This window comes from Tenrec ecaudatus, chromosome 6 (genome assembly GCF_050624435.1).
Source record: "Tenrec ecaudatus isolate mTenEca1 chromosome 6, mTenEca1.hap1, whole genome shotgun sequence".
Classification (NCBI taxonomy): domain Eukaryota; kingdom Metazoa; phylum Chordata; class Mammalia; order Afrosoricida; family Tenrecidae; genus Tenrec; species Tenrec ecaudatus.
The window spans coordinates 86730218-86791165 of NC_134535.1; the positions used below are offsets into that span (position 1 = coordinate 86730218).

Genomic DNA, 60948 nt, shown 5'->3' on the forward strand with positions numbered 1-60948 from the left:
ATTTGCAGCACATACAAATACGTAGCTGGTAAAAATATCCTCTGCCAAACCTATCTATACTAGTGGGTGCGCTCATATCAACTTCACACATCTGTGCAGCTTGCAAGTCTCCCTGTGCATCTTCTCTTGGATATTGTTGCTTCTATGACTGCAGAATGTGCATTTAATAGTATTGACCTTGGTTGTTTTCACTCTTGGGCACCTCCCAGTGTCTTCCTTTGCCCTTTGTCATATTGCACTGACCTCATTATTGCATATTGCCTCTCCCTTCATCCAAATTTATATGCCTCTACTCCAGTGGTTCTCAACCTTCCTAATGCCACGACCCTTTAATACAGTTCCTCATGTTGTGGTGACACCCCCCGACTCCAAACCATAAAATTATTTTCGTTGCTACTTCATAACTGTAATTATGCTACTGTTATAAATCAGGCGACCCATGTGAAAGGGTCGTTTGACCCCCAAAGGGGTTGCGACCTGCAGGTTGAGAACCACTGCTCTATTCTCTGGTTAATAACTTACCCTCTCTTCTTCTCCCATCCCTGGTAACCACCAAAGACTATTTTTCTATATGTGAACATTGTCTTTCCTTTTCATAATAGATGTCTGATATAATATCAGTCCATTTGTGATAGGCTTATTTCACTCAGTATAAACTCCATGTTCTAAGGAGTTTCATGAATTCTTTGTTACTCTTTAACATTACTTAGCAGTGTTTCATCCTCCTGTGCATCAAGTCACTATGGGTCAGAAATGACACAATGACCTCTTAACAGCAACAGTATATGGTTGTGTGTATGTACCATAGTTTGTTTATCCAGCCATCCACTGATATACACTGAGGTTGTTTACATCTTCTTACTATTGTGAATCATGCAGCAGTTAACATGAATACATCCGTTCATGTCATAGCTCTTATTTTTCTAAGATATATTTACTTAGTAGTAGGATCCAGGATCATATGGTATTCCGAATTCTAACTTTTTAAGGAAGTGGGCATGGCAAATGAATTGTAATCAGAGCAGACTCATTTGTTTAAAATTTGGGTGCACCACATGACAACCAGAATGAGAAAAACTATAGTCTAAAGTTTGGGATGATTCACTCAGAAGAGATCTAGTGAGCCATTTCAGGATCCTGTTGTGGAATATTGGATTACTGCTAGGACTGTGGAGAGCAACACATATTCAATGTTGCCTGGCTGACCACCATCTTTACACAGGGCACCATTGTTTCTGACTGCTGGAAAGACATCGGTTGCTATGCAACGTGCACGCTGCCCTTGTTTTACAAGAGGAAGTAGGTCTCTAGCAGGGCGTTGGCTCAGAATGTTTCCCCTTCTGTGTACTGTTCTGGCTCAACCATTGTTTAAAAATTTGAGTTCCTTCTGGTTTTGCTTCATTGCCCATGAATGAACTGGGAAGAAAGCAACTCAGTCCTGAGAGGATGGCAAGGAGAAGGGGTTTCATCGCTTCTTCTACAATTGATAATCAGGTCAGCCATTGGACCTGTCCTAAAATGCATGAATAAAAGAGAGCAGAAAGGTCAAGAATTTCATGTTATTAAAAACTGCTTTAATTATTTTTTAAATCAAGATCATAAAAGACATTATTCACAGCCCTACCCACTTTCTACATTATCCAGAAAATTGTTTCATGTCCTTAACCCATGAGATCTACAATTAACCAGATGTTAGCATCTGTTTAGGGGTAAAAACCAGCGGGATCTGAGGACAGTCCTTCTTCTCCTTTCATATGGCTGCTCCCCTCAAAACTAAGCACTACTTTCTTGAGAAACTTAGAACTGCTGTTAGTTAGCTGTAATTTTGCTTAAAATGGGTCACAGCAATAGGTTGATTCGTTCAATTCTGAGGCCACTCTAGACCCCAAACTAAACGTTCATTCCCTATTCTTTTTCCCTAACCAAACTGTTCAGCCAATTATCCAACAGAACCTATCAGAGGATCTTCTGTGATATTAAGTGACATCGATAATAGGATACTTCAATAATAAAAATGCATAAGGATCCACTTAGCATAAAACTAAGATAAGAGCACTGAGTAAAAGGCATGGGGGCCACGTCTGACAGCCTTCATCTGCAGTAGAGTGGAGAATGCAGGTCCACCCTAGCCCAGATCCGATTGCCAAAAGGCAGAGGTCAGACCCCTCTACCGTCTGTCCTCCTTTACTTTACTCTGACACAATCCGTCCTCCGAGGCACTCTACCTTTCTGCTGGGCCCCATCATTTGTTTCAGGGCCACACAGAACTCACAGCCAATACTCACTGTGATGGTGGGGGGGGGGGGCCGGGGACTGCGGGAGGTCATTAGGAAAAGGAACAGGTTACCACAAGTCAGGATCAGAAAATATTAAGAATGGAGTCTTTTCTTCACAGCCGTCTCTTTTCAAAACCAGTATCCGTGTGTCTCTCAGTCACACGATCCTTGGCTCTGCCTTGTTCCGTGGGCCTCACAGTCTCCTGGTCTTTGGACTCAGCACTGCCGCCTTATGTGCCCCAGGCACTTCAGACAGAGTTCTCGCACGTACTCTGCTGTTGGCTATTCTTCCTGGATGGTCCCAGAATTTTCTTCATTCCTGCTTCTAAGATGACTGGTTTATTCAGCGGAATGGCGAATGTGACCTATCCTGGCATTGTAGTCCAGCGTGCATGGTCTCACGCAGTCGTGTAGCGGGAGTTAATAAACAAATGGATCGAAGAGTCATATATAAGCAATTTTACTTCACCACAGCTATCATGTAGAGAACTGGCAGCAGGATTATTCACAATCCTCCAAAGGATGAGAAGGGAAGAATACTTCCTAAATTGTTCTATGAAGCAAACAGAACGCTGACACCAAAGCTAGACAAAGACATTATGAAAAAAATGTACATTATAAAAATCCTCAACAAATGTTAGTGAACAGAATCTAACCATATATTTAAAGAATTTTACACCACGACCCAGTGGGATTTGTTCCAGGAGTGCAGGGATGTCCAGCTAACACACCAGCACTGAGTCTCTGCTGACGCACAGTGACCCTGGTGGGTTTCTAAGACCGCAACTGTTTCCCAGAGTAGAAGGCCCAGTCTTTTGCCTATGAGGGTTCTGCAGAGCATGCGGATCACAACCCAATGTGGAACCACTGCAGAGAAAAAAATGGCCTGGCCACCTTGAAGGATGCAGAAACCATTTACTAGAAGCCAATACACTTTCTTGATTAAAAAACAAACTATTTTCTAAACATTTTATTAGGGGCTCATACAGCTCTTATCACAATTCATACATATACATACATCAATTGTATAAAGCATATCTGTACATTCTTTGCCCTAATCATTTTCTCTTTTTTTTCTCCTCTTTTCTTTTTTTACATTTTATTAGGGGCTCATACAACTCTTATCACAATACACACATATACATACATCAATTGTATAAAGCACATCTGCACATTCCCTGCCCCAATCATTTTCAAAGCATTTGCTCTCCACTTAAGCCATTTGCATCAGGTCCTCTTTTTTTTTTCCCTCCCTCCCCACTTTCCCCTCCCTCATGTGCCCTTGGTAATTTATACATCGTTATTTTGTCATATCTTTCTCTATCCGGAGTCTCCCTTCTTCCCCTTCTCTGCCGTCCATCTCCCAGGGAGGAGGTCACATGTGGATCCTTATAATCAGTTTCCCCTTTCCAACCCACTCACCCTCCACTCTCCCAGCATTGCCCCTCACACCCTTGGTCCTGAAGGTATCATCCACACTGGTTTCCCTGTGCCTCCAGCCCCCATATGCACCAGTGTACAACCTCTGCCCTATCCAGACTTGCAAGGTAGAATTCGGATCATGGTAGTTGGGGGGAGGAAGCATCCAGGATCTGGAGGAAAGCTGTGTTCTTCATCGGTACTACCTTGCACCCTGACTGACCCATCTCCTCTCCTAAACCCCTCTATGAGGGGATCTCCAGTGGCCGACACTTGGGCTTTGGGTCTCCACTCTGCACTTCCCCCTTCATTCAATATGGTATATTGAATATATATATACATACATACACACACATATATATACATATTTTTTTTGCATGATGTCTTATACCTGGTCCCTTTGGCACCTCGTGATCGCACTGGCTGGTGTGCTTCTTCCATGTGGGCTTTTTTGCTTCTGAGCTAGATGGCCGCTTGTTCACCTTCAAGCCTTTAAGACCCCAGACACTATCTCTTTTGATAGCTGGGCACCATCAGCTTTCTTCGCCACATTTGCTTATGCACCCATTTGTCTTCAGCGATCCTATCATAGAGGTGTGCAGCCAATGATATGATTTTTTGTTCTTTGATGCCTGATAACTGATCCCTTCGGGACCACATGATCACACAGGCTGGTGTGTTCTTCCATGTGGGCTTTGTTGCTTCTAAGCTAGATGACCGCTTGTTTGTCTTCAAGTCTTTAAGACCCCAGTCACTATCTCTTTAGATAGCCGGACACCATAAGCTTTCTTCAATACACTTACTTGTTCACCCACTTTGGCTTCAGCCAAAGAGTGAGCATCATAGAGTTCCAATTTAATAAAAGAAAGTATTCATGCATTGGGGGAGTGTTTGAGTAGAGGCCCAAGGTCCTTCCACCACCTTAATACTAAACCTATAAATATAGACACATAGATCTATTTCCCCATTCTCATATATATATTTGCATGTACATGTCTTTGTCTAGACCTCCATAAATTCCCTTTGACTCCTAGCTCTTTCTTCCATCTCCCTTGACTTTCCTCCTGCCCTACTACCATGCTCCGTCCCCACCTGGGCTACAGCTATACCTCTTCTCTATGCAACCTTACCCTTGATCATTCCCCACCAGGCTTGCCACTCCCCCCTCTCTACCATTTTGGGTCCCATGTTGTTCCCTTGTCCCTGTGTTTGTTAACACCACTTCCTTACCCCCCTACTCCCCCACCCCAAGTCTCCCCAGAACTGTCGGTCCTGTTGTTTTTCCTCCAGATAGTTCATCCAGCCTGTCCTATTCAGACAGACCCAAACTCTTTTAAAGATGGAAATCAGAGTAAATTCCTCCATGTGACTTGGGGGTGTATATGAAAAAGCAGCAGCTAACATTATACTCGATGGAGAGAGACTGAGGGCTGTTCCTTTGAAATCAGGAACAAGACGAAGGTGCCTGCTCTTCCTACTTTTCTTCAATATTGCATTGGAAGTCCTAGCTTGAGTAATAAGACAAAAAATAAGATATAAACTCTATCCAGATTGGAAAAGAAGAAATAGGATGATCTCTATGTACACAAGATATGATCCTATATGTAGAAAATTTCAGAGTTCATAAGAAAACTTTTAGACCTAACAGAGGAATTTGGTACAATCCCAGGATACCAGATCAACCATAAAATCAAGATGGATTTATTTCCTGATTTTAAAACATACTATACAGCTACAGTAATCAAAACAGTCTGGTATTGGTATAGCAACACCAATAAGACCAATGGGATAGAATTGAGAGTCCAGAAATAAACCTATACATCTATGGTCAATTGATAATTTTGATAAGTGAAAATTGGATTTCAAGTGAAATGAAATAAAACAAGATCCATAAGTTATACCATATACAGAAACAGACTTAAAATGGATTACAAACCTAAATGTGAAATTAAAACTATAAAATACTTAAAAGGACAAGCAGGAGCAACACTTCAGGACAGCTTTCAACAATGGATTATCTAATAAAATTCCAAAAGTCAAAATCAATAATGCAACGTCATAAAAAATGTTTTTTTAATTTTTTTCATCAAAGACATTTTTTAAGAGCAAAGGCAAAGTACTAACTGGGCAAATGTCATATGATTCAGAAATCATATTCCTTACTAGAATCTAATAAAATATATGTAAAACTTGTACAACTTAACTACAAAAAGACAAGAGAAGCAATGACAAAGTGAGCACACGTCTTGAATACATATATGACCAGAAAGTGCATTCGGCTGGCCAACAAACACAAGCAGATGCTCATCATGATAAGCCATCCCCCAGTGAGATGCAAATCAAAACCACAACGAGATGCATTTCACTCCCAGAAGAATGACTCAGACAATATTTTCCCATGAAAAAGAATTAGCTTTGACAAGGATATGGGGAAATTGGACATTTTCTCCATTGCTCATGTCAATGTAAAAAGCATAGCCAATGTGGAAAATGGTGGTTCTCAAAAAATTAACAAAAGAGCAAATGAAACCTACTGCCATCGAGTCGATTCTAACTCATCGTGACCCTGGATAGGGCTTCTGAGACTATAAATCTTTACAGGAGAAGACAGCTTCTTCTTTCAAATGGCCAGCAGTCCAATGCCTAGCCCAAGCACCAGGACTCCCTAGAACCTGCAAATGACTGAGCCAAGTGACTCCTCACTATATGCCCCACAGCTTGAAAGCAAAGACGTGCACACCAGCGTTCATTACATCACAAGTCACAGTAACCAAAGTGGCAACATAAATGTCTGCTAACATAAATGTATACACAAAATGTAGTCCATACGTACAATAAACTACTACTCAGCCCATAGGAGAAATAAAGTCTTGATACATGCTGCAGTATGGATGGAGCTTGAAGACAGTATGTTGAGCAAAATAAGCCAATCACAAAATGACATGTAATTATCTCAATTTATAAAAATACAAGAAAAGGCAAAAATATAAAGACCAAAGTTTGGTCATGGTTACCACAGGCAGGAGGGAGGGGGATAAAGAGAGGTCAGTGGTGATGGGAAAGTCTCACTGCTTCAGGGTGGGGCTCCAGAACTGGGCTGTCGTTGTACCACAATCGCATGGTGAGCTGGAGAAAGTTGTGTGCCAGATACATTTAAAACAATAACCAAAAAAGTGTAGTTGCTGAGGTCGTTTATGTACAGCCAAACACTTTATAGGATTGGGACCCTTGATTTGAAGGATTGGGGTCATGATTTCATGGGCCATCCCAATTAATTGACATAGGAATGAATCTACTGCTTTCACTCTACCTTCTAACTTATTGCATAAGAAGTGTCTGGTGTCTTAAAAAGCTTTCAAGGAGGAATCCAAGGTAGCAAAATTGGCCTTTATTTACTTGGATCAATAGAAAAGGAAGGAGAGGCAGGAAAAGGAGGGGAAAATGAAGCACGTGACTAATTGCCCACGTGAACGGCTGCCTCTCTGTCATGAGACCAGAAGAACTGGATGGTGCCAGACTGCTCACCATTATGATCCATAAAAGGATTCTGGTCAAGAGAGGGGAAATGCCTAACACGCTTTCAAACTGTCATGGACGCTAGGCCTTCTGATGCAACAGAGAGTGGATGAACCCTGAAATACTCTTTAAACTTTAAAGGATAACTATGCCTGGAAGTCTTAAAACCAAACAATAGTCTAACTTAAATTAGTTTAAAAACAAACAAAAAAGTCTGCCTTGAGCATAATGTTCTTTTAAGAATGGCCTATATGGAACCAAAGTGATAATAGCAACGCAAAAGATTCCATAGGAACCTTAGAGGACAAGAGCTTATGCTAATGAGGGAGGAAGGACTCAGGGAGAAAGCTCGGAAAGGTAGCACAATGTGAGGAATGTAATCAATGGCACTAACTTGTCCATGTGGAAACCATTGAATCCATGTATGCATGTTTTGCCGTGTATATTCTCAACAGCAGCAAAATAAATTTGTTGAGCGGAAAACACACACAAATAGCAAAAGTGATGGAATTGCCAGTAGTATGGTGATTCTCCCTATCTGCAGATGACTCTCCCTTTAGTACCAAATTCTCGGGGCTAAATTCAAGCATTGAAACCACTTTCAAGTTAAAGGTCAAAGACATTAAAGTGTACAACAAATCAAGTGAAACCTAAACGTAACGGCACTTTCTTTATCTCCGCAGGCTCTGCCCAAAGGGTTCTCCATTCCTAAATTGATTAGGGCCCCTTTAGGAGCTGCAATCGATATTTCTCGCTGGAGTCAGTAATGCAGGACTAAGTGCCTTAGAAGGTTCACTCTGAGAGAGTCCCCAGGAACTCTGCCTCCTAAGGAACCCACCAACCCAAGGTCAACTTGAGATTGAGTGGTAGCTGGTGACTCGACACACCTATGCACAAAGGGGGACGCACCTTCTCATTTTGAAGGCAAGGTGCTAGAATGCAATTCGTACTGAGATAAGACGCCTAAGAAACTCAAACCATACACTATGTGTCAAGAGAGACCCGAATGAACATGGAACATGGAAGATATAATAAAAAGCATGTCAGGTTCCACACCTATACTAAAAAGGGCAGTACACGTGTCACTTTGGAATACGATCTAAGTAGACATTCATCTGTAATGGTAACGATGTCCAAAAATCTGGTGAGATAATCAGATACAATTTCTCTTTCAGAGTGGCCCACCAGGTCAGACCTTCTTCCCTGGGGCAGTTTCTCCTCGAGCACCATGAGATCTTCGCTATTACTTACTTGTCACACTGATTCCGCGGCAAACATCAGGCCAGCCAGAACATCACAATGAGGTAGGATGTGGTTTCATGAGAAAATGCCCTTTATTTAGACAAGTGCTTAATAGCCCCTTACTGGTAGCTATAGGTGCTATGTGGATCTCTGGCATGTTGAAAATCAACTTATATTCCTGAAGGTCCTAGTGATTTCTTGGGTCAAACCTCAGTGTCTTCTTGGGCAAATCCCAGAATTTGGGGGATGAAATCAATGAGATTTTATCCAGACTCTGGATTCAACCCCAATGTGCCCATTGGGCCCAGGCTGCCAGGCCACATCTTACATTAGGCAGTAGTCTCTGCCTTTCCCTGCTCTTCATGACACGCAGGAAGCAGAGTCCTAGGCACCAGGTCTAGGTGGAGCACCTCAAGTGGTGATGATGGGATTGCCTATTACCCAGCACTGCCTTATCTTTGTCAGGAAGCCATGCCTTCAGGGCAATCCAGAGCTACAAGGAATGCAAGTAATAGGGTCACTATTCCTCAGAGATGGGGAATATAGGGACATGCAAAAGAAAGGGGTCTCCAACGGCAGGAGGATTATGGCAGGAGCCCATCACCAAAGAAGAGAGAGGGAGAGAGAAGGAAAGAGTTGAAATAGACACTAATAGGTGAGCTGGCGTGAGAATGTGCACAGAAGCGAGTGGAAGAAGAGAAATGAACAGGTCTTCACTGAAAGTTAAGGAAGACAGGAAATGTGAATCTGTGAAGACGAGTAGGATCTGTCATATCTTACCCACCACGCAAGCTGAAAAGTAAAATAGAGGTCTAACATGAACCCAAAATAAATGACACTCTCCCTACAGGCAAGTCCATTCCGACTCATGGCTGCCCTAGAGGACAGAGTAGACTGCCCTGTGAGTTTCTGGGACTCTAACCCTTCACAAAGGTAGAAAGCCTTCTCACTCTCCAGCAGAGCAGCTGGTGGGTTCACACTGCGCACCTTTCGCTCAACAGCCCAGTGTGTAACCACTGTGTGGCCACGGCTATGATCGCTGAGCATGGGAAGTGAGGACAATTGTGAATGCTTGTTTCCTGAAAATGAAAAATCCATATTGATGCTTCGGGGCGAAGGAGCGATGAAAGTTCTCTGATGGGTCATTCTAGAAAGGTCCCATTTCTGTCCTACTCATAACTTCCCTTTGCTCTTACAGACAGTTGGGTCCTTTCTACCCAATGGTGTGTAGCCCTAAATTCCTACCTCATAGGCAACCTGTCTCCTGTCAGGAGAGGCTGCAAGGACTCACCCCCAGGCCTCCAGGCAGTGGACACAGCCTGGGCAGCTAGTTGATGACTAGCCACAGCTGGGAAGATGACACTGGCGAACAGTGGATGAGGAGCGAGGTCTGGTTGTTTCCAGAGGTATACAAACCATTGTCACTTTAGGGACAGTGCTGAGAAGCGCTTTCATGTTCCTAAACATGTCGAGCTACTCGGACTGTGACATTCGCACTCGTTGCGGTCAAGCGGATTCTGTCTCCCAGCCACCCTGCAGGACAGGACAGGCTAGAACTGCCCCTGTGGGTTTCTGAGATTGCCACGCTTTATGGGAGAAAACCTCATCTTTCTCCTGCCGAGTGGGTGATGGGTTTCAAATCACTGACTTTGTGGTTCGCAGCCCTATGTACATAGAGACTGAGCATGGTTTTCTCCTGGAAAAATGTACTTTCAAATATATCTCAAGGGTGTCCTGGATGTGAATTTCCTTAGTTTATAGCTGCTATTCCCCTCCCATCCTTACTACCTTAAATATTTTCCCATCAGGTATGGGATGGCCCAAACTATGTCCCTGATTGTTTTCACCACTGAATGGCTTCTACTCGATGGCAGTGACGTCCCTCGCACAGATGCAGCACGTCACTTGAGGCCTGGTCACACGAGAGCCACAGTTCCCCAGTGTGGGTTATTATGGGTCCTTGTACACACTCCATCATGACCCTGGAATTTCACTCCCCCATAACTTCGCTAACCTGGGCTTTGCAAAACTTCCCAAACTTTTGCCACCATTCATTGATCCTGCTCCTGAACATGATCTTCTATTAGTTCATAGCCACTGTCGCTACCACTCCAACCCTCCAAGGCTCAATAGTACCTTCATCCTTTGCTCATTTGGCATAGTCACCCACCCCAATTATATCATCTTACGTTTTCCCCACCAAATGCATCCCACTTAGTGACTCTTCTTTCAACATTGAAGGCCCTGATGCAGACGCAGCGCTGCACTTGAGGCCTGGTCAAAGTAGAGCCGCCATGCTCAGTTTGGGGGTACGTAGCAAATACACAAGCTATTGTGACCCTGCATTGTCACTGCCCTGTCCCGATCTCAGCTTACCGTGGGTTTACAGATGTCCCAAAGCTTTTACTACCACTCGTTCACCTGCTCTTTTGTAGTTGGCTTTCTGGACCCAAGCGAGTCCCTCGCCTTACTCTCCCTCCTGTGCTTTTCTCTCCCTGTTTTCAACAGGCCCCAGGCAGTGGACCCCCGGAATGGCAGCACAGTGACGTACTTTATCCTTGTGGGCTTTGAACAGAGCTCCCCTTCCACCCGGGCATTGCTCTTTGCTCTCTTCCTAGCCCTCTACAGCCTGGCCATGGCCATGAATGGCCTCATCATTTTCATCACCTGGACAGACCCCAGGCTCAGCAGCCCCATGTACTTCTTCCTTGGCCACTTGTCCTTCCTGGACATCTGCTTCATCACCACCACCATCCCCCAGATGCTGGTCCACCTACTGGTCAAGAACCACACTGTCTCCTTTGCCTCTTGCATGACCCAGATGTACCTAGTCTTCTGTATGGGTGTGGCTGAATGCATCCTGTTGGCTTTTATGGCCTATGACCGTTATGTTGCTATCTGCCACCCACTTAATTATGCCCAGATCATGAGCCAGCAGGTCTGTGTAAGACTGGTGGGTACCGCTTGGTTCTTTGGGCTGATCAATGGCATCTTTCTTGAATACATATCATTCCGGAATCCCTTCTGTAAAGGGAACCATATAGAAAATTTCTTCTGTGAGGCCCCCATAGTAATTGCTCTCGCTTGTGGGGATCTCCTCTTCAGCATGAAGGCTATCTTTGCTGATGCCGTTGTGGTGCTGCTCAGCCCCATGGTGCTCATTGTCGTCTCCTATGCCCGCATCCTGTCCTCCATCCTCGGCAGAGCCTCCTCCTCGGGGCGGGGCAAGACCTTCTCCACTTGTGCCTCTCACCTGACCGTGGTCATCCTCCTCTATACCTCAGCCATGTTCTCTTACATGAACCCCCGCAGCACACATGGACCTGACAAGGACAAGCCGTTCTCCCTCCTCTACACCATCATCACTCCCATGTGCAACCCCGTCATCTACAGTTTCCGCAACAGGGAGATGAAGGGGGCTATGGTGAGAGCCCTGGGGAGGGCTGGTCTGGCCCAGGCAGAGTCTGTGTAACAGGAAAGTCCCTCCACTAAGAAATGACCCTTCTCTAAATCCTGGCCGGTGGATAACTTTCTAGTTAAGAGCATTCTTAGTATCCTTTGTTTCAGCATCAGACAGGAAGGTATATTCTAATGTGTGTGCTCATCTTTCTGACTTCAAGCTTTTTTTTTTCCCCTTGGACTTTCCTCCAAAGAATTTAAGACTTTCTTGTGTTATTTTTCGCTATCTTCTTACACTAAGATCTGGTAAGTATGTAATTACACTTAGCTCTATTTCATTGTATTTGCACAACACTTTAACATACAAACAGAAACTTTTTTATCCTCTTATAATTCATCATTCTAGTCTCTTACTCTTTTTTCACATTCCACTTTCATCCCCTAGTTCTACCATCATTTACTCACTCTTATATGGGAAAAGGGGAGCCATGGCAGGGTAATGGTTATGCATTGGGCTGCTACCCACAAGGTCAGCAGTTCAAAACCAGCGGCTGCTCTTTGGGAGAAAGGCAGGCTTTCTGCTTCTGTAAAGTTACCATCTCAGAAACTCACAGGGGCAGTTCTCTGTCTTTTAGGTTCACGGTGAGTCAGATTCACCTGGATGGCTATTAAGTTTTGTATACGTGCATGTGTGTGTTTGGTTTGGGTTTTATAAGGAAAGAAATCATGGAAGAGATCAGAAATGATGTTCAGGACTTGTGTTGACATGAAAAAAGATCAGTTAGGGAAAAACAGAAAAGGAAACATCAAGGATTAGCCCCCTGAATGTCACTTTCTTAGTTTCTACCGGTCAATGCCCATTGCTGTCAAGCCAATTGTGACTCACAGTGACCTAATGGGACAGGGTAGACCTGCTCCCAGTGGAGAGTCCAAGGCTGAAAATCTTTTACAGAAGCAGACTGCCACCTCTTTCTCCCATGAAGCAGCTGGTGGATTTGAAGTGCTGACCATTTGGTTAGCAGCCAAGTGCTGAGCCACCCAATGAGGAAGAATTTGTGGTGCCGCTAAATTGCCAACACTACTGCATTCAATATGCAATGGACTTAAGTCCTTGTTTGTGTTTTATTGTGGGACATTGGGTGGGGGGCACCACTATGTCAGACTCCTGCTTAACAACTTAAATAACATGATTCTCTATCATGTTGTCCCTTCTGATACAAGTGAGAATTCCTCTAGCAAGCTTTGCAGGTGACCACTTCCCTTCTGTCCGTCCCAAAGTCAGTCCCCTCTAACCTGCTGCCTTTTTTCTCACAGCTATCATTTTCTCTTTCTCATCCTCTCCTCCTCCTCGAAGACATCCATTCTATGCCCTGCTCCTTAAGGAACAGTTTCTCCCACCAATGCAGAGGCCCTTCCATTTGCAACTCCATCATCTCTGGCTTCCCCTAGCAAAGCTTGCTGTCTTAGAGAGTGGATATTCTCAACTGTTCTTTCTTTGAAAACTTTTCTCTTGCCTTGTTTGTGATAAGAAAAGAATGCGGGTAGGCTCTTCTTTATTTTCCAGTGCCACCTCCCTAGGGTAAGTGTAGTTTTATTTGAGATGCCCTCACATAGACGTATGGCCCTTTATACATCTTGGATGATACATACCATCCTTTGTAATAATGACATAGAGCGGTAACTTCCTCCGCAAAAGCTCCGATCTTCTTCGACTTAACTGATTAATCTCAAGAAATCATAGGACATGTGAGAAGAGCTTTTTGGTCTACAGGGTGGCAGAAATGAGATGTCACCACAATGGGCAGACTTGAAAGATTTCCATGGAAAACCAAAGAAGTGTTTATTCTTCACCCTGGGATTGAAAATCCCTGTCTCAAAGAGCCTTCAAGAGTAAAAAGACCAAAAGGTAGGTGAAAAAAAAAAAGGGAAAGACAAGGTCTCTAATGTAGCTGGGCTTAAGATGCACTGGCCAGGAATTAAACCCAGGTCTGCCACGTGAAAATGGAGAATTACTAACCATAACTCTTCACTGAATTACAAAAGATGCTTTAAATTAACTGCTATTCCCTGCATTTCTGCCACAAATGAAGAATTCCTAACGGGGGCAGTCCTTGCGTCTTTAGCCTAAGATTGGTTCCTGGCAGGTCTCTGGGCTGTCATGACACTAAATTCTCACCTCGATCATATTGTTTGCTGTCCAGTACCCTATCTGGGTTGGTTTTAACTCTGTATTCTGCCCACTCGCTTTGCGCCGTCAGTAATAAAGTTTTTCCATGCCCCTTTCCTTCAATTTAGGCCTTGGCCCATAGCCACACCCCCTCTAGCCTATACAAACTGACAGCAGATGGCCTGTGGGGAGAACATGTTCACAGATGGTTTTTCACAAATATTTATTGAGGCCTTTACTTAAGTATTTTCCCAACACTGTTAAATGCTGAATTACACAAGACATAGTTCCAACTTTCAAGGAATTCAAAATCTCGTCAGGCAGACAAACACAAACAAGTTAATATAAAACACACACAATGCAAGAAGCCTACACAAAGCGCTTTATAAACCTAGATGATGATGAAAGCTGCTCGTATTTATTAAACACTTCCGCTCTAAGATCTTCACGTTTAAGCCCTCCTAGGACATTGTGCTAGTATTGTCTCCATTTTAAGATGCAAAGCTTGAGCTCAGAGGGGTTAAGAAATTTGCCACACACAAAAAATTTTTTTTCAAAAATCACAAGGCATTTAAATGGCATGAGAGCGATTCTAACTCAGGCGCACCAGTTCTGAAGCCTGCGCTCCTAAAGGTTACCAAATAACTGTTGTAAAGAATGGGGCGGGTTGCACGCAGAGAAGTGCAGTTAAAACTTCGTTATGAAGAATAAGCAGTTATTGGTTGAAAATCGGGGAGGCTGGACGCTGGGGACGAGCCATTCGAGATTAGAGGAATAGCTTGCAACACTAGGAAGACTCATCAACGCGACGCGACGCAGAGGGAGGAGCCCTGCCCGGCCGGGAGGTTGGGTAACCATAGGCTGGGTGACCTAGAACTGCCATCTCAAGGACGCGCACTTTCCGGGCGATGGCTCTCGGGAGCCCCGGCGGCCCGGCCCGAGCCTCCGCTACAGCCGCGTCTCCTCTGCTGCGGCTTCTGCCAGACTTCCTCGGCCAGGTCACCTATAAGGAGCCCTCCCAGGGCGCGAACCTCCACAAAAATGCCCATAATCAGACACCTCCCTATGCGTCCCCGTCTCATTTCCGGATCCAAAACCACTTGGCGGGGGCCGGGAACTTCCTACCCCAGGTTCTGGAGTTGATTCCCACGATGGGGAAGGAACACAGGACTCCAACCCCTAGTCCAAGCTCTACCCACCCGCAAGGTGTAACCTGGCCCTCCCTCCAAGGGAAGCCCGATCCCCCCCCCCACCCCGCACCCTGAGGGAGGCCGTGGGGCGGCGGACCGCACTCGCACGCAGAGAAAATGGGCGTGGCTGCACTAAGCCCTGCAGCCAATCAGCCTAGCTCTGGCTCTCGGCTCACCGCTCCGGCAGCCAATGGGCGCTCTCCCCTCGCCGCCCTGCTGGGGCGGGTTGGCGCTAGCCTGACGACTTCAGGGAAACACGATCTATTTTTGGAGTGCCTGCCGTAGATGGGGACATTTGGGATTAGGTCCTAGGAGTACCCTCCCGACGCACTGAAATTGTTGTGCCACGCCCCTTGGGGGCGGGGCGTAACCAGGCTGGAGGCGGGTCTTGAGCGGCGGTCTGGACCAATCACATCTAGTCGCCATTCCTGGCCTTATCCACCAGCCAGTACCTTGTTCTTTTCGGGTGATTGCGGGACACACACACACACACACACACACACACACCACCCCCCCCCCCCCCGCCGCCGCCGCCATAAGTGTTGGCCTCCTTTTCGCTGTCTTGCTCCCATTTCCAGTGGAAAGAATGTGGCAGCAGCAAGGGAGTTAGTCCGCTGTCTTGCTCCCATTTCCAGTGGAAAGAATGTGGCAGCAGCAAGGGAGTTAGTCCCGTGCTGCGCCACCGACCGTCCTTGGTCCCTGCCCCTTTCTGGGTTCATTGAACTTTGCTGGCGGTTTCCTGTCACTGTACTTTCATGTTTGGGGATCCATTCACTATTTGTGTCTTCCTCACTAGTCTGTGATTCATCTTTGCATTCATAACAGTGCCTAGCACATCGGAAATGCTCGACGCATGTGTTTCATGACGGGAACTACCAGTCTCGCCTTACCTTGGGTTTGACAGATGAATACTATTCTTTCTCCCGGAAGCCCCGAAGAACCCTCTCGAGGAAGTGAAATTGAAGTCTTATTTTTCCTCATCACCTCCACGCACCATCTAATCCAATCTTTTACCGTGGTTGCCCTCTCTCAGGACCTTTGGAAAGCTTTGTAGAAGAAGTGGAGGCTGACCGATCAGAGACACTCTCCCGATTTCCACAGCCCATTGCCGCTGGGACTCTCTTCCTCTTAATCAGCTTCAAGTTTCTCGCCTTGTCCAGAACTAATGCAATATAAAAGGCATCCTTAGGACACCTAGTGTGTGTCAAGCATTGTGCTGAGGACGAGGGACGCTGGTTAATAAAAGCGAGTCCTTTCTAAGCTGGACTGGAAGGCTGCATCCCAGGACCTGTCAACGTGCCTCTAAGGGACATCCGCTAACGCCCACTGTTGCTGGGCCCCTGCCCTTTGGCCACAGACCCCGATGGTGAGGGAGTGGGCTGTTCTCAGGGCAGCAGTTAAGGATGCTCATAGTACCCCCTAATCACAGTTTCTAAATTAAATGGCTTTAATTCTGTCTCTGGCCACCTAATCCCGGGTGACAAGAGAACTTGCTGAGCATTTGTATTTATTCAGAAATGTAAATAAAATTATTTTGCTTAAGGAGGGTTTTTGCTTTTTTCTTTTGCTGTCAGGAACTCCAAAAAGTCATGGTTACTGTCTGTCATATTTTCCTCACTGTCTTTTTACTAATGAGTTTCATCGTTTCAGGGGTTAGGATTAGGTCCACAATATCAATACCTAGTGTGCCATCTTCGTTCTGTGAGAACGATATTTGCTTATCAACTTCCCTGTCACTTCTGGAATTGGGCTTTGAACCAATTCAATAATTTGTACCTGGACTATATAAGCCAGTGCATATATCTGTTTTAGCAATCTCTAGCACTGGTGATGTAATGGACTGGTAACCTGGAGGTGAGCACTCCCAACTCACTAGTCTCTCCATGGAGAAAGAGGCGGCTTTCTACTCCTATAAAGATTTACAGTCTTGGACATCCACTGGGACAGTTCCACTCTGTCCTGTAGAGTCACTCTGATTCAGAAGAGACTTGATGGCAAGTGGATGTTGGGAGAGCACATTCCTAATAAACCCTGGTCAACTAGTGCTTAAACATTCAGCTGCCAAGCAATAGGCTGAAGGTACAAACTCACCAGGCTGCTTTGCTTCAGTAAAGATTTAAATAATTTAAAACTCACTACCACTGATTCCGACCCATAGTGAGCCTAAAGGATGGAATAGAACTGTCCCCTATGGGTCTTAAAAGTCTGTAAGTCTTTATGGCAGCAGAAAGCCTCATCTCTCTCCCGTGAACAACTGGTGGGTTCAATGTGCTGCCCTTGTGATTAGCAGTCGGGCTCCTACAGTAAAAATTACAACCTTGGAAACCCTATGGGACAAATTTAACTTGTCTTGCCTGTTCCCTCTGAGTCAGAATCAACTCAGCAGAGCAGATTTGAGCACCTGTTGACAGTGCTTTCAATTTTTTTCCTCTTTTATCTTCACCTAGGGATTTCTTTCTTGTCTCGATTCTCAGGGATCTAAAATCCCTGACAGGGCTCTATCTTCCTAGTGAAAAGCGCTGCTCTGTCTTGCCTTCTGTCATTTTTTTGTTTGGTTGACTTGTTTGATTTGTATTTCCATCTTACTGCTTTATCTCTTCTTCCCTTCCTTCCCTCTCTTCTCTTTTCTTTCCTGAACTTTTCAACACTTGAGGCAGGAGTTGACTTTCCACAGAGCAAAGCAGGCTCCGTGTGGCCCCGTGACATGCACTCCATGACTAGTAAGCCCCTTCCCATTGCACAGCAAAGCCCGGTTCTGTTTCTTTACCACAATGCCCTGTGCCTTGTTTCACCTCCAGGTTCCAGGCATGAGTCCTATCCTACCACCTCTCAACCTGTGACGTTTTGTTCTCTTCCCTGTACGAAATCTCAAATTCTATTTGTATGTCACCTATACTTTCTGCAGTGGTGTGGAAGCCATAGTACTGCCCCCCTCTCCCCCACCTCTTTCTACTTACTTTCTCCAGGGGTACCAGATGCCGCTCTGTGGCTGCTTTTCTTCCAATGTCAAACTTGATGTGTCCCGTGATGTACAATTTTATGGGGCTTCTCAACAATTTTGTTTCATGCTTTCCATTTCATTTTGGGGTCCCTCCCAATCCCTGGCTTCTACCTCTACACACTATTCCCATTTTGAAATCAAAGTGCTCATTGTAAAATCCAGTTCTCAGTGACCACAGGAAATAGCTTCCTCTCATCTTCCTGAGAAGCACTTTGCCCTAACTCAAGACCACACCATTCCCTTATCAGTGAACAGTGGTGACATATTACCGTGTTCGAGTTCATTCTTGTTTGCCTTTTCCCCACGATAATCAGAATTATGCATCTTCCCAAAGTTGAATCCAATCCTAAATAAAGTTGAAACCATTGATAACAGAATAAGGTATAGTACTATTTAATGGAAGTGAGGTGGGAATGATTGATCTGTAAGTAAGACAACTTTGTCTTAATTCTGTCATCTCTTAATCTGGTCCCAACTCGGTTGTTAACTGTGCACCCTTGGTTTGTCGGCTATATATTCTGGGCCCATTTCTTTAGTTATACGCCACAGCATACTTTCTGGCAATCCTTGGAGAGACTGTACTTTTTGATGAAGGACCAGGATAAAGTCAAAAAGTGTTGCCATAAAACTGCAGAACCAAAAATATCAAAATGTAAAGCTGCCGCTTTTCAACATATTCCTCCATGTGGGTCTATACACTCCACGGCGTAGTAGTTCCAGCTCTCTGGCCCTTTCCCAAAGGATTCTGCAGGCTATCACTTCCACCACATCAAAACTGCATTTTCGGCATCCTCGGGAGACTCAAATCATGTTCCTTTGGAATGTTCTTTGAATTTGAGAAACAAAAAGATGTCTGAAGGGATAACACTGGGACAGTAGTATGGGTGAGGTATGGTTTCCCATCAAAATTCTCATGGGACTGTCCTGTGACCCTTGAAGAATGAGCATTGTCATTGTGGTGGGGAACAATTCCTTGATGGAACCTTCGTGGTCTTTTCCTCCCCAATGCAGGTTTCCATTTTCTTAAAACTTCATGACAAACCCCATAATCACCGTATGTCCACCAAGCAAACCTATCAGTATGCCCTCTTTGGGATTCCCCCCAAAAGCAACCATCTGGTGTCTCTGCCTTGATTTTATCTAGCCCAGCAGGTCCCTTAGAAACCACTGTTTCTATTGGAACTTGGTCTCTGTATTGTATGGGTGAATCAAAGTCTCATCCCTGGTTATGATTTGTTCCATAAAATGGTCTTCATTTGCTTTGACCAAGATCAAAGGAGAGATCAGCTCCTTGAGCTAGCTAGTCTTTGTGCAGCTCGTTCAAGATTCAGACGAGTGTTGCTGAGAGAACTAGCGCAGCCTTCCACTGACTGCAGAGACATGCTTAAACATATTCATCTCAAGTAAATCTGCACGTGTACAAACTAGAAACTTAATGGCAATCCTTTTTTTTTTAACTTACCCTCATACTTGGGATCAAAATAACACAAATACCCTTGTCAGGTTGCCAAGTATAGGAGAAATGACTTTTTCTCAAAGTAAGAGAAATAATTTACTTGTTATCCTGGAGCAGGCACAATGAGGAAGGGAGGAAATAAATGTTGGACCTGGTGGTCTTTGTCTGTGATCATGCTGGGTTTTTTAACCCCAAAATTCAAGAAAGGATTATATTTCTTGTTGATACCAATGAAGGGCTACATGATGTGTTCTAAGGAGTCAAGATGAGTCAGCCTTCAGTGTCTCAGGAGTCTGGATACAAAGGGAAGCAAAAGAAAAACCACAGGGCTTTGAAGAAGTTGCAGGGCATGCTGGGATCTTCTCAGGTCTTGCAGTCGGTATTGGGGCCAGATTCCATCAGATGTCTGAGAGATATAGGCACTCCCTTCAGACATCTGCATCATATGTATAATCACCACTAAGGTTCCCTTCAGCAATTACCTTTTTAAAGATACTAAGAAAAGGTAAGAGTGGTTTGTTTGTTTTGTCATTCACTGTGGACTCGTCTGGACCCTATAGGACAGGGTAGAACTGCCCCTGTGGGTTTCCGAGACGTAACTCTGGGAGAGAAGTCCACGTCTTTCTCCTGAGGAGAGACTGGTGGTTTCAAACTGCTCAACACGTAGCCACTACACCACCAGGGCCGGCTGCAAAGCCCTGTTCATTTATGAGTATATTTAAGATTAAATACTTACTTTGTCTCCTGCTATAGGAAAGGGCCTTGTCTACTGGTTTCAATCAATTCCAGGCATACTTTTTGCTCCACAAGTTAACATCTCTGAAATGGACCATGTCTTTAAAGCCATGGAAGCATGGTAATTCCTCCTGGACAAGCAGCCTTCTAGCATATTTGTCAGTGCTTGCAACTGCCTGAAGGGAGTCATTATTCCAGGTGGCATGGTTGGAAAGCTATCATCCCTTAACATTTCAGTTATTCCGTCACTTGAGGATTATTTTTTTTAATTGAGGGAATGTTGGTCTTGGTTGTTGTCTGAACATCTTCAGGTAAGATGAAAGAAATGTGGGCACCAAAATTGCAGGATAGGTGTTGTGGCCAAGAAAACCCAGCAACAATAGTGGAACACTCTCGAGCAGTGCTGTTTCTCTGACACACGGTGGGCCAGAGAGCTGCACCATGGTGGAGACCAACAACTCTGAGGCCAGAAATGAGGCAGGAGTGTCAAGTTGATGTGAAGAAAGTCTAAGGACAGCAGAATGACCTTCTGGTATACTTGTACATACAGCTGTGGGATTGTTTTTCAAATATATTTCTAAAGAAGTCTTGAAGATCACTTTAAAGAACAAAAATTGTAAATAAGCAATAAGAAACAGCGTGATGGCTGACTATCCTTTTGCTTTCTTCACGATCTCCAAAACAGTGCTGAACACCCACCCACGGGTGCCTTAACATTACTATGATGAAGTAGATCTTTCAGAGGACCACAAAAAGAAAGAGTAGTGCTCGCTTCGGCAGCACATATACTAAAATTGGAACGATACAGAGAAGATTAGCATGGCCCCTGTGCAAGGATGACACGCAAATTCGTGAAGCGTTCCATATTTTAAGAAAAAGAAAGCGTAGGTGGGGAGGGAAGGAAAAATAGGAGCTGATACCAAGGGCTCAAATAAAAGTAAATGTTTATAAAATAATGGTGGCAGCATATGTGCAAACATGCTTGATAAAACTGATGTATGGATTGTTATAAGAGCTGTAAGAGCCCCCCAATAAAATGATCTTTTTTGAAAAAAAATGAAAAAGTAATGCCAACTCTCAGATTATTCATAATCCGAAAGGGGGTCAGAGATGCAAACACATGGAGAACAATGAAATTTAGGCCAAGTACGGTAACGTTCTCCCAAAGAGGTGCCAACAGAAAGATTTTTAAGCCTAAGAAAGGACCGGTTTGCACCAGGAAAGGTTCCAGGGAGGAGGCAGCATTTGAGAAGGGCTTTGAGGAATGGGTAGGAGTCCACCTGGTGGAGGAGTAGGCAAAGTAAACAAGCAAACAACCAAGTGCAGGAAAGTGGGGGTTTCTAGGGAGTCTGGAGTTGCTTCCTCCTTTTGCCTCCAGAGGTCCCTTTAGGAATGTAAGGAGAGCTATAAACGCTCTTCCTAGAAATAAAGCAAAGTCATCACCACTACAAGGTGGCGCAGTATATCTGGGGATTGCTCCAGGAAGAGAAGAGAAGAGCAGCCTGGCCACAAAGCCCAAGAAGCCGTGGTGACGGAGCAGCATGCCCTAGAGAAAAGGCACTGAAGATCCAGGGAGGATGCACCCAGACCACTTGCGCAGTAGCTGAGATACTTTTGGGAGTCATTCCCCTCTGACTTGGAGAATATGGGTTCCCGAACTGGTGGGATGGTGACTAGAAACCAAGGTTGGGGGGTGGAGACTGGGGGGGAGGGAGCCAGGGAGGAGGATATATGTAAATGACAAGGAAAAGACGCAAGGCCATATGAGGGGAGGCCTTGACTCTACTCACACCACAGATGTCATACTTTCTTCAGGAAATACTGGCCACGTGGTCAAGACTCTGAGAATGAATGTGTGCTCAGAGCTCTGGTTGAGGACGATGAATCAGGATCATAGGGAGGGAGAAAATAGTGGCGATCATTTAGGAGTTTATTGCCATTGATTTTGGGGTTCGTCACAAAACACTCTCTCACTCACTGCCATCAAGTCCACTAGTGACCCTGCAGGGCAGCGTAGGACTGCCCCTGTGGTTTCCAAGACTGTCAGTCTTTAAGAGAGTGGAAAGCCTTACCTTTCTACCATGGAGTAGCTGGTGGTTTCAAACTGCTAATCTTCCAGTTGGGAGCCTGATACTATGCCATTGGGTACCTCAAATACATCCTCTTTGTTTGGTTTCACACACACACACACACACACACACACACACACACACACACACCACCCCACCCCACCCCTCTGCCACCATCTGGCAGGAAGCCAGGCTGTTGCTCAGCCTTTGGTAGAGCTTGCTTAATGGAAAGCCGTAAATTCACTTTGAGACCCCTTTGTAATGTTCCTATTCCTCACTAGGTGGCACTATTACAACGGTATTTACAGAGCAAGACTCCTCTAAGTACAGTGCTTCCAAGCAGAAAAACTGTTTTTCTGAGAGAATTCGCCTTCTGAGAGGAATCTAATCTAGAAGGGGTGCCAGGGAAATGGCATTGGGAATGAAGGAAGTCAAACCTACTCTTGCCCTTCCAGATGAACTTCTGATTGTAACAAAGCATCCTGGCTAAATGCCTTTTCAAGACGTGAGTGGTTTTCTAGCTTGGAAGAAGTATAGGCATACGTACAGTGGGGGAAGAACTGCCCCCTTAGTTCTGGGAAAAAGTCAATCCCAGACCATCCCAGTTATCCTGCCACCATACGGAATTGACTTAGAGTGACTACTCCTCTAAGAGCAGATCTGCTGGCGTAGTGGATTAGGCATTGGGCTTCTAACTGTGTTTGAACCCACCAGCTGCTCCTGGAGAGGGGGCAGGGAGGAGAAGAGGTTTTCTGCTCCTGTAAAGTATTAGTTTTAGAAACCGAAAGGGGCAGTCCTACCCTATCCTATTGTAGGCTTGCTATGAGTCAGTGAGGCTAAACTTGTACCGTATTTCTTTAAAGCGGTGTCAAACACAGAGAGAGTGACTTAGAGAGCCCAGGGAGACACGGAACTGGAAGAGTGGTCGTCATTAGTAACCCTGAGACGTAGGCACAGTCTCACGGTGGGTCCAGAAGTAGAGAGGCAGCCCCGTGTGCGGAGGGACTATCTTCTCATACTGGAGACCAGCGCTGCTCTGGCAAAGATGGAATCAGTGGCAGTCAGGCATCTTACACATCACGGGTGTCAGTAGGATGTATGTTGAGCAGGTGGTTAGGAAACAGACTGATGTGACGATTGCAATTCGTGGGGAAATGGAAGACCCTGGAGGCAAAGGTGTTAGGCATACCAGACATGGGCGAGAACATTTCTTTGATATTTTTCAAGCTGTAAAAACACAAATCTCATTATCCTTCAGCTCAGTAATTCTTACTTTGAGGGAGAATTATAATTATATAACCTTTTAAGAATTCAGTGAAAATAATGGACCTTCTCTCTAGACGATGCACATATTAAAAATTTTTGCATTCAACTGCATGGGGTTGCAGTCCCCTGAAGTGGCCATGAATCCCAGGTTGGGAATCCCACTGAAAACTCCTGCATCTGGGGCATTCAGAAGGAGGACCTGGGGGTGGAGGGGTAGAGTGAACGTCTGGGGGGAGGGAGGCAGGGGACAAATCTGTGATGGATACCTGAGAGGTACTGGAGTGGGGGACTGAACAAGTCTCCAGAATTGCCTTCTCTGGGGATAATTGAATCTATCTGGACTGGGATGGGGGTAGGGGGATAGCTAGAAAGCCACTAGGAGGCCTCAAGCTAAGGGACTGTGACACAATTAAGGTGCAAGAAGGGCATTGAAATAAAATCAAGGGGTAAAAGGCTCAAGCAGACCTGTCTTATCCAGATGGATAAGCTATGATGGGAAAGAGGCCTAAGGACGAAGCTGTATCAGAGAGCACTTGGGGACATGGACTTCATCCTCCAACAAGGTCATTTTCCAGGGGCCATTTTCATATTACCACTCACTGGACTCTAAGAAGGGTCACTCAGCAAAGCCTGAACCTCAATTTCTCATTCCAGTTGCAAAGAGAAAAATAACTAAAAATAAGGTTTTGGACCAGATGGTGCTTGGCCCTCTGAAAGAATAGCATCAGGGGTCTTTACAGGTTTGTCTTTTCAAAGAGGGGAGTGGAAGAAGTATAGGCATGCATATAATGGAGGAATAACTGCCCCCCCCAGTTCTGGGAAAACTCAAGCAGAGACCATGATAGCCTATGATTATCCTGCCATCATATAGAACTGCTTAGAGTGACTGTTTCTCCAAGACCAGATCTGATCTAAGTGAGACATCAACTGAGTCCACATGAAAGAAGCACACCAACTTGTGGGGCCCCCAAATTGTAAGTAATATCATACAAATACAAAGGTGGGAATGGCATCAGAGCTTAAATTGTGAACACCTGGTTTGCAGAACACGATGCATGACAGTGGGAGCCCAGACTCCATTTGCAGGGTCCCCACATGGACAAAGCCTCTGGAGACACCCCTCTGACCCTAGCTCAGGGGTGTGAATAGGCTTGTTATCAGACAGAATTGCAGTTAGGCAGATATAGTTAGGTTTAGTGTCATACCTTATCATCTGATCTCCCTTTTGACCCATTTTAAAGTTGTTTCCGTAAACTCACAACCTTCCTCTAGTTCTTGAACGCTTCCTCCCCACCAACTATCATGATCCCAATTCTACCTTGCCCACCTGGTTAGACCAGAGGATGCACAGCGGTACAGCTGGGATCTGGAAACACAGGGAATCTAGGACAGATGAACCTCTCAGGACCAACAGTAAGAGTGGCAACACCAGGAGGGAAGGGGGTGTAGAAAGGGAGAACCGATCTTGGAGATCTATATATAACCTCCTCTCTGGGGGATGGGAAACAGGAAAGTGGGTGAAGGGAGATGACACCGGGCAGTGTAAGATAAGATAAAATAATAATTTATAAATTATTAAGGGTTCATGAGGGAGGGGGAGCAAGGAGGGAGGGAAGGGGAGGGAAAAAAGGAAAATGAGCTGATTCCAGGAACCCAAGTGGAAGGCGAATTTTGAGAGTGATGAGGGCAACGAATGTATAAGGGTGCTTTACTCAATTGATAAAGGTATAGATTGTGATAAGAGTTGTATGGGCCCCAGTAAAATTGCTTGTAAAAAATGTTAAAGAGTTGTTTCAGTAAAGTGAAGGGGAGATGCCTGTGGATTAAGGCTCTGTGACTCTCCTCTGACCATGGACCAGGGATGTGGAACAGCTTTGCTATCGTGCGGGGGCATTGGAAAGTAGATTACTGCAGAGTCACTTCGGTTAAAATTTAATACCTCGTCGTTTTATCTCCCTTTTGAACCATTTTCAATTTGTTCTAGTTTTTCCTGTTTTCTGCTTTTCTTTAGATTTTCTGCTTTATTTTGTTATTGTTGTTGGTTTCTTTGTTGCTGTTTGGTATGTTTTCCTGTATATGAAATCCCGGATCGATAGATCTTGATAGAGACAGTAACTAGATTAATGGTTTCTTGGGGTATGACAGGCGCCATAACACCGAGTACAAGAAAGAGGAAAATGTTCTAAAATTGATTGTGATGATGATTGTACAACTCTTCTTAATATGGCTGAACTAATGAATTGTATGATGTGAATTTCCTGCCAATGAAACTGTTTAAAAATAAAATACATAAAAATAAGACTTTGGGACTCTTTAAATTGGAGGGATTTCATTTCCTAAATTTCCAAAAAGGAGTTCACATCTAGGGCTCTTTAGTCAGCCAGGCCTAGGTTTATACTGTGCCGAGTCCAACGGTCTGACCTTGAACAAGCCTTGGAGTGAATCTATTTCTTGAACTGTTGGGTGCAAATATTAGTAGCATCAACTTCACAGTCTGGTTGGGAGATCAGAGTTGAGGGCCCTGTCTAGCACACAGGGCTTTAATCAATGATAGCTGTTCATGTTGTCATTAGTGCTACATACTGGAAGAGAAGCAGGAACTTGCCTACCTGCCTCGGGGGCATTCCCCAGTTACAGGTAGGTTATGGAGTCCCTAGCACACAATCCTGAACCAATGCAGAACTCAGGGTTTCTCTGGTCATCTCTGTGTGAAGGTTGACCCCCAAACGTATTGTTCCATGAACATTTATGGTCCAAGTTAGCTCAGGAATCTCACCATCTCCTTATCCTTCGTTCTGTCCTGAAAGATAAAGGTTCTTGAGATATGGAAAGATGATATAAATCACATAGAATGAAAGTTTCCAGAAGGAACCCTTGTCAGTTTTGCTTTCCCAAAGGAGTCAGTCACCTACCCACCCACCCTCAAGAGAACTGTCAGGAAACAAGCATGTGCACAAGACTTCCTAACAGTCTTAGGTAGCTAACCCTCTCCCAGCCATTTTTACACTCATTTTACACATTCACAATCTATGCTTCAAGAAGTTGATTTGGCGTTGGGACTGAAATTCTACCCAGATTTGGATTCATGCCCCCAGTGTTCTTTGTTGGTGCCTAAGCGTGCACTCTCTCACACACGCAAGCACACACACAGATTGCTCTGCTTCCAAGTTCCATTCCAGGGCAGCTCTGAGAAGTCTCCACATTTGCCCAAGGGAACAGGCTAGAGTTGATGTCAGTCTGATCCCCCAGGGGAACACCTTACTGCATTCTCCACCAGAGGTCTCAAGCAGTTACTTTCAGTTCCTTTGTGACGAGTCCCTACCTGGCAGCAATTCCTGGGCAAGCCCTCCCAAACCATTACATAAACCCATCAATCCATCAGTTTCCATGGAGCCAACTCCCCACTCCGGGAGACTCTATCTGTATCAGAGTAGAACTACATGCCATAGGGCTTGCGGTGGCTAACTTTGCAGAATAGATCACCTTTCTTCCAAGGTGCTTCTGAGTGTACGCAAACCTCCACCCTTTGGTTAGCAGCTGAGTGTTATCTGTAGCCACGAAGGTCTCTAACCCTTCCCTGGGACAGGTGTCACCACAGACTTAGAGAAATTATCTCACACAGGCCAAGTGCTTCCCAGCTGGAATTCTGGTTACTAACAAGCCTTGTTAGTTTGGGAGTCTCTGCAAGTGCCCTGCTTCTTCCCGAGTCCAGACTGAGGTCAAGGTCCAAGACTGAAGGGCAAGGAGGCAGAGCTGGCAGTGGCTGTCCCAACCAGGGTAGGACAACTCCTTGGGGTTAAAAGCAAGGGGAGGGGAAGGAAGGCAGGGTTCCCGCAGTCCCACTAAGCCCTGGTCCATGCAGTGAGCCCAGAAGCCCCACCCTGCCATCCCCCTAGTACCAGTCAGCAAGGAGGGGAGATGACGCCTCTTTATTCAGGTTAACACCAAGGAAAGCATTGAGAAGGGGTACACAAAGGAAGGGGGGGCACACAAAGTCACCACTTGAAGAGGCGGGAGGGAGGCACATCAGTTCAGGACCCTCAGGACAGCCACATGCTCCATGCCCTGGTGGGGGTGGCGGGGAGAAGGAAGCGCCATGATAGCTTGGAACTCACAAAAGGGTCAGAAGCCCCCTGAAACTAACACCAAAGCCACAAGTCCTGGCCCTCAGGGCTCACACGCTACTACACAAGTGAACACACAGCACACACACAGAAGACTTCATGGCGGCAACACCAGAGGCAGCGGGCAGGGATACACCGGCAGGACAAGGAACTCAAGTCAAGCAGGTGCAGCCAGGAGAACGCGCGCTTGGGGCTGCAGCTCCCAAGAGTCCCCCAAATGTCCCCTACATCTGGGCTGCGGCTGGGCACCCTAGTCTCTGCCTGTGAGCAGGCTCTTTGTTCTCTAAATCCCAGTACGAAGAAAAGCATTCCCAGATGAAGTCAGTGGCAAGGCAGGGTGGGCTCTGCATGCAAAATCCTAGAGGCTGAGCTATTAGGTCTCCATGCACCTTCACCGCCAGCTCCTCCCAGCCTAGGGGCCCTCGGAACCCCCAGTCACCCCGCTTCCTAGGGCTGCGGTTCCCTCCTCACGCTTCCTTTACCAATTAGCAGCCGCAGAGATCTGTGACGCGGAGAGGCTTCTGCAGAGCGCTGAATAGCTTGGGTTTCGGCAGAAGGGTATAGGTCCCGTGGCCCAAACGGAATACCCCCAATTCCTAAATTTCTACGTATATCTTTAGAGATTATTTGCCGTTGTCCTACATAAGTCCTTTTTCACAATAGAAGAAAAAAAACCCAAAATTTTATTTACACAAGTCAGGGGTTCTCCTGCTGGCTGGAGATGGGGTAAAGGGGAGGGGAGGGGATGGATGGGAGTCCAGAGATGGGTGCGTCCTCTCCCGGAACCTCACCTTTCGGTCGGTCGCTGCCGCTTGCTTGGTGGCGCAGAAAGAAAGCTTGCTGCTCCCTGTGTCCTTTGCCCAACTGTTCATTCCTTGGGAGTCTCTCTCTGCCTGACCCGGGCGAGCGGCCATCGGCCGGCGAGGGAAGCATGCTGCGCGCCGCAGTTCAGTCCCCTCGCGTCATGCACTGGGAAAGCCGCAGCCAGCTGGGAAAGGTGCCCCCACGGAGTCCCCTCACAGGGAGGGCTCGCCCTCCAGCTGCAGCAGGGTAATGTCAGGCATATCCAGGGACTCCACAAGTGGCCCATCCCCGCCAAGGAGACCAGCACGGGGGCTCTCTGGGTGCTCACGGTGGCTGGTGGGTGTGGCGAGCACCGACACTTCCTTCTCCTCCTCCTCTTCCTCCTCCTCTTCCTCTTCTTCTTCCTCCTCCTCCTCTTCTTCTTCTTCTTCATCTTCTTCGTCGTCGTCGTCCACATCTTCGTCGTCCTCCTCTTCATCCTCTGGATCGTGACCCAGTAAGCTGCTGTTCCCGGTCCCAGGTGAAGGGTTCTCCGGCCCTTGGGGGGCGCCAGGGCCACCGACCACGCCCGGGCCACCCTGGCGGGGCGCCGTGGTCATAATCTGGCACATGGAGACGATGGCCCGCTGGTTGGCGCACACGTCGTCCGAGAGCACCTGGATGTGCGAAGCCTGCTCGTCCAGGGCGCCCCGCATGGCCCTCACGTCCTCAAAGAGGGCCTGCAGCTGGGCCTTCAGGTGCTCCATCAGTTCCTTCATGCCGCCGTTGTACTCCCCGGAGATCACGTCCCCCACGGCCGGCACAGTGGACACCTCAAGGGGCGCCGGCAGGTCGCCTCCGTCCTTGGTCATGATCTCCAGCAGACGGTCCTCCATTGAAAGGCAGAAGCGGCCGGTGGAGGCTCTGGGTCGGATGGGTCCGGCCTCCAGGGTAGGGAAGGGGCGGGGAAGGGGGTCCCCGGAGGAGGCGGGGAGGAGTCCAGGGACCAGGAGGCTCTCGAGAGGGGCGGGCAGGCGGCCGACTGGAGGACACGCGTCCAGGGCGGAGGGTGCGGGCAGGCTCGGGGGAGGCCGGGCAGAGGCAGCAGGGCGAGCACCCGGCGAGGGTCCCGGGGCCGGCGTCGCTCGGGCTGCTCGACCCGGGGCGAAAGCTCCCTGTCCTGCCTAGTCTCTGGGGTTGCGCCCGTTGTCAGCGCCACCCTCCGGGCGCCACGAAGGGCAGTGCCCGCCGGCTCCTCGAGTCACTGGGGCGCTCGCCGAGGGGCTCGGGGCTCGGCCAGCTGCGGGTCCGCCTGCGGACTCCCCCAGCCCTGAAAGGGCAGCGCCCGGAGCGCGGTTGGAGCGGCAGGGGCGGGTCTCCCTGCGCGCCGGGGCGCGGATGCTCCTCTGTTTCCAAGGCGACGCACGGCACGTAAATGACGTGTGTCTCCATAGCAACCAGGAAGTGGAGAAGAAAAAGGAGCCGAGGGCCGGAGCGCTGCAGTGGGGCTCGGGAGTCGGAGCTGCCGGGTGGGGCTCGGGGGAAGGCGGGGCGCTGCAGTGGCCCCGGTCGCGCTGGGGAGCGTGCGGCTGCCTTGTTCCAGAGGGCAGCGCGAGAGAGCAGTTTGCTGCGGCAACCCCCAGCCCCGACGGGATCGCCCGGCCCCGGCCCCCAGGCTGGCCATTAGCTGCACACCACCGCCGGGGAGCCTTCTCAGCGGCCCGCATACCTGTCCCCGAGGGATGGCGCCGAGCCTGGCCGCCTTCTGGCCTCCAGCTGCCCGCAGGACCCGTCGGCCTGGAGCGGAGCACTCGGGACTGCCGCGGCCGAGGAGCGAGCGGAAGAGCTCTGCGGAGGGTGGGCCTCTCGCGGCCGTTAATCCGCCCGCTGTCTGCAGAAAGCACCGAAATTGACCCAGGAAGGGATTCCCTTCATGGGACCCCCAGTGGCTCCTACCCAGGGCACTAAAATATTTCCCAGGCTGGTGAGAAAGAAAGCGCTGCCGAGTGTAGCTCTTTTGTCTCCCACCCCACCCTGAATTCCCACCACCGAAACAAGTGCTCGATAGCTTTGTTGCGTGAATGCTTGAACAAGAACCACTGTGGCCCAATTGCCCCTCCCCCCATCCCCCCTCCCCGCGCACAGATTGGGGGCTGTGCCTCTCTTAGTTGCTGGGGCGTCCTTTCTGACTCAGGGCAAATCCATGGGTGCTAGGGCGAACTGCTCTCCTAGCGTTTTCAAAGCTGGAACTTTGGGGAAATCAGATTGCCAGACCTGTCGTCCTGGTTTGGTTTGAAATACCAACTTCCTGGCTAGTCGAATGCCAACTTCACTCAAGGACTCTAGATAGATTCACCCACACACCCCCCAAAATCAAGCCTGACTCACAGGGACCCAATAGGACAGCAGAGTGGAAGTTTTCAAGGCTGCAATCTGAGCGCCCTGGTGGCATGGTAGTTTACACATTGGACTGCTTCTTGGAAGACCAGCAGTTGGGAGCCACCAACTATTCTGCAGAACGATGCCGCTTTCCACTCCTGTCAAGATTTCCAAAGTCTTAGAAACCCACAGGCACGGTTCTATCTGTCCTGTAGGGTCACCATGTGTCAGAATCAGCTCAAAGGCAGTGGATATTTTAGTCTTCATGGAAGTAGAGTGGTACAGCGTTCTCTGTCAGAGGGCCTGGTAGGTTGAAGAGATGAGCCTTCTGACGTCTTGCTTAGCCACCACTTGTTTAGCCACGGTGCCCCTCTACTTAGGTAGGCGTCAAAGCCTAAAACAACAACAACAAACCCTAAAACCAAACCCACTGCTCTCAATTTGATTCCAATTCATAGCGGCCCCTTGCTAATGGCAAGAATCTGGGATCTTGCAATTAGTTTAATGCTTTGCCTGAGAGCACCGCAGGGGCTTCTGGAATGGATGCTAAAAAAAACCCTCTCAAAATCACTGTCATCTAGTTGATTCCTACTCATTGCAACCCATAGGTCAGGGTGGAAGGACCCCTATGAGTTTCTGAGACTGTAATTCTTTACAGGAGTAGAAAACCTCTTTTTTTTTAAATCATTTTATTGGGGACTCATATAACTCTTATCACAATCCATACATCAATTGCATAAAGCACATTTGTACAATCGTTAACCTCATCATTCTGAAAACATTTGCTCTCCACGTAAGCCCCTGGCATCAGCTCCTCATTTTTCTCCCTCCCTTCCTGCTCCCCCTCCCTCATGAACTCTTGATAATTTACAATTATTCTTTCATATCTTTCATATCTTACAATTATTCTTTCATATCATATCTCCCTTCACCACTATTCTGTTGTCTGTCCCCCAGGGAGGAGGTTATATGTAGATCCTTGTCCCCCCTTTCTACCTCAGACTCTCTCCTCCCTCCCGGTATCACCACTCTCACCACTGGTCCTGAAGGGATTATCTGTCCTGGATTCCCAGTTCCTATCTGTACCAGTGTACATCCTCTGGTCTAGCCAGATTTGTAAGGTAGAATTGGGGTCATGATAGTGGAGCGGGGTAGGGGGGGAGAGCATTTAGGAACTAGAAGAAAGTTGTATGTTTCCTCGTTGCTACACTGCACCCTGACTGGCTCGGCTCCGCCCTGAGACTCTTATGTAATGGAATGCCCAGTGGCCTATAAATGGGCCTTGGATCTCTACCCTGCACTCCCCCTCATTCACAATGATATGAATTTTTGTTCTTTGATGCCTGATACCTCATCCCTTTGACACCTCGTGATCACACGGGCTGGAATGCTTCTTCCATGTGGGCTTTGTTGCTTCTGAGCTACATGGCCGCTTGTTTACCTTCAAGTCTTTAAGATCCAAGACGCTATATCTTTTGATAGCCGGGGCTCCATGAGCTTTCTTCACCACATTTGTTTATGCCACCCTCTTTGTCTTCAGCGATAGTGTCTGAGACTGTAATTCTTTATAGGAGTAGAAAGCCTCTTCTTTCTCCCACGGAGCAGCTGATAGTTTTGAGTCGCTGACCTTGTTGTTAGCTGCCCAATGCACAATCACTATGCCATGAGGCTTCCTTAAGCCTACGCTGGGACACGTGAATTCAAGTTTTGGTTGTGCCACTTATTGAGAGATCTCACCAGTGTTTCCCAAAGTGGGCGATACTGCCCCCCCGGCCCTCCCCCCCACCCCCCGGTGGGCACTAGCACCATCCAGAGGGGCAGCAAAGGCAGCGTGAATCGTGCGTGGGCTGTAGTGCAGAGTCCTCATTGCCAGGGGGGCTGAGTAAGCTTTGTCTTTCGTAAAAGGTGTGGTAGGCCAAGTAAGTGTGGCAGCCTGTGCCTTACTCAAATCTTTTAAACGGGGCCAGTTCACTGTCCCTCAGACCCGTTGGAGGGCTGGACTATAGTTTAAAAAATATGAACAAATTCCTATGCACACTGCACATATCTTAATTTGAAGTGAAAAACACCCTGTGGGCCAGATAAATGTCCTCAACGGGCCACATGTGGCCCGTGGGCCATAGCTTGAGGATGCCTGTCTTAGATTTAAAAAATTTCCCACTCAGGGAACTGGACAGAATAATCTGCACTATGATATCTAAGCCTGAGTAACACTGCATCAGCTCACAGAGAAAGGGGTGAAACTGTTGACAGCGCATGGAGGAGCTGGGTGGGGGTGATCTGTGTGAGGATAATTTCCCTTGCGCCTAACCCAGTGCCCATGTCCTGAGTATCCCACCCCTTACCCTGTTTGAGGAATAGTGGAAAGTGCGTAGGAAGAAGTAGATTTAATATATTTGCAGACGGCCCCAGAGCGAGAAGCAGTAGGCCCCTCAACAGCAGCAGTCTAAGAGATAACAAACACAAAGCCAGACCCCTGTCATCAGTGGCTTATGAGAGGACAAAGCAGGGCTTCCCGGGACGGTTTCTAAGACTAGCACGCTTTACAGGAATCGACGGTCATAGCTGTCCCCGGGGGGGTGGGGTGAGGGGGGGGGCATGTGGCGGGTTCCAACTGCTGGCTTCTGAGTTTGCAGCCAAGTGCTCAACCAATTAACAATGACCCTTGTAAATGACAGAGGGGTCCTGGTGCTGAAACAGTTAAGCTCTTGGCTTCAAACCAAAAGGTTGTCACTTCAAATCCACCCAGCTGCTCTGAGGGAGCAAGACCTGGTGGTCTGCTTCTGTCAGATAACAGTGACCACTTACCTGGCAGGGGAGATACCATGATCATCCTGGGGCGAGGCTTGTCCATTGCACTCCGGATGTGCTGAAACCTACCATTTCTCTAAATGTGGGAAACCAGACTGCATAATGTGTGGTAGTGGGGACTGTGTTCACAGACTGCCTGTAGATAGATATAAATAGAGATTATATAGATATAGATACTACAGCCTAAAGAAACCCTATGGAATAGTTCTAGTGTGTCATCTGGGACCACTATGAGTCAAGAGCCATGCAGTAACACCTAACAACAACCAATGTCACCTGGAGCAGCCCTGGGGGTGCGCAGCTTCACCCTGGACAGCTAACCTGCGTGGGAGAGAGAGAAAGATGAAAGGTCTTGGAAGCCCACAGCAGCACTTCCACCCTGTTCTATAGGGTTCTGTGAGTCAGAACAGATAGAGGGCGTGTGCTTGTTTTGTTGTTGCTTGTTTGGGGGTTAAGTAACTAGAAACCAAAAATGAAGTTTACAAGAACAAGTCAATTTGGAATGGAGGAACAAACTGTATCCCTTCAGGACAGGGACAAGACAATCACAAGTGAGGGTTTACATGTTATAGTTCAATGATAAGGAGCCTGAAGGCACAAGGGTTAAAGCACTAGGTTGCTAAGCACAAGGTGGGCAGTTAAGTGCATCAGCATTATACTTCGGTAACAATTGATGGCCTTGGAAACCCCGTGGGACAGCTCTACTCTGTCCTATACTATACGGTCACTGTAAGTCAGAATCGACTGGGTGATAGTGGAGCTCCCTGGGTGTGGTTCACTGAGAGCACGCTTGGTCCCTTAGGTTCCACTAGTGAAGAGTGGCGCTCACCAAAAATATGGCACTACAGAGCTATGTGGGCTTCGCCTGGCTCGCTGCTCAAAAATGGAAATAAATTGGAAACACCCTCAATACCCAGCAACAGAATGTCTAAATAATCTAAAGCATTGTTTATATAAAAATGTAGACATTATGAAACCCAGGATAGGTGAATCTATAAAGACAATAATTAGAACAAGTGTTCCTGGGGGTACTGCAGGGGAGGTGGGAGGGATAAAGGGGAGCTGATATCAAGGAGTTCAAGAAGGAAGAAAACGTTTGAAACTGATTGTGGTGGCGAGTATACTGCTTGATATGATTGAACTATATAATGGTATGATGTCTGGATTAGCTCCTAAGAAATTGATTTGGGAAAAAAATATGTACTTATTACAAACTTCTTTTCCCAAACCAAATAAATGAATAACAACAAAAAGACTCGTAGTCTTATATTTCCTAAAGCTAATAACTTAACTGTACTGCTTACTCCTTCCTCCCTCCATTCATTCATTCCACTAACGTGAGCACTCCCATTTTGGTTATGGCTGTCATCACAATGTTCCCCACAAGTTGGTCCTAAAACCCTGACTCAAAAGAGAACAGGTGTGTGATCCAAGGATTGTAACCAATAAAATCTAAAACCAGAGGAGGCCACTGTATTCGCGCTTAAATTCTGAGGACCCTGTACACAGTGGGCTTTGATGACAGTGAAAGCCCCAAATGCATGAGAATTAAGCCTCCACTGACTCCCTCAGACTGCTGACTAGGGATGTGAATGCCCTTGCTCTCAGAGTGCATTGGAACGTGGACTGCTGCAGATATAGTTAGGTTAATATTTAGCATATGATCGTTTGTTTTCCCTTTTGGGGCATCTTTAATTTGTTCTAGTTTCTACTATCTTCTGCTTTCTTTTGAATTGAGGGAGTTTTGTGTTTTGTTTTGTTGTCATTGTTAGGGTCTTTTGTTTGATTTCCTTCATACGAAATCCAGGATAGGTGATCCATAGAGACAGTAACTAGGTCAATCACTCCCTAGGCTTATGGAGCCCTGGTGGTGTCGTGGTTGCGGGTTGGCCTTCAATCCCTAAGATCCAGAGCTCAAAACCACCAACCACGCTCCTCAGGAGAAAGATGTAAACAGTTACAGTCTCAGAAAGTCACAGGGCAGTTTTACCATGCTCTACAGGGTCACTAAGAGTCGACATCAACTCGATGGTAGTGAGGTGTTTTTTTGTTTTGTTTTTTAGTATTATAGCAAGGAGGTAATGGGGAGCTAATAATAATGGATACAGGAATGAAGAAAATATTCTAAAACTGATTGGGGTGATAATTACACAACTCTTTTAACTGTATTTAAATTACTGAATTATATGGTACATGAATTATATGCCAATAAAATCTGAAACAAATAGAGGACAGAAATGCCTTTCCTTGCTTTCCCAAAGGAAGAAGTCATCAAAAAGCAAGCAAGAAAGAAAGAAGTCAGCTGGTATTTACAGAAAGTCTAAACACAAAAGGTAGAAAAGAGCCAGAAGCAGAAACGGGACTGCAGTTGAGCCAACATCACCCCCTGCTGAGCACACCACAGCAGCTTGGTCTAAGGGAAGACACGGTTCAGCCCTGCTGGTCACCTGCCTTGGAGAGCTCTGCTATCGCTGAATAAGGCTGCATGACTTTCAGGCTTTTTGCCTGAATCTGCTACTTCGTATCTCTTGGCCTGTACTTCAAGGGGAGGAGTTCATCTTGCCAGCGCCCTCACCCTTCAGGTAGGTCCCTGCTTTCTACCTATAGAGAGTGGCCCTGCCTCCATGGTAGGCCTCTGGTCCTAGCACTCCTTGACCCTACAGTCAACATAGCCTCCCCCAGGGGCAGTTGGGTGATGCCATCACACAGGCCCTTTGTCACTGTTGTTGAGGCTACTATATATGTCAAGCATAGGATGACAAGATGACATTATGCTGTCCAGAGGCACTGGCCATGAAGTCTACTGCTAGTACAGGAGTTGCTGAGCCTAGAGGGAGAGGGGATTCTTGGAGAAGCAAGAAAGAACATGGAAAACAGGTGCAGAGATCAAGGGGTATGGCTGATCCAGTCAAGTTCCAGGTCAGACATTTGAGAGCCAAGGGTAGGTGGGAACTGGGGAGTGGACCAGTAGCAGGACTTGGAAATATAGGGAGAAGAACCAGATCATTTCAGAATTTCCATGGGGAAATTAGACACGGGCAAGTTGGAGAAGGCTCTCTATAATTCAAACCAAACTCCCTGCCATTGAGTTAATCCAGACTCATAGTGACCCTTCCGGACAGAAAAGAAGGGCCCCGGTGGGTTTCCAAGACTGTGACTCTTTATGGAAGTAGAAAGCCTCCTCTTTCTCCCCTGGAGTGCTTGATGATTTCAAACTGCTGACCTTCTGATTAGCAGCCCAATACATAACCACTGGTACACAGGGTTCCTTGGAGAAGAATCTCGTCTCTGAAAAATAAGGGGTACAGATGCAGAAGGCAGACCAGAGCCTCATCTGGCTGGGCTACAGGGCTGGAACCTCTGGTTGCCAGTGCTCTAGGGTGGTTGAATGGGTCCATTCCTGAGCAAAAGGAGATCTGGGAGACCTCTCCCTCACTGCCATTGAGTCGATGCTGACTCATAGCAACCCTAAGGGCAGTGTAGAACTACTCCTATGAGTTTCCAAGACTGTAGCTCTTTCTGGGAATAGAAAGCCCCATCTTTTTTTTTAGGAGGAGTGGATGGTGGTTTTCAACTGCTCACCTTCTGAATTGCAGACCATCTCATAAGCACCTTGCCACCAGGGCTCCTGACCGAGAATAGTGAGCAAAAATAAGCCCTATTCGCTCCTCTGCTGACTGTCTCCTAATTCTGAGAGCCACCTTCCATGTGTTCTCTTCATCAGCCCACGGGGGGACATAACCCATCATGCAGAGATGCAGCTCTCTGCCAGGTGCATTCAGCTCCAACATCACATTCTCCGTAAGACGGCGTGTGACTCTGAATGTCTCTGCCATCCTCCCCTGCCCGGGGCCTGCTAAATCTCTGGTTCCGGTGTCCGTCGCTGGGGTCCTCTTTTGCACGACCAGTCCAGCCATCATGACGAAGCTACTTCCTGCACTTGAGTCCATGACAACCATTTAAATCAAGGGGCAGTTGATTGCTGCACCTTAGTCTCCAAATCCCAGACAATAAACCCCCAAATAGAACTTTTATGAAGCCAAGGTACCTCGTGGCCCATTTCAGCAAGATATCACATTCCAAAAACAAAACAAAACACATCCAATAGCCCAAAAGATTATAAAGCAATTTATACTTTTATTAGAGTCTCTAGAAAGAGTCCAGTGGGGTTACATTCTCTGCACAGAGCAAGACATCTGAAATTCCTCTTCCCTCCTCTGTGTAGCACATACATTATGGTATAGCTATCGCCTCCTACAAACAATGGTGAGGATGGTGCAGGACCGGCCAGTGTTTCGTTCTGTTGTGCATAAGCTCGCTATGAGTCGGCACCAACTTGATGGCACCTAACAACAACAACAATAACAACAACAACATAGCCTCTAGTCTCTCCTTTTCCCCAATGCCCCGAAACTTTCTTTCACTCCCCAACTTCCTTCACTTCTTGGATGTATTTTTCTCTCTTCTGTAAAATGAATGTCCTTGTCTTTCTAACATAAATGAGTCAAAGCTTGTTTCAGCTTCCTAATCTGCCCTGGTACCAGGTGCCCAGCTCTAATAATGGGATCCCCCAAGAGAGTAAAAGGGGCAGAGAGGTCGAGAATCCTCATGTTGCTGTGGGCTTTGTGTCACGTCGGCTAGGTTTTCTCAGGACCGGAAAGAGGTTTGCCGGCTGTTGTGACCTACTCTGCTCATTTTCCCCCCGCGGGCACAGAGGTGTGAGCATGATGATGCTCACAGAGCCTCAGACCTGTGAGCTTCCGAGGGGAGAGGGAGGCGATCTTAGCTACCGAGTGCTGCTGTAGCCCAAAGAAGGCAAGCGGGAAACTTGAAAGAACAGAAAGTTCCCCTTTCACAGTTGTGGAGGCTAAAAGTCCGCTCAGTGCCTCAGCCGTGCTGGTCCTTTCCTGTTGATGGGCCCAGACTCCTTGACTCCTTAGCAATCCTCCCATGTGTGCCTCTGTGTCTTTTATAAGTCAGTTGGTTTAGGATAAACCCTACGCTGACTGGTCTTGATTCGCCACCCTGCACTTGGCCGCATCACGGACAGTGACTGCATCCCAGCCCATTGCTGTGCCTTGCACCTACAGGTGGCATTTCCAACACACATTTGGGGGGTTACAGTTCAACCTTCGACACAACCAAACTATAGCCCGTTTTTAAGAGGCTTTAGAACCACTGGGAGAAAGACATGGCTTTGTACTCCCGTTAAGTGTTACAGTCTCAGAAACCCACAGGGGCAGTCTGTCCTCTGTTGCTGAGCCGGAATAAACTTGACGGCAGTGAGTCGACTTTTGGGTTTGTTGGTTTGGTTTGGTGTCATCCATATTTCCATGAGGTGAAGTGCACAACCCCACGCCTCACTTAAGACCTACGAGGGACCTGCACTTGCTTGCTCTGTGAACTTAGAGGAAATTCTACCCTCTGTCTTTCTTTTCTCTGAGCAAGACTTCCAGGGGCCTCCAACTTCTCAGCTTGTCTTAAATTTCCACTAAAAAGACCATGCCAACCGAGCCCACTCTGATGGTGCATCCGTGCCCCTCTCTGTGCGGACGGCTGCAACAGCTGCTCCTCTGTCAACACTGCAAAGGATTTTTTTCCCACCTATCTCCCAGCACATGTCCGATCATCTTCTACCCTTCGGACACGACCAGTCCCAGCCCGAGTGCTTCTGGGCAAACTGGCCACAGACTCAGAGGTCACTGGAGCACTGAAGCCACTGGTGGCATTGAGTGCAGAGCCCCGGGCACTGCCAAGTCTTTCCAGTGAATTTTGCCCTTAGAAAGTCACCATTCTTGAAAGAGCTTCAGATTCATTTGGCCCCACGTCGGGGTCCTCATCAGGCACTGATAATGCTCTGCTACCTGGAAAGATTCACGGTGACTGGTGTCTTGGGGCACTTTTGCTTGACCAATTTCCTCTCGGTTTATCAGGCTAATTTAAAGGGACTTATGCCCAGGTAGAAGTTCCTGAGTGGTGCAAGTGTTTACATTCTCACCTGCTGGCCCCAAAGGTTAGAAATTTAAGTCCACCCAGCAGCCCTTGACAACACTATGGAGCGGCTCTTCTCCGGGACACGTGGGGTTGCTGCGAGTCCGAGCAGGGTAGGGACTGCCCGGAGCATTATGGGAGATTTTAGAAAGGGGTGTCTTCAAGGCTCATGATTGCAAATCCCCAAGATCTCTTCACATTCATCTCTTGAGGAAGTCTGTGACGTTCTATGCAGAGACAATGCCTACCACATTTTGTAGATCTCATTCCAATCCAGTTAGCCAGGTTCTGACCACCCTACCTAGAGGACCTAAAATGCTGTCAAAAATGGTGTCTAACGCTTCCTTTTTGCTATGGGTGGCATCGCATGGGCCAGCAGGGCACCGTCAGCTACAGTGGAGCAACCGCACTGAAGGTATCCGTGGGTTCTGTTCCACAGATGCAAACGAGGACTGCACTGGCAGCCACGGGCGGGTTCTTGGGCAGAACCGAAGGGAGGAGTATCTGTCAACCACACGTATTCAGACCACAGGCACAGGCGTGCATTACTCAAGCACCAGGAACCTGCTGGAGCGCCTCCCATGGTCTTCCTCCCACAACAAACTCAACCAGATCCGACCTCTCCCCTCAGTTCCTGTCCACCTCTCTGCCTCACCTGGTGCTGTGTCTACTCCAGCCACTCTGGCCTCTTGGCTACTCCACTATGCAGGCCTGCCAATAGGCTGCGACCCTCGTCCCTAGGATGGGCACAACGCTCTGCCTTCTCCCTTCGCATCAAATATGGCCTTATCGCCACCCTCACACCCTGACCACCACCCTATGCAAATAGCAGCTCCCACCCACTTCCCCCAGCCAAAATAATGCAAGTGGGCATGGAGTTTATTCCAACTCCTGAGTCACAGAGCAGAACGGCCCCATAGGGTTCCCCAGACTGCCAGTCATTACAGAAACAGGATGCCATACACCTTTCTGCCACCCAACAGCTGGCATGCTTAACCACCGTGCAATGAGCCCTCATCCCCTCACCCTAGAACCCTCTAATCCAGTGGTTCTCAACCTGTGGGTCACGACCCCTTTGGGGGGGGGGGTTAAACAACCCTTTCACAGGGTTGCCCAATTCATAACAGTAGCAAAATGACAGTGATGAAGTAACAACAAATCATTTTATGGCTGGGGGGGTCACCACAACATGAGGAACTGTATGAAAGGGTCGCAGCATGAGGAAGGTGGAGAACCTCTGCTCTAATCTCCTTACTCTGCTTTATTCTTTACCACGTCAGCCTTCGGCTTGTTTATTTATAGTCTTTCACCCCGGTTGGAAGGCAAGCGTTTGGGTTTGTTTTGTTTTCTGCTGTACCACAAGCTTCTAGAGTACTTCCTGACACATGCTGGCTCCCCTATGAACATGTGTTCACTAGATGAATTAATGCTGTCTGAACCCACATCTACACAAAGAAACCGCGCCCTCACGGACGTGTAGACTGCAGAGTTCCATCCAACTCTGCCTTGTCTCAGACCCCCCTTATCATCACCCGGGTTTTTAAGCCATCTGCTTCAGTGAGCTCAGGCTCCAATTCCCACAATTAAATGGTTTAATTTAAATTTAAATCGACCGTTTAAATGGTTTGGGTTTTATTTGAACAAGACAGCGATTTTCAAAACACATGCAATTGCTACCTCTTACCAACAGAAAGGAGTTCGTCTTTTGAAAGGAGAGCTGCCTACCCTGTTCTCACTTCCCTTCTCAGCCCCCGGCAGCATATGCAACCACGGCCTCCTGAAGGTCTCAAACATCACGTGGGCCAGGCTTATTCAGAACGCTTGCCCCTGCCCGCCTGCAGCACTGTGGAAAGGAGAAACTTTCCTCTTCTGTTCTCTTATTCTAACCAGAGGCAGTTTCAAAGACAGGACTCTCCTGCTGACTGTAAGATTCTTCGCTGATTAAGAGGAGGGGATAGACTATGAATAGACATTTTTTTTGTAATTTAAAATTTTTAAATGCTTTAAGAATCAGTGTTTCTCTTCCCTCTGGGTTCCTGAACTGTTCAACCGTAGTCATTTCGCACCTCTTGCCATTAAAAAATGAAGGCCTATTTGTCCCTTGCTTTTGGCCTTTCCAGCTTCTGTCCTGAAAGTGAGATACAAAACAAAACAAAAACCAACCAGAAGTCCCCACCCCTAGCAAATAAGTGGTATCTGAAGATCAGTGTTTCCGGGGAGTAAAGCGAAAGTCAGTCCCCACATCCGACAGGGGCAAGAAAACAATGCCCGGAACTGAGGTCAGTCTCTAACCAGCTAAGTAGGGCAGTTGCGGCAAGGCTGTGTTATTTCCCACAGAGCTGTCTGGGTCTCTGAGAAGCAAGAGGACAACTAGATGTGAAGTTGACTGGTGACGACCCAAATTGAATGGTGCACATTTGGCGCTCGATCCTCTTCAGAGGGTGATTCCGAGTCGCCTACCCAATCTCCTATTCATCCCAGCCCGTCTATCACCATATCAGCTTCCAAATACCTCTTGTTCTAAAAACAAAACCCTTCCTTCTAAAGCCATGGGGGGAGGGGTTCTTCGCTGCTCAGCAGAGAAATGGTACCCCCCAAGCCACCTGTGGGCAGGGTAGACAATAAGTGTCCTTCAACTTCACACCATCGGAGCATTGAAATCACCACTGTTCATGTTGCAATGTGGACTTTGAGACTTAAGGGTCTCTGCTTTATCTTCGTGGGCAGCTCTCTTCGTAGGAAGGGTTGTAGAGGACATGGTAAAGCACAAGCCTGGGGATGAAGGACGGTGGGGCTAGGAGTAGAGACCTATATTCTCGTGGAAAGCTGGGTAGAACTGCTCCTTGCGTTGTTGGCCCCCAGGCAGCCTTGTCCTCAGATTCCACTGAGGCCAGGAGGAGAAGGAAGCATTTCCGACACATCTCTTGAAAGCAACAGGTATGAGGAAAGAGCCTGGTATCTCCTTTCCAAGAGGCCTTGGAAAATGGAATTGAGTCTTTACTTGTCTGAGTTTAGTGTAGGAGGAAAGGATTTACTAAAATCTAAATAAATAAATAAATAAATAAATGAATGAATGAATAATCTTCAAAAAAGATTTACTTACCACTGGAGGCCTGCCAGTTCTGTGGTATTTTGACAGCCCCACGGTTCCCATTTTAACCACAACCGAAGGTTGAAAGAGCTCTGAAGTGATTGCCTCACTTTCAAAATAGGAAGACGACCATGGTCTCCAAGTGCCATAGCCAGAAGCTCCTCTTCCCCCCTCCCTTTCTCTAAGCCGGCCATCAGCTGTCTGGAGGATGGCGGTCACCTCAGTTATCTCCTCTAGCCAGTCCTGCCCCTCTCCTCTCTGTGCATTCACCTCCTCACGGCTGTCAGAGAAAACGGAGGTCAACGGAGGCATGGGGAGACAGACAAAGATAACTGAAAAGACAAAGGGAGAGCAGAAAGAGAAATAGCTTTATTAGTGGGGAGCTCCCCGGTGAAGCCCATGGTCTAGCAGGCAGCCCGTCCTCATCCCATCACCAATTAACACCAATAACCAAGATCTGCCCCAGGAGCCCATGCCATTGCTTATCAGTCCCACAAAATACTCGTTTGCCATTGAGTGTTGCTGTCTAGTGAATAGATATTCCAGTATTTCAAGCTCCCACAGTGTTGGGACCCAAAATGTAGTTGGCAGAAATTAGACCTGTCTATTTAAAGTGCAGAAATTACAAACATCTCCAGATCTGTTAGGGAAAAGGCTATTCAAGGATATCAATTTTTATAACATGAAACCAGAAAGACAATTTCAAATCAGTAGAAAGAAATAACATTGGCTGATTCCTAGTCTCATAAAACTCATAGTAGAAGCTGCCAAATAAAGCTGAATATAATAATTGAATTATCCATAGAAACAGAAGTAAAAACCTATAAATTTTGGCTCACTTGAGGCTTTCAAGTAATTTTTTTTAAAGATAACGATTACCAGCTATCTTCCCTACCCAGAAGCCTCCTGCTCCTGTCTAAGGCGCCTTCACAGTCAAAACTCTCGTCTTTAGAAGTTATTTTCTTGATTTTCATATTAACAATTTCCTTATTTTTCTTTATGGCCTGGTGGTATAATAGTTACTCATTTGGCTGCTAACCACAAAGTCAATAGCTTGAAACCACCGTCAGCTCCTCAGGACAAAAATGTGGCTTTCTACTCCCATAAAGAGTCGCAGCCTCGTAAGCCCACAGGAGCAGGTCTGCCCTGTCCTACAGTGTCGGTCGCTATGAGCAGGAATTGACTTGATGGCAGTGAGTTTGGAGTTTTGTTACTGGTTGGCTGGTTCAATATTGTATTAACAGTGCAATTTTCCCTATTTTTAACATTACATGAATGAAATTACATTAACTTATTGTTTGATTTATTGGCTCTTTTCCACAATATTATGCAGTTTAAAGTCCCCTGTGTTGCAGGGGTAGCTATGCTTTCGCTTTCCAGTTTCATTTTTCTACAGTTTTCCATTGAATGAATGTGCTTCAGTATATTTATCTGTTTATTGTCGCATCAACTCATAATGAACATTTCTATTCTTCTCAGATTTACATTGTTATTGGCAATGCTGGAATGAACATTTTAGTATGTTTAATAGTTCAAATATGCACATCTTTTTCTAAAGTTTATGCACAGGAATGGAATTCAGGCATCATGAGGTATGCTTACCTTCAGTTTTACTAGGAAATATCAATTGTTTTCTAACGCGGTTGTAGCAATTTACACTCTACCAGCAGAAAAGAACTCACATTGCTCTGGGTCTTCACCAACACTTGGTACTATCGGCCTTTTCAGTTATTGATTTGCTTTGAAAACTTTATTTTTTAAAATTTGTTTGCTTTTGTATATTCTTCTTTTTTTATTATTAGGGGCTCATACAACTCTTATCACAATCCATACATATACATACATCAATTGTACAAAGCACATCTGTACATTCTTTGCCCTAATCATTTTCAAAGCATTTGCTCTCCACTTAAGCCCTTTGCATCAAGTCCTCTTTTTTCCCCTCCATCCTCGCTCCCCCCTCCCTCATGAGCCCTTGATAATTTATAAATTATTATTTTGTCATATATTGCCCTATCAGGCGTTTCCCTTCACCCCCTTTTCTGTTGTCCGTCCCCCAGGGAGGAGGTCACACGTAGATCCTTGTAATCAGTTCCCCCTTTCCAACCCACTCACCCTCTACCCTCCCAGTATTGCCCCTCACACCCCTGGTCCTGAAGGTATCATCCACCCTGGATTCCCTGTGCCTCCAGCTTCTATATGCACCAGTGTACAACCTCTGCTTTCAATAGCTTTCTATTCCTCTTAGATAAAGTTCAAAATACTTAACAAATCCCTTCAGACCCTTTTGATCTTGAGCCTCCTCCCCTCTCTGGTCTCAGCTTGTGTATCTCTCCTCATTATTACACTGGATCCTTTCTCTGCTTCCAACATCCCAATCCCTTTTCCTCTCAGGGCCTTTGAATACACTGCTCCATTGACCTGGAAGGTCGACTCCTGCATCTTCTCCTCCCCTTTGATCTGATACTTCCTTTCATCTTCCTGGTCTGTGCTCAGGGGAGCTTTGTTCTATATTCCAGCCTGAACCAGACCCTTTATTAAGTGCTCCTGTTACGCTCTATGTGTTTCCTATATAGAACTTATGACTTTTTATTATTTAAACATTCAGTGATTATTTCTCTTAGTTTGTTAACATACCAACCTAGAATTCCCTGATGGCAAGAGCCATGTCTAAATTGTTCTCAGTAGGATCTTTGGGGGTTATCATAACGCACAACATGGTAATAGGACTTAATGCGTACTTGCTGAATGAATGGGTGGATCGATGAATAAACAAAGGAGGAATTACAGCACTCTGAATAAGAAGCCTGAAGGAACAGGCTCTTCCTGAGGGAGACACACTCCTACTAGAGTTAGCAAAGGCCTCCAGAAAGCAGAAAATTCTGCGATCACCTAACTTGCCCCTGAAGCCCCTGAGATTAATTCAGAGGCTGGTCATTTATTTCTCTGCTTATAGAACTTTGCAGACCACACATGATACCAGGCAGATGTGCAGAGAAATTGAGATTTCTCCCTTAATTTCCCTGCCTTGGGCAATGTTAAACTCTCTCCTGCTAGAGTTTGTCTGATTGGAGAGGTGGTTACATGTTAGGCTGTGATCTGCAAGGTTGGCAGTTCAAAACCACCAACTGCTCCTGGGGAGAAAGACAAGGCTCTCTAGTCCCATAAACAGTTACCAGGAAATTCAAAACAGTCAGCATTGACTCGGTGGCAGGGAACTAAGTTTAGAGTTTATCCATTATAGTTTTGGTTTGTTAAGTAATTTAGGTGTTCATGTCTGCGCTCTTGGGAAAATAGTGTCATGTATATTTCATTTTAAGAGTAACATTACCATGGCTGTATTTCTTTCTGGGTTTCATTTGTTGCTGTTGAGATGAGACTATCTGCAGCAGCCCATCCTCCAGCTCAACAGTTTTGCCTGTGCAGTTCAGTGACATAGCTCGCCTTCTTGGTAGCTATGTAGCCTTTCTCACTGTCCTTAGCAACACAAACTCACTGCCAGATAAGATTCCCCTCTCACCTTTCACGTGGCCCACTGGTTGTCAATTTGATCCCATATGCACAGTTATTTCCTTAAAAGAACATAAGATTCTAGGCAGAATCTTTTTTCTAACCAGATAAACTAAACGACAGTTGGCTTTTAAGATGGCATCAAGGGAAACATTGTTATTTTTATTTTTGCTGCAGTTTATTTGTTTTTCTAAATCCCTCAGGCAAACTTTCTCCATATTTCCGCTGGGAAATATTTTTTAAATTATCCGGATTGTAGAAAATATGAGTAGCCTGTACGACCAAAACTTATCATAAAAGATTGACGAGAAGCTCATTAAAAACCGTAATTCATAAATATCTCCAAGCCTTGGGAGAAATTCAAAGGAAAGAGAAAAAGAGTGGAGTTTGAATGGGAGCATGTCTGCCTTTGAAGTGGTTCCAAGAGAAGCCCTGGATCATCCTAATGACATAGCCCTGCTGCACAGAAATATTGCTCTTTCCTCCACGGACTTGCTTCCTTGGGGCTCAGGGGGTTTTCATGTTTATGAGACTTTGTATTTCCTCTGAGCTTCCTTCTTCTTTTTGTTTGCTCTATTTCCCAAACTGTTTTTCATGTTTCCTTTTAAATGTGCTTCTAACCTCATTTTTTAGGGCCAAAAGCCAATATATAGAAACATTCCATTATTCCTGTAGTGGTGAGATCAGCTCGCTGTACTTCAGTGTAGTTTGTACTTAGCCAGCACCTTACCCAGAGAAAGATGGAACTTTCAACTCCAGTAAAGACATCTCAGAAACTCACAGGGGCAGTTCTATAAGGTGTCTATGAGTCGGCATTGACTCGATGGCAATGAGTTTGATTTTCTCTTTGTTTGTTTTCTGGTGTCTAGGATTGTACTGTAGGAAAGGAGGTGAACAAGTGCGGAAAAAAGTCTCCGTCTTTCCCCTAGTTGTGTCCACGATGCCACTGGGAGGACTACACAATGGGTCACCTCAAACACATGCAAAATGAAGCAATATTTATTCAGTTGAGAAACCTACTTTTTAGAATGTGAACTCTTTTTTGTGAGATTAACCCTTGGGGGTCAATTTTACCACTCTCATCTCCATTGTAAAGATGGGAAAGTGGAGACTTAGCTAACAAAAATATTTGCTTAGGCAGATAAAGGGACCAGTATTAATACCATAACTGGAACTCTGGTCTCTAGGGTGTTTGCATGATATTATATTGTGTCTAGATATGAGCACTGTGTAATATGCCATGACCCCTCCCCAAACAGATGAAATTCAAAGTAAAGAAAATCCGCGATACTATTTTGCCCACCTAGTCTGACCCTTAGATCTAATATTTTCACTCTCCTCTTGCTTTTGGTTGATTCCCCTCTTCTGCCTTCACTGTTTGGATATCTCAAACTTCCCTTGGACTCCGTTCTTTTTCTTTGGGGAGAAAAGAAGAGATTATGTGGAAGGCGTTTCTACTTACTAAAGTCACCTTTCTCTCTAACGGACCAAAGGGAAACTGCCATCAACAGTAACCAGGTAATCCCCGAAGAAGGATGAGGGCTTTGAGGCAGAGGGTCGAGTGGTGAGTTCTGGCCACAGAGCTTCTGATACTACTTAGAGAAGTGCTCAGGTGGAATGCCTCTCCTTTAGCACGCAGTAGGGTCACATTCACAATTGGGAAAGCATGTGGATCCAACAGGCAAAGAAAGGTACATTCCCTCCAAAAAGGAATGGCCCAAAACTCAATGCCTAAAAGGGCAAGTCACCCAGTCTGTAATCTGGGACACCGCCAGGGCGGCTACCCACAGAGATTGGATACTAACACGTGTTGACCAGCCAGTGACACATCCTTACAAGCAAAACATCATTAGCCAATTGGCAGCTCAAGTCAATTGCAACATTGTTGGACTTCAATCAACACCTTCAGGGACTGGAAGTACTTCAGAACTGGAAGAGCAAGGGATAGAAGAGAAAGTAATCACTTAACATCTGACGGGAGGTACCCCAACGAACAAACAATCTTAACATCTGACGGGAGGTACCCCAACGAACAAACAAACTCACTGCCATCTAGTACGGTCCAACTCACAGTGACCCTCTAGGGCAGGAAGGTGCAGTATATCTAATAAGAAGCACAATCATTTGCAACCAAAAGTTGGACAGAAGTGACCAATTAGACTATTGCGAGATAGAATGAGAATGTTGAATGTGAGATTCATGGGCTATGCTCAAGATATATTTGTCTTTACCGTATTTTAAAAAAATATCACAGGGAAGATATAGTCCCCTGCCTTAAATGGAAAATTGAGATGATTCCCTGACTTTTCTGTTCAGATAATTGATCATCTCTTTAAAGTTAAAAAAAGGCTTTAACTAAATATGTAAGTCGATTTCCAGGTACTGGCCCTGAGGCGTCTTGTTCCTCTCACCTATCTGGGGTCCATTGTCTGCCTTTTGCTTTCTCTTCTATCTGTCTCCTCCCCTAAGGTAAGGTAGCTTATAGTATGTACGTGATGTGCCCTGTCAAAGTGGAAGGAGGCAGGACAGCTAAGATTTGTTTTGTTTGTTTTGTAGACTGACTGCACTACCTGGGTCTGGCAGTTGGTTAATTTTGTTTCCTGCACAGGGTGCTTTTCATGGTGATTTGATTCCATTCAAACCAAGCGGATGGATGTAAATCGTAATCCTTGACAACAACCAGCCTCTGTAGGGTCTAAGATTTCTGTGTTCCGCTCTGGCAGAATTCTGGTCACGGAGTTCCCCTACACTGCTAGGCAGCTCTTTGGAAGAGACACAAGACAATCCATACTTGCTGTCTTCCATGTGGCTCACATTCCTCATCCCTACTGAGCCCTGAGGGTGCTATGCTGGCTGTTAACTGCAGGGATTAAATCCAGCAAGCGCTCCACAGGAGACAGATGAGGTTGTCTGCGCCTTTGAAGATGTACAGTCTCAGATAGGGTCTCTATGCATCAGGATCAACGCAAGACAGTAGGTTTGCTTTAGGGTTTACTGGCTCTCTGAGGGCAGATGGATTCCACAGCAGTCTGCTCTCCTCTGTGAACAGAAGGCAAAACCAAAAACAAGGCATGTGCTACAGAGTTGATTCCAACACTAGGAATGGGGCTTCTACTTTCAAACCAAACCCACCAATTTATCCTTTTTCAAGAAGTAAATGAATATTCAATATTACATAGTTTTAAAATGGGATGTCAAATCACGCCTTCTCGGGAAGAAAAAAAATTCTCCCAAAGCTATAACACCTGAAACTGGACAGACAATAAAAAATAAACAAACAAAAAATGTAAACAGATTGGCAAAATGTGGTAGTAGCTAATGGACTATCAGTCTCTCTTGCTTTCCTATGTGTTTGAACCTCTCTAAATAGAAATAACAGTCCAAACTTGAAGCTGGAGACCAACCTTGCCTAAGCCTGCTTTGACAAGGAGGTGCCAGAAAAAAACAGAAATGGAACCAGTGTAATGCAGCCCCTGCTGCCTCTACTGGCTCCATTAATAAAGGCATCGTGGGATAGTCGCCAGCTCTTCTGCTTTGGGCTACATTGTAAAATGTGTGAAAGCAGAAATGTTTGCCTAGTTCGGTAGAATCCAAAATTGTACAACTAGAAGGATATTTAGAGGTCATCTCTGTCAATCCCTCACTTTACAAATGTGAACACTGATGCCCAGAGAAATGAACTCATTAATCAACCTCAGAGCCGGGACGAAAATCTAGGTCTTCGGTGCTGTCTTGAACACTTTCCATCATGCAAATTGGCATGCACTGTTGGACAAGAGCTTTCAGGGGTCTGGTGAAGGCTGGAGGAGGGCCAGAGATGCTACCCTTCAGGCACAGTACTTCCATTTATGGGATCCTCTGCCTATCAAGGAGCCCTGGTGGCATAGTGGGTTATGTGTTGTGCTAGTAACTACAAGGTCAATCGTTCAAATCGATCAGCTGCTCCACAGGAGAAAGATGAAGCAGTCTGCCCCTGTAAAAGATTGAGCCGAATCAACTCGAAATCAGCGGGTTCTTGTTTTAACTCTATCATCTCGCCGTGTGCAAATGGGGACCTCCTTTTGGTTCGGTGTGGATTCTAAGAGAGAGCGAGCAACTAGAGCTAGGCTGAGTAAGATGAAGGTGAGAGACTGTCACAAGCCCCCTCAATAGGCTAGTTGTGTGAAGTCTCTACTCCACTTTGAGGGAGCCGTGGTTGGTGCCAAGTAGAGCATCACCACACTAGGTCTAGAGAGGAGGAGGCTGCGTAGGCCTTGGCCCACATGCTAAATGGAATGGGACTCATTACATAACTGCCTCTCACCTCATAATTCCCCAACCAGATCGAATAGACACATATACACGAATGTTTGGCAGGTAACAATTCCGATGAGATTAGGTCCATCAGGTCTGGCACATGCCCTACACCCCACTGGAAGGGGGCGCCACTGAGCATTTTCCAGTCACCATTGCGGTTGTCATCACCGGCTATGAGAATTAGACTCCACTTGCCACTGACTGTCTAGTCGATGTGAAATCATCCAACTACCACAGCCAGCATGTGTCAAGTAAAAGATGAGTGAGCTTGATTTATATTTTCCAGCTGATATTGTGGTAAGGTTAAATACAAAATGGTGTTTGGGCAGGGCTGCAATTTCAGTGCTTGCCATCTGTGCTTTTTTCCCCCATAGACATGCCTTTGTAGACATGCCTTTGATCTTCCCTGGGTTCTGCAGGTGGCCAGGAAAGAATGCAGTTCCCAGAATACACCGCTCCATTTTTGGATCAGCACAGACTCAGATACATCTAGTCTGTGTGGGAGGGTGTCTCTTCTTCTGTGCTCTGTCCTAGATTGCTGGTTGCGAAGCATTGAGCACCACCCAGGTTCTCTCCAGTCCCTGAAAGTGATCAAATGGGTAGCTCGGGCGTGGGAATGGGGCTTCTGCTTCCAAACCAAATCCACCACCACTGAGTAAAGGCTGACTCATAGTAACCCCTTGTGGGTTTCCCTGACTGTAGCTGTTTAGGGGAATAGAGTGCCCAGTCTTTTCTCTCCCTGAGCTGTGGTGGGTTCCAGCTGCCCACCATGGGATCACAGCCCAACATGGTAACCACTATGCCACCCTCTCATTCAGGTCCCTTCCTGATGTATGCCTGCAAACTAAGTAAAACCAATGTGGTTCATATGTAACTACAGCTTCAAGACAATCCCTAAGACACACACTCCCACACCCACCGCTTTAAAGAAGGCTGCCCATTACATGAACACTCTGGAGCTGCCAGTGACCAAGCCCCGCTCCCACAAACAAATTCACTGCCATTTAATAGATTCCAACAGGCCCTATATAGGGTTTCCAACAGTACACATCTGGATGAGGAGCAGGCAGTCTTGTCTTTCTCCCTTGGTGATAAAAGCACTGACCTTGCATAGGCCAGCAGTTCTCAACTTGTGGGTCGCCACCCCTTTGGGGGTCGAATGACCCTTTCACAGGAGTCGCCTGATTCATAACATTAGCAAAATTACAGTTGTGACAAAATAATAATTTATAAATGATCAAGGGTTCGTGAGGGAGGAGGGAGTGGGGAGGGAGGGGAGAAATGAGGAGCTGATGCCAGGGGCTTAAGTGGAGAGCAAATGTTTTGATAATGATGAGGGCAATGAATGTACTAATGTACTTTACACAATTGATGTATGTGTGCATTGGGATAAGAGTTGTATGAGTCCCTAATAAAATGATTTTTTAAATTACAGTTATGAAGTAGCAACGAAAATAATGTTATGGTTGAAGATCACTACAATACGAGGAACTGTATTAAAGAATCGCAGCATTCGAAAGGCTGAGAACCACTGGCGTAGGCTGATTGTTGCCTGGTTTTAAAAATGAAAAAAAATTGCCAAAAATTATTGCACTTAGGGAGAATTAATCTTTATTTTCTTTTAAATCTAAATTTCAGCTTCTTTTAAAAACCAGGAGGCGGGAACTGCATGGGCCATCTGACCCGCTGAGGGGGCTGCAAACCTTAGATGGTGTTGCTTAGAGCAGGTCAGGAAGGCAGCGGGCTTTGCTAGGCTTATGCTCGGCACGTATAAAAGTACCGATCGCTCTCAGAAGTGCCAGCTTGGCTCTCCCATAGGAAGGGTTGCTGTCAGCGTTTTACTCAACCTTTGTGCCCCCACCCTGCAGAAGTGGCTGTGTTTGTTCTTCCGTGGGAGGGCGGTCAATCTCCTGCTGGGGTCCTGGGGCACGTAGACGTCTACCAAACACCTGGTTTAGAAAACCCCCCTGAAGTCTCTTATTTGCCCACGGAGGCACCCCGTGAAAACGTTCGCACCTCTAAGCACCTGTGCCGGTGTGGGCGCGGGGTTTGGTTGCGGCTCCGGTGGGCAGGACGGCGCGGGGAGGCAAACGAGGGCGCGCCGGGCCGCCCCACCGCAGGCCGGGTTCCCGCAGGTGCAGAGTCGGCTGCCGGCCCAGCGCCCACGAGGCCCCTCCCCGCGGCGGGAGGGAACCAGAGCGCAGCGCGGGCGCCGGGCCTCGGGCGGCCAGCCGGTGCCGCGGGTCTGCGCAGGCGCGCGCACGCCGCTCAGTGCGCAGGCGCCCTCCGTCGCCGGGCTGGTTCTGGAAACCGAAGAGCCGCAGCGACCCCTCCCGCTTCCGGGTCACGCCTTGACAGCGGCTTCGCTGCGCTGCTCGGCCTTGCGGTTCGGTGAGTGTGCCGCGGGCAGGTCTGCAGCCGGGCCCCCCACCCCGGGGCACCACACCCAGTAACGCTGCCTCGGGGCCCCCCGCGAGGCCGTACGACTCCCTTCCGGTCCCGGGACGCCGCTCCAGGGCGAGGCTGGGTCCGCTTCTGGGGGCTTCCCGGGTGCATTTGGCGAGAACCCCTTGCAGTACGGGCGCCCCGAGGGTTGCCCGGCTTGCTGCGACCTTTTGAGAGTCCGAGTGCAAGCTGGCACCGCACGTCGTTGCAGGGCAAGCCCCGGCCTTGTGCGCCCTGGCCTCGGAGAGACCCAGCTGCTGCGAGCCCCTAAAGGCCCGGCCAGTGCGGCGGGTCCGGGTGCCTCTGCCCTCGGCCGATGGCCTCCTCGAGGGATGCAAGCCCGAGCCTCGCTGGCACCGGCATTTGTCGTGTCTCCTCTCTCCCACCTTATTTCCAGCGACGCCATAAAAAAACCCATTGGTGATTTTGCCCTATCCTGTAGGGAAAGCGAACGGGGACGAGAGGGGGCTTTCAGACGAAGGGGCCCAACAGAGGCTGGGCTCGCAGCGCCACGGGTGATCTGAGAGGTCCTGTTTGGTTTTCCTTGGTGCTCCCTTCCTGGCAGGGAATGTTGTCAGTCTGCTCCAAGGTCTCCATCTTTTCTACTGAGAGCTTTCAGGCCAGCATCAGACAGTAACCTGTGGCCTCACTCTGGGTTAGAGATCCCTAGTCTGGGTCTAAGAGCGCCCCGAAAACCAGTGCAGACTGGTTCTTTGGCTTCTCAAAGATGCCGGTCACCCAGAAATGGTTAGGAACTTCTTTAGTTCAAGTCTTCAGTTTCCGATGCCCCTTTCTTGGTATCACTGACTCAAATGCACACCCCCTCCCCCAAGATGTAGACCATCCTCTCTCTGAAGCGAGAGAAATAGTTCGAAAATGGCAGAGACATGTACATAAACCTGTAAACTCATTCATTCATAATAGAGGGGCAAATCTGCGATCTGAGTCATGGATTCTTACAGTATTTTTTACGTGTAACCCATTTCGATTAAAGGGAAAATGGCTATTAATCGTAACTGAATGTTTCTGAAACATGTAAATGCCTACGGACTAGGAAAAAGAAACTATTAGAATTTAGAGTGTATCATGGGATTTCCCAATACAAAAAGCAAAATATGCCTATTATGAGATGGCCAAAATTATTAACCCCTTAGTAATCATCATACTTATAACGTGCTTCGTTATAAGAATTACATTTATTAGGGTTCAAAGTAATACACTATCATTGGTTTAAAAGGTAATTATTGAAGACCTGCCATGAGCTAGGTACTATTAAAAGAAATACCTTCTTTACCCCCAAGGAGCTAATAGTTTCATAAGAATACAGATTTCCTAAGCAATTACACCTAGAGAGTTGATACTGTAGACTGCTTTCTCTACAGTTTTTGATAATGCACTTTTTCCTAGAAAGGTTCCACCTTTGTTAAGTTCAATGCCCCCCCTGCACTTCTGATGGAGCAGAACCATCTTATCGTGGTTGCGTTTAAGTCAAGTGTGTTCCTTCTTCTGTCCAGACATCAACTGCCATGTTGTGGTTTCGATGTTTGCCCCAGTCCACTTCTCAGTTGTCGTAAACAACCCATTATTCAAATAAGGAATTGCATGTACAGTCTTACGTTTGCTTTCCTAACACTTGACAATGCAGGTGACTGGTGTGAACGCAGGCTTCCCCTCCTGTCTTATACCCGGACTCCAGAGCAGTTGCACTTTCTCTTCCCACTTTCAGTTACAAGTGTAGTCCCTCCCCTCCCCCCCCCCCCTTTCTTTCTTTGCTGAAGACATTTGAAAGCCTCTTGAGGGAGCCCTGTGAGTAGGAACACACTGCCTCTGGTGCACAGCGTGCTCCCTCTCCTTTGCCAGCAAAGAATGGCTGTGCTAGCTTCTTCTCCGATAGCCAACCCTGCGGTATTAAATGTGTGCTTTCTGTGAGACCCTGTGCCTGGAGAACATAGAGAGGCAAATCCACAAGTTGAGTCATTGATACTTTTGAGTATAGGAAAAGTCCTTGTCCTCTAATCAATTCCCATTCAGATGGATAGATAATATTTAGGTAAGAATCACTGTACACTAAGGTCAATTTGTCTTTGGCGGGTAACCTAACCTAAAAGTGGCCTTAAGTGATTCACCTGAAAGTGGCAAAAGTAATAAAGATCACACACGTTCTGAAGAGGAAGGAAGTATGTCAGATCTCTAGCCTTTGAAAATCCCCTTCCCTGCCTCCGCTGTGTAACCAGTAGCACTGGGTGCCTCGGCACCTCTTGAAGAAATCTTGTCTAGACTACTAGAGTCAAGAGTAGAACAGAAGTCCTAAGGACTAAAGCATTGACCTCCACGTTTATTCAGCTCCCTATGTGACTTTTATCATCTGTGTTTTCTTATGACAGAAAAAAAGGCCTATGAATCAGGATCTTGGGAAATCTACAGTATTGGGAAGGTCTCAGAGATCCCCAGCCTGAAGGACAGGTGTCTCGGTGATACTGTGTATACCTAAACCTTGTTTGTTTCAGGCTGTTTGGAGCATGTGAACATACTCTGAGCCTTGATGAGTTCCAGTATGTGGTATATTATGCAGAGCATTCAGAGCAAATACTCTCTCTCAGAGCGCTTAATTCGAACAATCGCCGCCATCCGCTCCTTCCCACATGATAATGTAGAGGACCTCATCAGAGGGGTGAGTGTGCCCTTACTGACGCCAAGGCTTGCATGGAGGTGGGGGGTAAGGTGGGAAGACGCATGGGGGATCCTAGTTGTTGACAGATTTTCAGCCTTGACTGGATCCAAGGTCACAAGGGTGACTGCATTTAAGAGTCTTCTTAAATGTATTAACTTGTTAAGATTTATAAATGTATTAACTTGTTACGATTTATTTCCCTATGTTTTGCTTCTCTTCCCTCCTCCTGTCATGGAATGTTCTTGACAACCCCTCCTTTTCTTGTGAACCCTGTCTGGATATGGTCTGTATGGAATCCATTCAGCTCCATTCAGGCCTTCTCTCCGTGTACTGAGGGAAGGGGGAGACTGGGCAAGCAAAGCAGGGGTGATTTCCATCTCCTTGAGAGCCTTTCTTCCTGTCTGGGCTTACTACCATAAAGAGAGTCCCCTTGCCTTCTGTTTTCAGAAAAGCTAACACTTCTGGTGAGGAAATCAGCCCCTAAAAGACAAATGTATGGTAATTTGTATCTTAGGAGAGAATTCACTCTAGTAATTCCCTTGTATGACTGGCATTCTGGTGTGTGAGGCCTGTTCTCTGAGGACAGAGTAATTTCTGGTCACTAGACAATGCATCCAGAGGGTTACATGTATACATTCACTGTAACAACCTTTAAGCTCCTGATCTATAGCCGGGAGTGCAACAGTTGCTTAGCTCATTCTCACAAAAGTGGTATCAGAATACTCAGCAGCAGAAACTTTGTCGCCTTCTAATTCTAGCTCTGCCGCTGAGTCATCCGGCCACAATGACCTGCCTGTGGTATCTCCATCTCCTTGATCAGATTTGGGCGGGGGGTGGGGGGGGGTGGGGAGGGGGGCAGAGTGCTGCTAATGGGAGACTTCTTTGAAGATACTAATAAATGAGAGAACATTAAGTGGCCCCGCAGTTAGGGGTGGTCATCTGTTGAGTGGTCAAACGCGCAAAGCCCTCCTCGTTCTGCTTTCAGTCTAGCACTCACCTTGCTGAAGGTTTCAAAGCCTAGTGGCGGGGAAAAAAGAAAAAAAGAAGAAGCCGTTTTCTGGTCCAGCTGCCCTACCCCTGGACAGTGCTTTCCCATGCCTGGTTAGGCCCTCAGTGAGGCCCAGAGGCCGACTTCCTTATGGAGAAACTACTGGGGTGAGCTCAGGGGTTGGCACATGCTCTCATTTACCCCCTGCTGTATTCTCTGGGTTTGAGCATCGGTGCTGAAATGATCTTATTTGTAAAAGTGGAATCTGGAAACCAGGGGTACATTTAAGGTATAGTCAGGACCTGAACTCCCTCTGCCCCTGGTTCTGAATCTCACCCTGCCCAGCCTGCCAGCGCTTTGCACACTGACCGGGGTCTCCTCTGCCGGCAGGGAGCAGATGTGAACTGTACCCACGGCACGCTGAAGCCCCTGCACTGTGCCTGTATGGTGTCAGATGCCGACTGCGTGGAGTTGCTCTTGGAAAAGGGAGCTGAGGTAACGTTGCCAACATCTTCCCGTGAATGATTCCCCAAGCTCTACAAGTGTCACATTTTCTTAGAGTTTCTCTGCCCCATCTCTCCCCACCTCCACGTTCACCTTCTAGTTCCTGGTGACATTGGGCATGACCCATGCTAGAACGTAAATGTCGGGCAAGTATATAAAACAATCCTAAGGACTTCTTCCCCAGGTCTTCGCTTTAAGAACCCATGGCTCCAGGAAGAAGGCGTTTTCTCCTTTTTTCCTTCCAGCTCACTGTCTGCTGGCTGTTTACATTAACGGTTTGTCCTCGCCAGGCCTACTGACTGTCCAGGAGTTGCAAGTGTCGAGGCCCTTCTGCTGTGGTTCAATCTACACAGCTTTTGCTATTATCTCCTAAGCTGCTGTCTTAGCTCCTTGATCACCAAGACTCCCTGGGACTTGCTCGTTGAGGCTCCCGTGGAGGGTATTGCAGAAGAAAAGCCCATGGCCATCCAGCCTGTTCTGACTCCCCGGGGCCCTGTGTAGGGTTTCCAAGCTTACAGATCTTTACAGGAGCAGACAGCTCCATCTTTCGCCTGGGGAGTGGCCGCTGGGTTTGAACCACCAAACTTGTGGTTAGCGGCCCAGCGCCTATCTCACAGAGCCGCCCACCGTGGCTCCTTTCATGCAAGAGAGGCGGGGGAGAAGAACTTGCCAGCTGCTCTGCCGCCCTCTCTGCCTTCCAGCATCTGCTTCCTGTCACCGTTGTCCCTCTCTGCAGGTGAATGCCCTGGACGGCTACAACCGAACCGCCCTCCACTATGCAGCTGAGAAGGACGAGGCTTGCGTGGAAGTCCTGCTGGAGTATGGTGCAAACCCCAACGCGCTGGACGGGAACAGAGACACCCCACTACACTGGGCGGCCTTTAAGAACAATGCCGAGTGCGTGCGCGCCCTCCTGGAGAGCGGGGCCTCCGTCAATGCCCTGGATTACAACAGTGACACGCCACTCAGCTGGGCTGCCATGAAGGGAAACCTGGAGAGCGTCAGCATCCTCCTCGATTACGGGGCAGAGGTCAGAGTCATCAACCTGAAAGGCCAGACACCCATCTCCCGCCTGGTGGCTCTGCTGGTCAGGGGACTCGGAACCGAGAAGGAGGACTCTTGCTTTGAGCTCCTCCACCGAGCTGTTGGACACTTTGAGTTACGGAAAAACGGCACCATGCCCCGAGAGGTGGCCAGAGACCAGCAGCTGTGTGAGAAACTGACTGTTCTGTGCTCGGTCCCGGGCACGCTAAAGACCCTGTCACGCTACGCCGTGCGCCGCAGCCTGGGGCTCCAGTACCTGCCAGAGGCAGTGAAGGGCCTCCCGCTGCCAGCTTCCCTGAAGGACTACCTGCTGCTCGTGGAATAGCTGGGAGAAGACGCTTGCACCAGCGAGTGGGCGACTCCTCCGCGTGAGGGGTGGCCCCGGCGGACTGTGTCTTTGGCAATGGAAAACAGGAAACGCAACCATTGCTGCTGCAGTTTATCGTTTTTCAGCAACATGTCAGAACAGTAACCCACACACCACCACACACCCCTTCTCCAAACCAGCCAAGCCATCAAACAAGATAACCACCAGGAAAAAAAAAGTCCCTCACTCATGTTCTCTGTTTATTGCTTGCTTGCTTTTTCTATTGCACCCTGTGAAAGGGCAGTCTGCCCTGCCCTCCCGCCCCTCCCTCCAGGGACAGACTCTAGGAATGTGTTTGATTTCCCCTGGGACCTGGGAGCAGCCCCCCCACCCCCCCAGGACCATTCTTCTTGGTCTGTGACAAAGTTTAAGAAAACACCATGCCAGTGAACATCCGTTGTGACCCACAGAGGAGGTATCTGCGGTGGGCAGGGTCTGGATTGGGCGGGATGACCTCCCCCCCCCCCCCAGGGCCACATCCCAGGGCAGCCACCAGCCCCAGCCCCAGCCTGTCACTGGAGACTGCTAGTCTTCACCTCTCCCCCTGGTCTACCAGCATTACTGTAATGCTTCCCACACAGTCCACTGTAGCGCCCCCTCCCTCAAAAGGAGGTTGCTCTAATGGCAACATTTCTTGCACCTCGATGTAGAAAAGGGCACTTGCTCTTTCATTTTCCAAGGGTCTCCTCCATCCTCCACGGAAAGCTCACGCACCCTGCTAAGAGGTAGGGATTATTTTTCATTTCAGTGTTTTGGAAACTTTGCTTTTTATCATTTTGCACGAGACTTGGGAGTTGGGGGTGGGTGTAGGCTGGGTAAGGAGTGGGGGGAGGGGCAGTTTTGAAGAGTTTCTTTTGCAATGACCCATCTACCCTCTTAAAAGATCTTTTAAAGTCAACAATATGAGAGGGCTTCAACAAATTTTGTGGGGGGAGTGAATAGAATTTTCCCACACACTTAGTTACAGTACTCCTCCATATTCCTAAACTAGATCAAGTTGTTACTGGTCTTAGATGGCCAGTTACAAATTTAAAAAATGAAGCTATAAAGGAAATGAATGTGTTGACACACTAATTTCACAAAATATGTCTGGTTTTGACTTTTTGCTGTTTTTTGCCCACTTCAGTAAATAAACATTTCTAAAACCAGGTTTGGTGTATTGTCCCTGCTTTTTTCTGAATTGTCTCCATTCCTACCCAGGTCTTTAGTGGGTATCTCCACCCCAACCCTTACCCCTTGGCCAGTGGCTCAGCATGCCCTTGGAGTGAACTGGAAGACTTGGGCAGTGACTTGGTTGGAGAAACCCCCCTTTCCCCGATCCCTCCACCCCACCCCCCACCTCATTTGGAATTACTGCCTATATGGCTTATACCCCCTGCTGCACATTAGCTGACCAAGGGAGCTGCTCAGGAACGCTGCCCCAGCAATGCCCCCTCACCCTGAATCCCCAGGTGCCGGTTTAGGGACCTCGCTGGTGGTTATTCATTTTCCAGAGGCTGCTCTTGTCAGGGGTTCTCCAGTTGAACCCTTCATTGGACCTGCCTGGGACACCTCTGAAAACACTGAGGCCTGAGCCCAGCCTCCCGAGATGCTTTAATGGACATGGGCCAGGGCAGGAGCTCATGTGATAGAGAGAGAGAGAGAGAGAGAGAGAGAGAGTGTTCATTCACAGGGCAATTTAGTTGCCCATTCAACAACTTGCACAAGCTTTGTTGCAGAATGTAACAATTGCAATCCTTCAGTGTAACCCCACTCTTGCCTCTCCCTGGGCTCCGGTTTCCGTTTGTCCTGCCCTTTCCTGCCTGCTGAGCTTTGTTGGGGGGGGGGGCTGTTTTTGGTCAAATGTTCTATGGAGTATATTTTGGTGTGAAAAAAAATTTAAGTACTTGACTTTGGTAGCAGTTGTACAATGCTGCTTGATGTGACTGAACTATGGATGCTATGATACCTGTAATAGCTCCCAATAAAAGGATACCAAAAATTTAGGTGCGCCTCAGGTGATTCTAATATTCGGGCTTGAGAATAACATTGTATTTCTCATACTATGGTGGAGAGGAAAAATAACCTTATTCACGGGGTGGGGGGTGGGGTCCTGCTTTCTCATTTATCCATCATGCAGCTCGTGGCTAATACATCCTGCTTCCCTTGCACCTATGAGTTTAACCCATTTCACTGGTCTTGATCTGAGGAGAATGGATTCTCCTTTAC

General features: G+C 47.2%; 3 protein-coding genes, 1 non-coding gene and 1 pseudogene across 6 annotated transcripts; 4 read left to right on the forward strand and 1 right to left on the reverse strand.

Moving 5' to 3' along the window:
- The first annotated feature begins 10842 nt into the window (after positions 1 to 10842).
- LOC142451531 (olfactory receptor 10AD1-like) lies at positions 10843 to 11925 on the forward strand. Its single transcript, XM_075553312.1, has one exon. It carries the CDS (start codon positions 10843 to 10845, stop codon positions 11923 to 11925), a length of 1083 nt encoding a protein of 360 aa, XP_075409427.1.
- A 9240-nt stretch (positions 11926 to 21165) lies between these two features.
- Positions 21166 to 21272, forward strand: LOC142452027 (U6 spliceosomal RNA). Its single transcript, XR_012785093.1, has one exon. It is a non-coding gene; the product is annotated as a U6 spliceosomal RNA (small nuclear RNA).
- Positions 21273 to 27655: 6383 nt separating this feature from the next.
- CCDC184 (coiled-coil domain containing 184) lies at positions 27656 to 30603 on the reverse strand. Its single transcript, XM_075551808.1, has one exon. The coding sequence runs from the start codon at positions 29537 to 29539 to the stop codon at positions 28877 to 28879; it is 663 nt and encodes a 220-aa protein (XP_075407923.1). The 5' UTR covers positions 29540 to 30603; the 3' UTR covers positions 27656 to 28876.
- On the forward strand, positions 28942 to 60725 carry ASB8 (ankyrin repeat and SOCS box containing 8). 3 transcript variants are annotated; one of them, XM_075551807.1, is made up of 5 exons: positions 28942 to 29184; positions 36095 to 36415; positions 55674 to 55837; positions 57216 to 57320; positions 58066 to 60725. In XM_075551807.1, exons 3-5 carry the CDS (start codon positions 55709 to 55711, stop codon positions 58696 to 58698), a joined length of 867 nt encoding a protein of 288 aa, XP_075407922.1. In that variant the 5' UTR covers positions 28942 to 29184; positions 36095 to 36415; positions 55674 to 55708; the 3' UTR covers positions 58699 to 60725. The 3 variants fall into 3 exon arrangements, with proteins under 3 accessions (XP_075407922.1, XP_075407921.1, XP_075407920.1); XM_075551806.1 differs by having other exon boundaries at positions 28942 to 29160; XM_075551805.1 differs by lacking the exons at positions 28942 to 29184; positions 36095 to 36415 and adding an exon at positions 53003 to 53112.
- Positions 33823 to 33973, forward strand: LOC142451948 (U1 spliceosomal RNA; annotated as a pseudogene).
- Positions 60726 to 60948: the final 223 nt, after the last annotated feature.

Coding starts and splice junctions, on each gene's coding strand:
- LOC142451531 (XM_075553312.1), top strand. CDS start 10,843: ATGTCCCAAAGCTTTTACTACCACTCGTTCACCTGCTCTTTTGTAGTT.
- CCDC184 (XM_075551808.1), bottom strand. CDS start 29,539: ATGGAGGACCGTCTGCTGGAGATCATGACCAAGGACGGAGGCGACCTG.
- ASB8 (XM_075551807.1), top strand. CDS start 55,709: ATGAGTTCCAGTATGTGGTATATTATGCAGAGCATTCAGAGCAAATAC. Junction 55,838..57,215: donor TAGAGGACCTCATCAGAGGG/GTGAGTGTGCCC, acceptor CTCTGCCGGCAG/GGAGCAGATGTGAACTGTAC. Junction 57,321..58,065: donor TCTTGGAAAAGGGAGCTGAG/GTAACGTTGCCA, acceptor CCCTCTCTGCAG/GTGAATGCCCTGGACGGCTA.